The following is a 69,205-nucleotide window of genomic DNA, read 5'->3' on the forward strand; positions in this document are numbered from 1 at the left end:
TGTAATTGTAACCCCTCTACACATTATCCCAACAATAAAATTAAAAACAAAAGTATTCTGAGGCCGGGAGTTTGGCCTAGTGGTAGAGTGCTTGCCTAGCATGCACGAAGACCCAGGTTCAATTCCTTGGTACCACATACATAGAAAAAAGCCAGAAGTGGTGCTGAGGCTCAAGTGGTAGAGCTCTAGCCTTGAGAAAGTCCAAGGACAGTGCTTAGGCCCTGAGCTCAAGCCCAGGACTAGCAAAAAAAAAAAAAAAAAAAGTATTCTGAGATGCATTGTACTCATAGACTGACACATGGAAACAAGACCTTTTGTATAACTACTGAAAGGTAATTTTTAATTGGGTTTCTCTCAGGGGCTGGCGGCTCATACCTGAAATCCTAGCTATACAAAAAGGGTCGTGGTTTGAAGCCAGCCTGGGCAGGAAAGTCTTTGAGACTCTTATCTCCAATTAACCACTGAAAAGCTGGAAGTGGAATAAGTAGATTGCTCATGTTGAGCAAAAAACTCAGGGACAGTGCACATGCCCTGAGTTCAAGCCCCACAATGGACAAAAACAACAACAACAAAACCCAATAACAACAACAACAAAAAAAAAAACAGGAAAGAAGCTGGTTTGTATAAGGAGAGCAAGACTTCATATATTATTTAGGGCATCTCCAACAACACACTACCAAGATACATTTCAGCATGGCTCACATGGTTGCTATTATTCTTGACATTATTTCCTTACATACTGAATGACAAAATAAGCACTGGCAGGACAGTGAGCCCACCACAGCGGGCCCCTTCCCAGCCCCCACAGGGCTGTGGTGGGGACTCAGTGCAGCACAGAGCAGAGGGGGCTGGGGGAGGGGGAAGGGGCAGCAGTTAGGGTCTGGAAGATGGGGAAGAGGTGAAGCTCTGGAAAGCTGATCATAGCCAGAGCTTCACCTAAAGCAAAGTGCACCTGATGAAAATGTCTGCAACTATCTGAAGAAAATCCCCAAGGAAGAGAAGAATGGAGCTAAGTCTGGTGATCGACTTTTGTAATTCCAGCCCTCCTCCAGAAGGCAGCAGGAAGAGAAGCACACATTCCAGGACAGTCAAAGGAAAGGAAAACTAAAACAACAAACAAGCAAAAATACTTACGACTTCTGATTAGCAGAATAAAGAAAATAAGGTACATTTATTCCTTTCTGTGCTATGAAAATAGGAAAATAAAGCCCCCTTCAAGGAACTGTTTTTAAGAGAAGTTTCTAGTCTGTCTCCAATATTACTAACTCATTTTCTAAATAGGCTCTAAATGTTTCTCTAGGTTTTGTTGGTTTTTTTTTTTCATTTTTTTAAATTACTCCAAACATCAAAGAGTTGTTGCTCCCTTACTGCAGGCTATTCTTTTTACTGTTTGAAGAGTTGTGTTCTGCAGTGTTTGACTTTCATCATACAAGAGAGGCACAATGCAGGGATAGGGAGGGAAAGGGAAGGAAGGCAAGGAAAAAGGAAGGAGGAAGAGGGGTAAGAAGGAAGCGATGAACGTGGCACTTGAAGTATAGGCCAGGAGTCTAGACTTGGTCATTGTTGGTTAATCACTCTTCCTGGGCTCTTTTGCTCAAGGCAAGGGCTCTACCACTTTGAGCCATAGCTCTACTTCTGGTTTTTGAAGTGGTTAACTGGAAATAAGAGTCTCAGGGACTGTTCTCCTGGAGCTATCTTCAAACTAGGATCCTCATTTTGTACAGTGAGATAACAAAGAAACCACATTTTGAGAGGTTGAATTTAGGGCCTTCAGTGGAGTGCTGGTGGTCTGAAGATAGAATCCAATCACAGAAAGCTGCAGCCCAGCAAACACACTTGACGCTTAGAAAACTGAGCCATGAGAGCCAGAGAGGAAAGAAAGAGCAAAAAAGCAATACCAATGAACCAGATCAGCTCCAATGGAGAGCTAAAGTGGGAGGCCATGTTAACCTGGAGGAGAGCCAGGAGCCATGGGAACATGAAGAAATATTACATGGAGATAGGAGGCATAGTGTCCTTGCTCTTCAGCTGATCGGAGCCTAAATAGGGTCAAGTCAGGGGCCAGAGTCACAGGGTGCTTGGAAGTTCACAGCCCAACTGGAAGGTCCTGTTGTCCAAGTCCTGGCCCTTACCTCTAGGAATTCAGGCACTCCATCACCTGAGAGGTGGAACTTTTCTTCCTCCCCCATGAAGACATATAGTGGTAGTTAAACCCACCATAGGGGTGTGGCCTAGTGGTAGAGTGCTTGCCTAGCATGCATGAAGCCCTGGCTTCAATTCTTGGTACCCCATATACAGAAAAAGTGGTGCTTTGGCTCAGGTGGTAGAGTGCTAGCCTTGGAAAAGCTCAAGGGCAGTGCCCAGGCCCTAAGTTAAAGCCCTGGCACTGACAATAAACAAATAAACCCAATACCCTATCATCACAACATGGTCAAAAATGGTGCTAGATAGACCGGGTCTCCTCACTCACTCAGATCTCAGGCTCCTGAGTCGCTAAGGTTATAGGTGTGAGCTGCCAGGTTCCAGTTTAGAGACAATATTTTTATCTGTAAAATGAGGAGTTGAGCTGAGGCACTGAGTAGTTAAATAACATTCCTCGTTGGAAAAGAAACATACTCACTACCTTTGTATGCCACTGTAACTTCCCAGGAATACACAATTAGTTCAAACTCAGAACCACTCTTCCCTTTAGAGAATATTATTAGAAATTATTGACTAAAGTTTTACTGGAAAACAGGAATGAAGATAACAGATACATAGGCTTCTTGCAACATGTCTAGTGTCATGCTAAGTTTTTTTGGCCAGTCCTGGGGCTTGAACTCAGCACAGTCCCTGAGCTTCTTTTGCTCTACCACTTAAGCCACAGAGCACTTCTGGCCTTTTCTCTCTGGGTAGTACTGAGAAATAGAACCCAGGGCTTCATGCATGCTAAGCAAGCACTCCACGGCTAAGCCACCTCCCCAGCTTCGTGCTGAGTGTTTTTTCGAGCGTGACTGCACCTGCTCTTTGAAGGATTGCCTGCCGTGCTATTCCTGAAGGTCAAACACCATGCCAAGGGCACACTCCCATGCTTGTCTGCAGGGCCCCCCCCCCCCCCCCGTGGAACATTCCACTCGGGCCTTCCCAAGCACATCACCTTTGGCCCCAACTTTCTGCTGCCTTCTTAAGACCTGTATCAGTCCACCCCCCAAATCCCGGCCCTCACACAGCCTCCAAACCTGCAGGACATCCGTGCGCCTCACTGGCAATCAACAGTTCTAGCCTGCTGCTGACCAAGTTCCACGGATTCCTTCTCCATTCTCCTCCATTTCTCTAACATCCTTCAAAACTACTGTGCCAGTTTTTATGTTACCACATTATGGGCAAAGAAACCAGACAGGGCTGTGAGCATGGTTCAAGTGGTAGACTGTGCCCCCCAAAATAAAATATTGAGTAAATAAGAAAAAAAAATGAAGCCAGGCACTGATAGCTCTTGCCTACAACCCCAGCTACCCACGAGGCTGAGATCTGATGATTATGGTTCAAAGCCAGCCCAGCCAGGAAAGCCCACGGGACTCTCTCTTTTGAAAATTTATGTGTTGTCCATTGTGGGGCTTGAACTCAGGACCTGGGCACTCAGTGCTCAAGGCAGTGCTCTACCACTTGAGCTACAGTTCCACTTCTGATTTTTCTGGTGATTCATTATGATAGTCTCACAGATTTTGAACTGTGGTCCTCAGCTCTCAACCTCCTGAGTAGCTAGGATTACAGATGTGAACCACCAGTGCAGCTCCACGAGACTGTAATCTCCAATTAACCAGCAAAATGCTACAGGGGAGATTGTCAGCCTTGAGGGAAAAAAACTCAGGGGCAGAGCCAAGGTCCAGCATAAGAAAGGAAAAAGAGGAAGTGGCCCTGTGGTTCAAAGTGGCAGAGCACTAGCCTTGAGCTGAAGAGGTCCGAGAGCGCCCAGGCCCAGAGTTCAAACCCCATAACCAACACCACCACCACCAACAACAAAGAAAAAAGAAGAGATAAGTGTGTGATTATAAGACTATTTATTAAATACTAACCTTGGGTATCAAACAATTATGATTCATAAGACACAAATGACTAAAAATGGTTTTCTTAAGCTACAGAAAGAGGCTAAAGATGATGGACTGTCTCCCCTCTGACAACAAGCAACAATGCATTCTTCTTATGCATCGTATTTTTATGATCTTTAAGCAATTGTACAAGGAGGTTACCATTCAACAGGTCAACTTAAGAGTACCACATCTTGATTGGCATTACCACTCTGGCTCTCCCACGGCCCCCTCCCATCCCCTCAGCAGTGCAAACTGTTAAGCTTCCCAGCTCCACCTGCACCTTCGAAGACTGGTCGGCACACTCCAGAGGCAACAGTAACCTCTTAGGGGTCATTTATTCTTCCAGAAGCCAATGCCAGGCACCTAGTGCTCCATGGATGGGAGTCAGAGAAGTTAAAAGGCCTTCCTGGTACCTTCCTCTCACTGCCCACCAGACACCTGCCCCCTTACAAGCCCCTCCCAGAAAAATGGCCCTTTCAGTCCCAGAATCCCTGACTTGCTTTTTTGGCATTAAGAATCTTTCACTCTTTTTGCTTGTTCAAATAATGTTGAGCCTTTTAATTCTCAGTTGGAGCCTTTTAGTTGGAGATAAGAGTCTCAAAGACTTTTATGCCCAGGCTGGCTCTGAACCTGGAGTTCCTCAGATCTCAGTCTTCTGAGTAGCTAGGATTATAAGCTTGAGCCACCACTGCCTGGTTTGTTTATTGAGATGGAAATGACATTCTTTAGGCAAACAAACAAAAAATAAAGACATTTAATAGAAAACTCACTATTTAAACTAAAATTGAGGATAAGATTCTTATCTCCAATTAACCAGCAAGATGTCAGAAGTGGGCCATGGCTCAGGTGGTAAAATGCTAAGCCACGTTCAAGCCCCAGTACCAATACACACACACACGCTTGGGCACTTTGGGTTTCCAGGTGTGTTCCCTAAACTTGTGCAATAATGGGAATACTTGATGCTTATTCTCAGGACTCACCCTGGAGATTCTAATTCAGAAAGCCTAGGGTGGGGCACTGAGAATCTGTTTTCCACAAATCCACCAGGAGTTTATTATTATCAGGCCAGTTTTGCAAATATCTGGAATAAAGGATAAGGACATAATTAGCCTTGTAAGTGTAATACAAACTTGGACAGTAGGAAAACCTCAGAAAAGCTTAGCATCTTATTAGGGAAGCTAGATCCACAGGCATGAAACAATGTCAACACAAGGTAGAGCGAGTGTGAAGGGATGGATGCATTAGATGCCAAAGTGTCATGAGCCCAGCATACTTTCTAAGGATGAAGCTCATTAAGACCCATCTGTGTTGCTAAAAATGCTCAGGATGTGAGCAATTATGAGGTGCACAGGGAGGAGCCCAGAGTGGCTGCAATGTCCAAGGGAGTGGAATTGGAATAAAGGGAATGTAACGTGGTGGCTGGTAGGATTGTGGAGTGTCTGGAAGTCCACCTGGGTTCGGAATTAAGTTTGAACCCAGTCCTAGAGGGAAGGAGGAGGGAGCCCTTCAAGATTTGGGTGCTGAAGAGGCAAATGATGAAACAATAGTTTTAGCAGATGAATTTAGTCATCGTATTCCTCGGTGGCTCAGAGCCACATACATTACCTCACCCGCCCCAAAGTTTCGGATACAGACAGTCATGAAGCCTTTAGAGTTTGCAAGTTTAACAAGTTCCTAAGTGAAACTTGGGACACAGGAGGGAGGGACCAGGAGTCATACCCGGGAGAATTCCTCTGTGTGTGTGTGTGTGTGTGTGTGTGTGTGTGTGTGTGTGTGTGTGTGTGTGTGTATTGGAGCTTGAAGTCAGGGCTTCTTGATCTCAAGGCTCGTGCTCTACCACCTGGGCTGCACTTCCATGTCTAGTTTTGGGTGGTTAATTGGTGAGATAAGCATCTCAGCTTTCCTCTCCAGGCCAGCTTTGTGCCAAGACCCCCAGATCTCAGCTTCCTGAGTAGCTAGACTTATATGTGGCAGCCACCAGCTCTGAGCTGTGTTGTTCTGACTATATGACAGACCATGGGGAAGAGTGACAGCTGAGTGCCAGGAGAAGGCTGGTAGTCAGAAAAAATGGCAGCACAGAAACAAAAAGAAATCAAATGCAATTGCTGTGTAGTTGGAAGAGGGAGAAATAAGTAGAAGGAGGAAACACCTAAAGGTTCAAATAGCAAGAACAAAGGGGAAGTTGTGTGCAGTCAACTGGCTATTCATCTTCATGAGCTCCCGGTTGAGTAGAAGATCCTACCAGCTTTCTTCCATGTTGTTTCTGGTGAGAGAAAATGCAGCAGCAAGGCCCAGCTGGTGAGGTAGGACAAAGTGAAAGAGAGGCTGGCAGGGATGCAAGAAGCATGCTCTGAGCATTCACATGATAAACTGGGCAAGCTGTGACTGAAGGTGTCATCCAAACGAACCTGACCCACTTACACACCTGTCCCAAACTGAACCCCGTAGCACTGTTTCAAATCAGCCATTTACACAGACTGCACACCCAGACCAGAAATTCCTGCTCACTGCCACCCCACACCCATCCTGGGGCTGGCTGGGAACTGACAACACTGACTTACTAAGCCACTGGCTCCCCAGAATTTGGGATGGGCCACACCCTGGGCACTTCTTGTCCTTACCACGAGGGGGAGCCCTTCCCAGTCCCATGGCAAACTTGGGGAACTCAGGGCCAGCCATGGAGACCAGTGCAGTTATGAGTCCTTGAGGTCTATCCACCAGACAGGGGAGCCAGGCATGGCTTCGGAGATGGTCACAAATGGAGTAGGAGGGCTATACCTGTGCATCCTGCCCTCACAGCCCCCCAGGAGTGAGGGTACACATGGGCTCCAGGTGTCTTGTCAACACCTAAGGCATCACATTAGCAAGAGTCACCAAGACATGGGTGCAGAACCACAGACAAGTCCTTATCGCATGAGGAATAAAAAGACTGAAACAAGCACTTAGAGGACAGGAATGTCAATTTTATTATTATCTGAACAGGGGAGTACTTCAGTTGGGACCATGTAGCACATAGTCTCTCTATGGGAAAACAAAGCCCTCGTTCTGTACATTATCCTCTCCACCAAGGGCACTGGCTGAACAAAATATCTGTGAGCCCATCTATCATTTCCAGAATCCCAGAGTTGCAAGGCAGGCCATCTGGAAAGACCAAGCCTCATTCTTTTTCTTTTCTTTCTTTTTTTTTTTTTTTTTTTTTTTTTTTGTCAGTTCCGGGCTTGCGGTCAGAGTCTGAGCACTGTCCTTGGACTTTCTCAAGGTTAGAGTTCTACCACTTGAGCCTCAGCACCATTTCCGGCTTTTTCTAGGTATGTGGTACCAAGGAATCGAACCCAGCCTTCATGCATGCTAGGCAAGCACTCTACCACTAGGCTAAACTCCCGGCCCCCAGGCCTCATTGTTTTTATTTGGAACTTTAGAGGAATTTCTAATGTGGCTACTTATTGCTTCTCTGGAAAACAAAACACTTTATAATCTTTTTTTTGGGGGGGGGGCATAGAGGCAATACTGAGGCTTGAACTCAGAGCCTCCCACTCTCACTTGGCTTTTTCAGCTAAGACTGGCACTCTATAACCTGAGCCATACCTCCAAACCCAGTGTTTTGCCTGCTAATGGGCAATAGTGGTTTCTTAAGTTTATCTGCTCAGGCAGGCTTTGAACTATAGGTTCCTCGGGTCTCAGCTAGGATTACATGTAAGCTACTAGTGTCTGGCACATTTGATAATTCCTATTCAAGGAGAAAGAGCTTGTGGGGAGACGGGTGTGTGTTGATACTAGGCCTTGAAGTCAGGGGCTCTCATTCTTGCTTGGCTTTTTCACTCGAGGCTGACACTCTACCACTTGAGCCATACCTCCATCCCTCCCGCCCCCCCTAAAAGTAAGGTACACACCTGCAATCCTAGCTTCTTTGAAAGCTGAATTCTGAGGATCCCGATTTGATATCAACCCTCGGCAGTCAAATCCAAGGCTCTTCAGTGAACCAGCAAAAAAGCCAAAAGTAGAGGTGTAGCTCAAGAGGTAAAACACCAACTGTGAGTATAAAATCCAAGAGCACCCTGGCCTGAAGTTCAAGCCCAAATACTTGTACAAAAAATTACTAGTCTAGAAAAAACATCAAAGACATCAATCTGTGAGGGAGGGGGCTGCCGTCCTGCTCCTGAGGACTTGACCTCTGAAGGTGCTGCCATTGCTTCTGACTTCTGGGACCCAGCTGCTTAAATGAACTTAGTAGCAGTCAAGTAGAGGCAGACAGCCGGGTGTCGAGTGGGGGTTAGGGCAAGGTACAGATGAGGATTATCAAGGCAGTGAGACTGTTCTGGGACAGCAGACATATGGCACTAAGCTTGTCAAGACGCAGGCTCCTGGAAGGTCACAAATGCACTACTGGAGGATTGGATTTAGACACCGGCAGTACTGAGTGATACATGATGAGGTTGTGCACAAAGGTAGAGAATTCTGACCAGTTTTGTCATGAACATATATAACTTTTCTTAAAAAAAAAAAAAAGTCTTATTAAAGGCTTTCTTAAACACTGAGAAAATAATGTCTGATAGGAAACAGGCGATGGGTAAGACTTACAAGTGCTTTGCACTATTTTGTTTTTGGAAAATCTGTATATATACGATGAAATTCTCCAGGGCCAACATAACAAAATTTGTCTCATTACACCCTACACAGTCTAGTGGTATTTTTTTTTTTTTACGTTTTTTTCGTATGTCTATTTTGAGTGCCAACTGTCACAAGGACACTTTTAAAATTTTCTGTGTGGATGTGATAGTGTATGGGTAAAGAGATATAGAGACAGACAAAATGGACCCACATTATCAAATCATGCCCACACAGCATCTACCTCAGAACATGAACCATCTACCATGAATATATACATGAGACCAATAATCAGTGCAAAGAATCATAGGCAGAAAGGAAGGAGTCACATTAAGTCCTGAAACTATGGACTTCGTTGTTGTGGGGCTTGGACTCTGGGCCTGAGTGCTGTCCCTGAGCTCTTCAGCTCAAAGCTACCGTTCTACCCCTTGAGCCACGGCACCAGTTCCAGTTTTCTAGTAGTTAATTGAGATAAGAGTCTCACGGTCTTTAGTGCCTGGCTGGCTTTGAACCGCAGTTCTCAGATATCAGCCACCTGAGTAGCTAGGATTACAGGTGTAAGTTACTGCACCTGGCTACTATGGACTTTCTCAGTATCATAATTAGAAAATCTTTTCAGAAATTCTATTAGGATTCGAATATATTTAGAAATTCAGACACTTGGGAAAAAGTTCTTTTTAAAACAGTTCTTCATATTTAATGTAAAATTGTATGTATGTCTATGTATACAGAGCTAGGTACATAGATCTCAAAACAAACTCTAAGACTCTAACTTTTTTCTTTATCTTGATTAAAAAATTTTTATTGTTTTTTCAGTCGTGGGGCTTGAACTCTGGGCCTGGGTGCTAGTCCTGAGCTCTTCAGCTCAAGGCTACCTCCCTCCTCCTTGAGCCATTGCACCACTTTCGTTTTCTTTTTCTAGTAGTTAATTGGAGATAAGAGTCTCACAGACTTTAGTGCCCGGGCTGGCTTTGAACTGTGATCCTTGGACCTCATGAGTAGCTAGAATTATAGGCATGAACCACCATGCCCAGTAAAATTATTATTTTTTGATGATTCTCTTCTTTATGTACTATGTATTTACATCTATATCTTCAGGAGGAGAGGGGGGAGGGTACAGAACTCAAGAGAAAAAGGATGCAAAAGTGTAGTAGTGGAGCTCATGGGACTGGGAAGAAAGTGGAGATAGGAAGAGAGGGCCTGGGAGAAAGGGAAGGAACAAGACACTGGCAGAAAAGAAAATGCACTCGTTATCTAACTCGTAATCCCTCTGCACATCACTGCTATAATAATGAATTACAAAGAAAACGTTACTTACTAAGGTCTAGTTGACCTTTCCCTTCATGCAATTTTTATTTAAAATTAGGCTACCTTGCCTACAGTATATTTGTTTTGAGAAAATAATTTTACCACTTTGAAATTTTAGTGCCACGTTGGGCCACAAAGCTTTATTTACAGAGTCCTTCAGAATGTATTTCAGTGTGAAATGCTGGCAAATAGATTAGATTTACAGGGGAGAAGAAAAGAGAGGAATAAATGGTTCTTTAATTTAATATGTACAATGCCATTAGTGGTTGCTATTTTACAGTTTCCTCTTGAGGCTCATCTACAGAGAACTTTCTACAGTTAACGGTTCAGGGAGTAGTTGTACCCCAGGGATTTCCTGAGCTGAGTGGAACCGTCCCACGTATTTTATAGTGTTATCTGACAGCGTAAGAAGAGCTGCTGATCATTATTTTTCCCACTTTTTTTCTAAAGTTTTGGATGATGAAGAATCATGACTTTCAGCACTATTGTAGCGTTCGTATAAAGTCTGAAATGAAAAACACAAATCAGTTTTATAATCTTTTTTTTTCAATGCATTATCATATCCATAAGGTAAACTGATGTATTTTAAATCTACTAAGTTTTCTCTTACAACTGGGAAATTATCTTATAAACTAATGGAGCTCAGAATTTTCAACTTAACTTGGTCTTAAGAATTAGCTATCCATGGGCCAGGAGTTTGGCCTAGTGGTAGAGTGCTTGCCTAGCATGCACAAAGACCCAGTTTGATTCCTCAGTACCACATACATAGAAAAAAGCCAGAAGTGGTGCTGAGGCTCAAGTGGTAGAGCTCTAGCCTTGACAAAGTCCAAGGACAGTGCTCAGGCCCTGAGCTCAAGCCCAGGACTGGCAAAAAAAAAGGGGGGGGATCCAATTATGGAATTTATACAAATGGAATTTTATGCTGCCATAAGAAAGGATGACATCACCCCATTTGTAAGGAAATGGAAAGACTGGGGAAAATCATATTAAGTGAAGTAAGCCAGACACAAAGGAACATAGGCTCAATGGTTTCCCTCATTTGTAATAATAGGTACAAACCTTGGACTCTCCTAGCAGAGGATTACAATAGCTCAAAACCTAGATACAAAAGGCCATATAGGATGAGGCTAAATGAAAGGACCTCCAGGATATGGAAACAAGACCCATATAGGGTGATTGTTGTTCTTAATGTACTATGTTATTTCTCATCTCTTTTGTTGTCCCTTGGCTAGTCTCATATTGTTACAGTATCTTACCTTGTTATCTAGTATATACAATTATTTGTTTATTTGAAATAGGAAAGGGAAGGAGGGAAAACAAGATGAGGGGAGGGGGTTAGGGAAGGGAAATGGGAACAAAAACATGAGAAGGGGTATCAATGTGTGTGAAGTAATGAACCTTTTATCTGGCAAATATAACTGTAACCCTTCTATTAATTACAATTAAAAAAAAAGAATTAGCTATAAGAGGCTAGGAGTGTGACCTAATGGTAGAGTGTTTGCCTAGCATGTATGAAGCTTTGTGTTCAATTCCTTAGTACAACATACACAGAAAAAGCTGGAAGTGGTGCTGTGGCTCAAGTGGTAAAGCACTAGCCTTGGGAAAGCATAAGTACAGTGCCCAGGTCCTGAGTTCAAGTCCCAGGACTGGCAAAAAATAATAATAATAATAATAATTAGCTATTATAAAATTGGTGCTCAGTTGGAAGGGGGTAGGGAGAGAGAAAGTGGGAGAAAAACATGGGAAGGGGTATCATGTTCAAGAAGCAATGTACCCATTACCTGACGAATGTAACTGCAACCCCTCTCTATATGTTACCCCAACAATAAAGATACAAGGAAAAAGATGGCGCTCAGTATTTCCAAAAGAGAAATAGCTATTAATAAACACTCATGTAAGCCTCTTGAGGATCACCTGTAGATAGATATGAGCCGACAATAAAAATCCCATAATCCACATAAAATCTACATAATTTTAAGAAACACTGTATGATGGCTTAGCCAACATCTCATTTATAAAGATGACTTATCTTACCATTTAGAAACATGTAACCTCAAGTGATAAAATCTACCTTTTTCTATTCTCTAAGTATTCTGAACAGGCCAGTATGAATTTAAAACATGAATATAAAAAACAAAGTAATTATAAAACACATTTTGTCCAATGCCAACTTCTAAAGAAAATGATTTAGCCACTTGAGAAAAAACGATTTAGCACCTGAGAAAAATTTACCTCATATTATATAAATTGCAAACCTAATAATGAATGTATAATGAATTCAGAAATGGTCTCAAGCTCTTAGCACCTTAGGTTAACAATACATTCTTAGCTTTAAGAATTCTGTGAGGGGTGAGGGGGGGGTAATGGGTACCAAGACATGTGAAAGGGTATCAATGTATGTGAATTAATGCACCTTCTATCTGGCAAATATCATGTAACCCTTTTACTAATTACAATAAAAATAAATAAATAAATATAGAATTCTGTTATCTCAAACTCCTTTTTAGAATAAGGTTACAAACAAAATATGCCAATTGATCAATTGGCTGATAAACTCTCAGTGTTACACAAATGACAGGGTTATGTGGACAATAAAATGCAAAATAGATGATATAACAAAATTTGGGATGTGTGTGTGTGTTTTGGAATTTGAACTCAGGCCTGGACATTATCCCTTATCTCTTTTATGGAAGTGTTCTACCACTTGAGGATTTTTGCTGGAAATCAGTCTCATGGACTTTTCTACCTGAGCTTGCTTCAAACTAGGATCACTGAAACCTCAGCCTCCTAAGTAGCTAGGACTATAGCTGTGAGCCATCAGTAAACACGTATTTCAACCCTAAAAAGCTTGGGATTGTGATTTGGAAAAAGTACCCACTGATATGTAGAACTTTACAGAAGCCATCATTATATCCGACAAATCTTGTTGTTTCTTTAAAGTTGAATATAAAATCGGTATGAAGAATGGTATTGAGACAGGATGCTTTAAAAGATCAAGTCCTATATGAACTTCATAAAAGATCTGACAGCACCTTTTTTTCTACCTTTATTTATTTCTATTATCATACAAAGGGGTTTCCATTCAACAGGTCAGGCTGTGAGTTCAATGCACACTGCAATCTTTGTTTTGAACAGTCCTTGTATAACCATGTACTCTGAACTGTGCTATATGCACAATGAGACCACAAATCAAATCAAAACGACCTACAATCATCACAAAGTTAAATGTCTCAATGAACAAATGCATTTTACAACTGCTGTGATCACTGGAACAATTTTCCTTTGGGTGACCTTTTCCTTTCAATGCCTAATTCATTAAATGTGTTAAGAGTTAAAGAAGTTACTGTACAGAATACATGCACTTACCTTAGCAGCTTTCAGAATGGAGTTAGGAGAATTGAGCCCAATAAGTTGACCCAGAAACTGTTTCATCTCATCAGGGCTTCCTTTAGTTACTTGGTTACCTATAAAATAAATGAAAAAAAAATATGTAATCAACATATTGGCACAAGAAAATAAAAAAATTCATTGAAGCTGGGCACGGTGGCTGACACTTATAATCCTAGCTACTCAGGAGGATGACATCTGATGATCAATCTTGAAAGCTAGCCTGGGACAGCCAGCCTGAGTCCATAAGACTCATCTCCAACTAACCACTAGAAAACCAGAAGTTAGGCTGGGGCCCCAGGGGTAGGATGGTGGCCTTGAGCTGAAGAACTCAGGGACAGCACCCAGGCCCAGAATTCAAAGCCTACAATCAAGAAAAAAACAAAACCAAAAAAGAATTCATTAAAACATAACACAATCTGGAGGCTGAGCAGGAGCATCACAAATTCTACTCAGCAAGCTCTTGATTAAAAAAAAAAAAAAAAAAAACTACACTGATAAAACACATCCAAACAACCTGTACAGACTGACCTAGGGTGCATAAAATGGAGCAACAGAAAATGAAGAAGACTATTATATTTACAACTTGGCATGGTAGCAACTTCCTTAAGGAAGAAAGGAGGCAGCTTAGCTTCTGGCTCTGTTCTAGCTGCAGGCATCTCGGGGATGGGGAAGAGCCAAGGTGAGGGTGGTGGTACCTGCGCAGGCTTGGATCTGGACATAGGGATGAGCCAGCAGCTCTGGAATCGACATCCTCTGCTTAGGATCTCTTACCAAGCAACACTAGGAAAATAGATGATTTGTAAAAAGGTTTTCTTGTGTGATACAGAAGTTGTATTATAGTTACTCCACTCCAACAATAAAGTGTTTTGTTTTTTATCATTTCAAGTCACTTCTACAAAGTTGTCAAGTATTCCTTACATTTTAGAAACAACTTTAAACTAATTGCACGTTAAAATTCACTGCAGTCAGCAAAGTTGTGTTTAATCCAGTTATCTCATTCCAACCATTTTTACTCTGCTATTTCTTCTTAAAAAAAATTCTAGAGATAGGAATGCAGTGAGAACATGGGGAAGCAAAAGGAGGAGGTATGTGAGCATGAAAAGAATGAGGGCCTTAAGGAAAAGGATCAGTTAAAGCCTACAAGGAAAGAAAAGTCCCTCAACCCCCTTCCTGCTTATTTTCCCAATATAATACACAGCTGGGCCCACTATACCACATTCTGGTTGATACCAACTTTATCAACTATTCCATTAGCACCAAACTGGACTTAGTACAGTCCATGATGGACTGTTTCTTGCCAAGTGTTTCCCTTACACAACTGAGTAATAATGACTGAAGCTGAGAGATTAGGGCAAAAGCATCGAGTGGCTCTTGATGCCAAGGACCCATGATTTGGACAATTACCATGCACACACAAAGGAACCTCTGCAGGTGACCTTAAACAAAGAATCCAGATCCCTGAAGTTCCTAGCATGTAGCCTTCTGATCACAGATATAACACTGAGCAGATGCCAGATGATTGTGAAGCCCCTCGGTTCTAATTCTTACAAGACACAGTGACACTACTTTCCTTGGACCAGCTTTCTCTGTGGCCACTTCATACTAACTCAATAATCAGCATGATTATTATTCTCTTCACTCATTGGCTCTATTATGAGCTGATTATGGTTAGGTATACTCACTTTTTAAGTTAAAAAAATTCTATGAAATGTGAAACATTATCTTTTGTCTCTTCTATCTCCAGGTGCTGTTGTTACCTTTAATACATCCTGAAGGTCTTTCTCTGGAATATCAGGAAATTCGATTTCATGATTAGGGTCAATTATAGCTTGCAATTTTGAAATCTGATTAATTATGTGCTGAAATGGAGTTTTCCCGTAAGTCATATAGTACAATATGCATCCCAGGGACCAGACGTCACTTTTGGGGCTTATCTAAATAGGAAGAAAATAAGAAAGTTGCTTTATTTTAATATAAACTATACATGACTACATTTAAAAGCACAATTCCCGAACAGTCATAAATCTCAATGAATGTGAAAGAAAGTACTAGATGATACTGAGATAAAACACATCTTTGTCTTGATTCCATTACGTGTTCTTTTTTTTTTTTTTTTCTGTCAGTCCTGGGGCTTGAATTCAAGACTTGGGCTTTCACAAGGCTAGAACTCTACCACATGAACCACAGCACCATTTCCAGCTTTTTCTATGTATGTGGCACCGAGGAGTCAAACCCGTGTCTTTGTGCATGCTGGGCAAGCACTCTACCACTAGGCCAAACTCATGGCCCTCTATTCCATGTTCTTGAGGAAGGATACCAAGAGATGTGTCACACTTTAAAGCTTTGAATAAACTCATAATTATTTCAAATGAAATAAAATGCTAAGCTTTGTCAACTTGTGACAATGCAAGGCAGAAAAACCTAACTACAATGTTTTTCTTTTTGACAATCTACTTGCTACAAAGCCCAGACTGGCAACTTTCCAGCTCTGGCCTCCAAGGGCTAGGAGTACAGCCAGCACCTCCCTTCCCCATGTTTGGCACTGTAAATTCTATTTTTCTCCCAAGTCATTAGACTATAATGACTTTGTATATAAATGCACAGCATGTACAGCTCTTTATAAAGGTAGCTCAAATGGGAAAACTCTAACCCTAAGAACTTGAACTATAGAACCAGCCAGCACAACCTGCGCCTCCCGTCACTAGCTGAGAATTACGTGAATCTTCTGAAACACTGAAGAATGTTCTAGAGGGCACTGGAGGCTCTCAAGAAGTTGGGATCCAGAGGATCAAGATTTAAAGCCAGCGATGCAGAAAAGTCTGTAAAACTTTATCTCCAAAAATAATAAACAAAATGCCAGGCTGGAGGTATGGCACACGTGATAGAGTGCTAGCCAAGCAAGCAAACAGGCACAAAGCACTAAGTTCAAACCCTAGTATCAGAGGGAAAAAAGCAGGGAATACAATTAATCACCCATAATAGTCTCTAGTAATGACAAGTACTCAATAAATGCTATTAACAGTTTTTTTCAGGGGTCAGTGCTAAGATGAAACCCTGGACTCTATTCCAGGCAAGTACTCTATTACCCTGCTAACAGCCAATGTTTAGTATTCACAGCACTGAAACTACATTAGGAAGAACCAAAGCAATACAGCTTCATTTAGAACGGAGCAAGGCTGGCCACAGCATGACTTAATATGATTTGAAGGGGGTTGCTGGGTAACAGCTGTGTGGCCCCGCTTGCTTACACTGCTGATGGTGAGTCGTTCTTGGGAGTCTGGGCTTATCTCTCACAGATAAAATGGGGCCCTGATTGTGGGTGATGGTGGGGGGGGAAGTTGACAAGAAAGCTCAAGCAAAGCTGAGAGATGGAAATAAACCAATGGGAAAATAGCCAGTGGCAGGCTACGGGAATGACAGGTCCAGCTATATTTGAATTCACAAGTAAATAAGTGGCTGGAAGTAAAATGCAAAACACTAAGAGAGAAAACAAAAAGGACTTGAAGATTATTTTCATGTATCAAAGTTGAATTAATTTGTTAATATTTCCATTAACTTTAGAATTAAGAAAGGGATCCGTGGTTCTTTTCTCTTTTTGTGGTAGGCAAAGCCCTACCAAAATCCTGTGCTGGCGACTGAACTCAGGGACTTGCACATGTGAGGCAAGTGCAGGAACATGGAGCTAGACTCCTGTTCCACAACCAGTGTGCTTTTTTTCCCTCCAGTACCAGGGCTTGTGAATTCAGTGCTTTGTGCCTGTTTGCTTGCTTGGCTAGCACTCTACCACGTATGCCATACCTCCAGCCTGGCATTTTGTTGATTACTTTTAGAGATGAAGTTTTGCAGACTTCTGCCTCAGTTGGCTTTGGTTTAGTTTGGTTTGGTTCTTTACTTTTGGGTGCATAGTGATGGTTCACAGTACCAGAACAGTATTAAAAAACAACCCTCAAGTCAAGGAAGACATGTGAAACTGAACCCATGACAGCCTGCTAAAGAGGGCAACGTCTCTAATGTCAATACAGTTTCAGAATGTAAGGCTGAAAGTCTACTGATGGCAGGATAGAATATCAATTCAATACTGGATAGCTATTGGATATATCTATAATACCTTTGACTTGGATTTCCCCTCTCTTGAGGAAGACATGTCCTTGATCGCTTCTGGCGGCATGTAGTTAATTGTGCCAACCTATTTGCAAAGTCACAGAAAACACAAATCAATGAAAATATGAAAATATTTCAGTCTGCCTCAGATTGCTACAACACAAATAAATACTAAATTCTACAAGCCTGGGGAATTATAGAATCAAATGGTATATTTGAAAAATTCAAGTAACTGCCAACAATGTCAAGACATATATGTTATGCATGCTCAAATTACTTCACAACTCCAACAAATTAAAAACAAGTTCAAAAACTGACTCCTTTTCTATAATCATATTAGGCAACTAGTAATAGCTGCCTTAAAAAACTACCCAGGCTAAAATTCTATTAGTCACCATCAGCTTTGAGGAACTTCATTGTCTGAATAGACTCAACATATTTCATCGCTTTAATAAACAAACCAATTAGTATATAAGCAAACAAGCAATTTAAAAAACCCAGCTATGTCTCCCGATGCTCTTTGGTCCCAGGTGAACTGTCATAGGATAGGCACTGAGATCACACAGGAGTTTACAAGAATGATGCCAACAGTACATGGTGCTCCTTTTAAAATAAATGGTTCTGCTTCCACAAATAACACCAGTGCTTTAGTCTTCAAGCTGATTTACAACTCAATGCTTAGCCATACCTTTTCGTTGTTGTTGTTGGGGATGGGGGCAGGGGCACTGTGACTAAGCCATTTTGCTCAAGGCTAGTACTTTACCATCTTCTGCAGGAGCTGACTTCAAACTGAGATCATCCAATCTCAGCATCCTGAGTAGCTAGGATTATAGGTGCCTAGCACAGTCTTACTTTTTATTTAAGAAAAGTAATGATTATTAAACAGAATCGGTTTAAGGGTGTGCTGTCCACCCATTTCTCTTATTAAAATCTATATTTACTCCCAGAGTGGAAACTTTTGGTTATCCTTCCTTCCTTCCTTTTTTTGGTGGGTCATAGGGTTTGAACTCGGCCTGGGCATTGTCCCTGAGCTCTTCAGCTCAAGGCTACCACCAAATCCTTGAGCCAAGACCCACTTCCTGTTTTCTAGAGGTTAATGGGAGACAAGAGTCTCAGGTCCTTTTGTGCCTGGGTGGCTTTGAACCTTGAGTCTCAGATCTCAGCCTCCTGAGTAGCTAGGGTTACAGGTATGAGGCACCTTCCTCTGCTAATTCTTTAGTTTTTTTGAGGCTCGTTCATTAAATTTGCTACTGCTGCACAGGAAGAAGAGCTTTGCTTCTCTCAAATACTACAAAGTTTCACTTCAGGCACAAGGAAAAAATATATGTTACAATCACCTTTTTTTTTCTGTGCCCAGGAAATAGCCAATTTTCAGGTCACGTTTAGATCATGACCCAGTCTCCAAGGAAGGTCTTCCTGCTCCTCTACCTACATTATAGGCAAATCATTCAAAAGTGCAACAGGTATTCCTCTCTGGCCTTCCTTACCTTACCTTATTCCTCTAAATCATATGGCCATGAATTTCAATCTGTTCATGGCTATAGTATTAAAAAGATTTCAAATGCTCCGTAAGATGATACAGATAAGAATGATACAGATAATACTGACGAGCAAAATTATACTCAACAGTTGTGAGGGAACAAAACTCCACTTTGTGGTAACAAACCACCAAATGTCCTACCTGAGAATCCTTAACAATGCTTGTTGTATCTGGTTGCATCTGGTTTGCAATCCCAAAATCAATTAGCTTTAGCATTCCATCAACTATGAGAAAGTTAGCAGGCTTCAGATCACTATGAACAATGCCTTTAAAATAAAAACCCACTATATTAGGTGTTGTGAAACATTCTACAGACAAAAAATTCACAATATACAGTTCAATATGGTGCTTTCAGCAAGTCAACCCAGTAGATATTCATTTATTATGTATTCTCTTCTTCCTTAGCTCTTCCTGACTGCCAGGTACCATTCAAAGAAAGCTGCTAATAATGAATCATTCACTTTCAAATAAAACATTATTATCCCCACTTTACGGTAATGAGAGTTAAAAGTAAATGTTCAAGTGGCAATGTCACAAGTTGAAGCCAGGTAGTTTGGTTTCAATTTATCATTACGTACTGTGGCTCACTGCCAGTAGACAACACTGTAAATTACACTGCCATAAGATAGTAATATGATTTTAATTTACAGGAAACAGAATGAGCAGGAGATATATAAATCACCCAAGTTAAGAGTTTTGTTGTGTATTATAGTTAGGGTAAAGGATAGAAAAGTTCTGGAAAATATAAGTGAAAATCAGAAAAAAATAAAACCTACCCTCACACAGGGAGCACTATACAAAATTACTGAGAGAACAAGGGAAATAAACATCTCATATTTTTATGAGCCCTGAACCCTGCTGTCTCAGATCTACTCCAAATATTTTGGAGAAAGGGATCGCAGATTATATTAATATAGAAAGACATAATTTGCATTATAGACATAGGAATCTGAATTCCCCTATTATATTCTTTGGGTTAACTGTGTTTTAAGAGGTGGCTGTGTTCCTTATGTTTTCTTTAAAAAAAGCTTCCAAGAATTTAGTTCATCTAGTTAAAGGTATCAGTAAAATTACGGGTACCCTTCACCAAGATGACATTAACACACACGTGACGTTACATATATGAACAGATCTTAGTATACCATGCTGATGGATTGTGTGCACTGCTTCCAACATATTTTTCCAGTAACTCTTGCGTTCCCAGGGATTAATGGATTTTTTCTTTTTCAGCCAACTGTTCAGGTCAATATTTCCACATTCCATTACCATGTAAATATACTGGTCAGTAATTTCACTGTGATTAAAGCCAAATAAAAGCAACAAAACAATAAATGGCTCCATCGCATTAAGGCTTACTATTTATCTGAAAAAAGTACAGAAAATAAGAGCTTCTTTTTAAAAAAATTAAACAAAGCATTCTTACTAATCGAAAAGCCGGATGATCTTATCACTATGCTGTTGCAGTTTATTCAAATAAGCTATTTCATTCCGGTAACTATGAATAGTTTGGTTTTCTGCGTCTTCTAAGTTCACATATTTTATAGCATATATCTGTTTCTTCTCATTCAATACTTGAAATACCTATACAGTAAAACCAAGAAAAAATTAGCATACATCATTAACATCTTATCACAAAGCTTTTAGATGAGAATACTTTAATCACTTTACTATGTGGCATTCTAAAAGAAATACTGAGACAATGCTGAGTGAAGAAAGAGAAAATGAATGGTGGTATGAGAAGAGCCATTTCCCACCACTCAGGACAAGAGGCGTTCAATGACTCAGGACAGAAGGAAAGCAATTTAAATTTGGCAAGTCCACAACACTCTTAGTTAACCAGGTAAATAAATATAGAGAAAAATGTCAAGGATGACTAAGGCTGTGATAAATAGGTGATTCACTTTGTACTTGGTGTTGTTCCATTGTGCCTGGAGGAGGCATACATGCTAAATGTAAGATATCAGTATATTCAGTTCTGCAAAGGAGAGTAGGTCTAATTTTCAAAGTGGGCAAGAAAAAGATCCCAAGTATAATGTCAAGGTCTCTACTATCAAAACAAAATGCTCTGGCTATAATGGGTTCTCCATTTCTTTTTGTTTTTTTACATATTTTTATTATAATTAATAAAATGGTTATATTATATTCACCAGATAGAAGGTGCATTACTTCACAAACATTGATACCCTTTCTTGTGTCTTGGTCCCTATTTCCCTCACTACCCCTGCCCCTCATCTTGTTTTCCTCCCTTCCCTATTTGACTTCAAATAACCAAATACGCCTATATACAATATATCAGATAATCAGGTGAAATACTGTAATAATATGAGATAACCAAGGGAGAGCAAAAGAGATGAGAGATAACACAGTACATTAAGGACAACAATCACTCATTATATGGCTTTTGTTTCTATATCCTGGAGGTCCTTTCATTTAGCGTCATTCTATATGGCCTTATGTATCTAGGTTTTGTTCTGTTGTAAATCTCTGCTAGGAGAGCCCAAGGTTTCTACTGATTATGACAAACGAGGGAAACCATTGATGGGCTCTCCATTTCTAAGTAGTACTGACACAACAGACAACATTTTTTTCATTTATTTATTTTTTTGGTGGGTCATGGGGCTTGAACTCGACCTGGTCACTGTCCCTGAGCTCTTCAGCTCAAGGCTATCACTCTACCCATGGCCTGGGTATTATCCCTGAGCTCTTCAGCCCAAGGCTACCTCCTTACCCTCGAGCCAAGCCCCATTTCCCATTTTTTAAAGGTTAACTGGAGTTAACCTGGGCTGCCTTTGAACCTTGATCCTCAAATCTCAGTCTCCTGAGTAGCTAGGATTACAGGCATGAGCCACTGCGCCTGGCAACGAGCATTTTATAAAGAAAACATGGAAGAGGGGTGTTGCTTCAGGACTTCAATAATTCAAATATAAAATGCCAATGTATATAGGAAAGATTTGTGATTTGTATGTTGTTGAAGTCTAAAGCCATTTAGCCTTGGCTACACAGCAGACACTCGGAAGGAAGACAGAGTCCAAGTGTACCAAGAGTACATGAGGCTCGCGGGCTCAAGCCACACAAATCCATAAGACTTGGGTTGCACTTTTCATCCTTAACAATAAAACTCCAAGTCAGTGTGTTGTTTTTACTTAGACATATAGCACAGGAGATAAGATACGAAACATGAGAGGGTTAAGAGGCAGGAGAAAATGACAACAAAGGAGATATATTTTACAACAGCAGCATGAAGCCATTTTGTGCAGCGCAAAGTCTCAAATCTCAATGCATACAGAGTGCAATACTATGCATGGGGTCCTAAAACCAGTAGTCAACCCGATACATATTCTCTGCGGATTTCACTATGAGGTGTTATGACACACCTTGTACCATAACGACAAATCTGAAGATTACAGAAAGGACTCCACATTTTCTGTCTCTCTGTCTATCTGCCTCTCTCTCTCTCTCTCTCTCTCTCTCTCTCTCTCACACACACACTCACACACACACACACACACACACACAACATACAAAAGCGCTAGCTTTGAGCAAGTGCTCAGGAACAGTGCCCAGGCTCTGAGTTCAAGCCCCATGACCAGCTGACAAATTAGAAAGGTGCAAGTTACAGTATCAAAATGTGCTTACAAAAAGTCTTGACTAAGACACCGAAACAAAGACAAGAGCATGACTGACAGAACAAGCCTGCCTTAAAACAGACCAAGGAACAAGACTGAGTCAATGAGACTTGTTTACTAGGAAAAAGAATAGCTTTCATCAAAGTTAGAATATTAGTGAACAGATTTGGAGATACTGAGATAGAACAAATAAGACTTTGTTGATTGGTTAATTGCATACACAAGAATAAGGAGTCAGTGGTTCTTGGCCCAACAATTATACAACCGGAGTTGCCATGTACTGAAGTAGGGACAGTCATGGAGGAAGATCTGTTTATATACAGTTGTTTCAAATGCCTGGCCAGGCTGAAATGGTAAAGAGCCAAGTGACACATGTAAATATGAATTTCAAAGGAAAGGTCTCAACTGGAAATGTTGGTTTGGAAATTATAAGCATAGTTAGTGTTCAAAACCAGAAGACTGGAAGACAATACCTAGGGAGTAGTTTAGACAGAGAATAAAAGGTTACAAGTTGATTGCACACAACTGGGATCAGAAATATAAGAAATATTGAAAACAAGCTGTCATCTTGACAGAATTAAAACAGAAGATAGTCGGAAAAAAAAGTTTCAACAAAGATTAAAAAAAAAAACAAAAAACTAATAAAAAACAGGTGCTGATGGTGCACAAGTATAATCCTAGCTACTCAGGAGGCTGAGCTCCCAAGTTCTCCAGCCCAGACAGGAAAGTCTATGAGACTCTTATCTCCAATTAATCAGTAAAATGCCAGAAGTGGAGCTGTGAATCAAGTTGATAGTGAGCAAAAAAGCTCAAGGACAGCACCCAGACTTCGAGTTTAAGCCCCAGAAAAATCATACAGACACACAAAATACTAATCAGCCTAAAATTCAAGACTAAGAACTAGATTTAGAAAAATATAATAAAGTTGGGTGATCTTGATTACAGATGTCTTGATGAATGATAAACACAAAAGTGTGACTGCTTTAGATGTAATACAATAGCAAAGTATGACATATATCAATAGTGTTGAAAGTCCTTTTTTTCCATTGAGAATGATATAAATTTACTATTCCAGGCCTGGAGAGGTAGCTTTAGTGGAAAAGCATTGCCCTGTGATATTCGGGCCCTGGGTTTGATCTTAAGCATAGAAAACAAAAAAACCTCAGGTGAATTCAAGAATAATCTGGTGCCAGAAACTCATTCATTACTAAATGCTTTTAAGATTATGCAAACAAACTCAAACAAGATCCAGTAGTGAAAATTCTTGCTGAATAAGCACTATCACTCATAAAGATTTCACATCAGGTTCTGACTTGCTTGCTTAAAGACTCCTTTGTAACGATACCCAGGGGTCACCTGCCACAGCCCAAGTTAATGTTCCACAGTAGAGATCAGGGGACACAAATATTGAAGGGGAAGACATGAAAGTCCAAAGAAGGTTCTATCATGCTGAGGAGGAAGGCATGGGAAGAGAGCAGGAGATGAAGCAGCTCTACTGGCTCAAGGGTCTAAAAGATAAGAAGCATCACAGGTAAAAAGACAAAGTCCACAGTGGTTTTATTCATTTCTTAAATATTTAAGACTTACCTTACTAGAACCTCCGCTGCCTATCTGCTTCAATATGGAATACATTTTTCCTTTAACCAAAATGCATTCATTTGTTGAGGATCCTGAAAACTAGACAGTTAAAACACATGAATAAAGATACAGAGAGCATGCGTGAGAAACTAGCCCATGCTGGACAGAATGAAAGGTTCCCAGTTTGTAAAGTTCTCTAATTCTTCACAGTTCCTTACTCTCACCTCCTGGGCATCAAATGGTTTTTATAGGTACTTGTTCTTTTTCTACTATTTCACTTCAGTAACAATTGAGAACACTTACTCTCGCCTAAGTGTCGCATCCTTCTTTGAGTCACACATGTTCACTCATTAACCTAACCTCACCATGACTTCATTTCGCCATTTCACTAAGATGATAAAACGGGTACAAAGGTAACACAGCTGATCGCACAGTGGTGAGGCCAGGATTCACATCTGGGGCCTCTGTCTACAAGGCCTATGGGCCCACCGCCACCGCTGCCTCTCAGAGGTGACAGGAACTTACTGCAGTTGTTAGTGTCGAGTACTGGATTTCTTTACAGATTACCTAACCAGTATTTTTCTTGTTGCTGTTACTTTATAGTATTATACTCTATACATTATGCTGCTGGTAGTCTGGAAGTTTTTCCAAATGAATTAATCAACAAATGAAATGGAGCTGATTATGAATGGCTGACTTGAATACATAGGAGAGAAAGAAATCTCAAGAACAAAGGAAAATTGATCCAGAGATTCACATGGAACATGTAAAAGGAAATTCTCAAAATCCAGGAGTCATCCTTGGGTGGGAAATGAAAAAGATTTGCCCGCTGAGAAGGACGGACAAGTTCCCAAGACCTTTCCTGACAACTTGATCTTAAAAATACAAAATCTAAGAAACTGGCTGTTACAGCATTACGAACAATGCTCAGCAAACCTGTAAGTTTTGCAGAGGAGTCGCAGGAACTTGCTGCTGGAAACAAGCACGCTGGCCATAAGGAGTTGATGATGGATAAGCCTGTGGTAAGTCATTCTTCACAACCGGAGTTCTAAAACTAGAATGATTCCTTCATTACCAATTCATTTTTTTAAAACCAGGATTCTGATCAAGTTTACATATGTTTGAAAAGGTTGACAGTAAAGCTTTGTAGCAATCAGAACGCAAGTTAGTTTTCATAATACAGCTGGCATGTATTTATTCTAATTTCACTACCACCAGATATTTACTTAGGGAATTCTTTCCGAAACAAAGAAATCCTTGTTGGCAAAGCAAAGTAGCATTAAAAATATACAATTAGGATACTTATGTTAAGAATTTAGCCTCCACAAAGGTCAGCTATGACTGACCATGAATTTTGAGTGCTTTCAAATAATAATGCCCCATAATGGTTGTCTAGAAACATCTGACAGCCAATGACACGGCTGGAGAGTTTTGAGTCTGTATCTGCTCCACATTCATTTACACTTTCTTTGCCTTGTTTGCTATTACAACAGAATAACCAAATACCATGAAAAATACCCACCATATTGCTTGGTTAGCAAGCTTTCTTTAAAACACTTTAAATACAATAAAATAGGGAAAATTATATCAAAACTATATTAAGTAGGTAAATGCCCTGGCCTTAAAATAACCACTAGCTGAAGGCTACCAAGTTGGTTGCAGGTTATTTCTGTTCTCTGAAATGTCATTTCTTTGCTTTTATTATAATACTTGTATTTTCTTTTAGCCAGGATAGACTGTTCAGTTTTTTCAATATCCTTCCTCCCTTCCAACACCGTTAGAACTATGCAAACTATACAACAAAACCTTCCCTGAAACCATCACTTGCCAATGAATACTTCCTGTGTTAAACTACTAAAAATATTTATCCTCTTTTGATACACTTTAAGAATGCTGACCCTGGGCCAGGAGTTTGGCCTAGTGGTAGAGTGCTTGCCTAGCATGCACAAAGACCTGGGTTCCATTCTTTGGTACCACATACACAGAAAAAAGCCAGAAATGATGCTGTGGATCAAGTGGTAGAGCTCCAGCCTTGAGAAAGCCCAAGGACAGTGCTCCGGCCCTGAGTTCAAGGCCCAGGACTGGCAAAAAAAAAAAAAAAAAAGAATGCTGACCTCCTTTAAAATCTCTCAAGATGTGATTTCCACATAGCAATGCATTGCTATTGGGGATTATAATCATTGCTTACAGGCTATAAATACTGATTCCAAATATCACTAAGGCTTTGCCTTCACATTTCATAGGTGATCAAAAACCATTTAGTCTTATTTCTATTTTACCACTCTAAGTTCTGAACAGGTGCAAAAATTAATTACCAGCTCATATAATCATCCAAAGTATCTCTACTTGGTGTTTTACAGATAGATTTTGGATCAATCCATTTAGGTGCCGATATTGATGGTGACTGCTTTGAAATGGACAAGACAGGCTGTTCAACTAGAGCACGTTTCTGCTAAAAGAAAAATTTAAATGTCATGACCAAGTTTTCAGATTAGTCACACAACAGTTAGCAAACACAACCTTTAAAAACAATAGTAAAACTATGAATAACAGTAGTATACTAACAGAGCAGGTATATGTATTTTATTGCCTTTCAATAACTTTTTAGTTTAATTCTTAAACCTAACAGACTGCTGAAATTGATTACAAACATCAGGAAACCACACAAAAACAAAACAGGACCCGAAGTGATCTCCTTATCACATATATTATTATGTAAGATAAAAGATTTCACGCAATGGTACAATAAGTAGGTCTATTATCATTGGTGAGGAATTGGATTCAATCCCCAGTAAAAACAAAGTTCCTTAGTAAAATTACTTCCTACCTCAAATGTGGCCACCTACTAATTATTTAGCAGGAAAGAAGACAAGAGGGGGGGGAAGGAGAGAGGGAGGGAGGGGAAGTGGCAGAGGAGGGAGAGAGAGACAGAGGAAGAGAGACAGAGAGAAATGGTGGATGCCACTCTATGCTCCTCTCATAAGAGACACACAACCTACAGATCTCAGCTTGTTACAAAGCCCACATAATGATGAATGCACATCTACAGCCTGCAGGCTGAACCGGCCTGCCACCTATTTCTGCAAACAGTTTTTGGAACAGGGCTATGTCCACTGACTTACATAGTTTGTAACTGTTTCATGCTCTGATAACAGAGTTGAGAAGTTACATGAAACCTGCAAAGCCTAGTAACCCTCAAGCCTACTAACTTCAGTTTACCAATCTCTGCTCTATGGCATCGGAAATACTTTATTCAGTTAAATACTTTACTGCCTACAGATGTTCACTTCAATTTTGAGCCAATTTCAGGTACTAGTCATTTGCAGCTAGATTAAATAACTGATTTCTATTATAACTTCAGCCTGTTTCCTTGATATGCTTTCAAAAATCACAATAGACAAATCTATCCTACTTTCTACACTGAAGTCCTTTGTTTTGAAGATATGCACATACACACATACATTAGAATTAGTGGCATGTGATTAAGAAACTTGTAGAAAGGCCGGGAGTATGGTCTAGTGGTAGAGTGCTTGCAGCATGCACGAATTCCTGGGTACAATTCCTTGATACCACATACACACAAGTGGTGCTGTGGATCTAGTGGTAGAGTGCTGACCTTGAAAAAGCCCAAGGACAGTGCCTAGGTCCTGAGTGCAAAGAGAGAGAGGGGGGGGGAGGGGGAGGGAGGGAGAAAGAGAGAAAGAGAGAGAAAAAAGAAAAAAAGAAACTTGCAGAAAGATAAATGGAAATAGAAAATACAGTGATAAGCATGGGATAGTTGCATTGGATATTTAGTGGTCAGAAGTGAGAATATAGGAGTGGGTAGTTGATGTGAAATTAAGGGAATGGTCATTAGAAGAAGTTAGGAGCCAGTGATACACAGGATGTAGAAGACAGCAACAACGTGGCAGCTGAGGGGCTCTGAGTGAGCTTCAGCCTCACTTCTTGATGGAGTGTGAGGAGTCACCAAGATGTGCAGAGATGGCAGCATAAATGAGGAATAGAATGATGTTATCTAGAAGGTGGAAGCCCTTGCAAGAGTGAGTTGTTTGCAAGAAAGGGAGAACGAAACAGGGTGGATTATAGGAGCTCATAGCTAGAAGGAAAGCAAGGAGCAAGGCAAAAATAACCTCCACTCCAGACAAGCAATGGATGCAAGAAACTGATTACTATTTTTTATTTTCTAGATGTGCTACTCAAGAGTATTCCTAGACACCACTTTCTAACCTTACAATCCATCCATCATGCACTTCCACTTGCCCATTCTCACTGCCCCATGTCTACTTTCCATGTCTATACAGTTGTATATTTTGAATATTTATTTATTTATTTATTTATTTTGGCCAGTCCTGGGCTTGAGCTCAGGGCCTGAGCACTGTCCTTGGACTTTCTCAAGGCTAGAGCTCTACCACTTGAGCCTCAGCACCACTTCCGGCTTTTTTCTATGTATGTGGTACCGAGGAATCGAACCCGGGTCTTCATGCATGCTAGGCAAGCACTTTAACCACTAGGCCAAACTCCCGGCCCCTATTTTGAATATTTATGCAAGTAAGATTATATCATAGATGGCCTTTGGACAGGCAGCTTTCACTTGGCATGGTGTTGAGCCAGTACTCCTTAATTCTTAGGGAATAATGCTCCATTCTACAAACCCACCATATTAAACAGCAGATGTTTTGTCATTTCTACTTTAAGGCAATTATGGAAATTCTATAAGCATTTATGCACAAATAATGTGGATAAATGTTTTCAACTCTCTTGACTATAAACCTAGGAGTAGAACTAATCAGACCATGTGAAAATTCTATGTATGTATTTTCCAAACTGTACATGACTTTCTGCTCCAACAGAATGTCATAACTCCCCAGACCCTCACCAATGAGTTATTGTCTCCAGTTACCATCGCCCATACCTCTCTCATCATCTTCTGTGTTTTCCTTTGAACATAAGACCTTTCTGCAAGGAATCATATTTATACACACAGGTTAAGACCTAGTTTTGGGCCACAGGCTTCAGTCTGTCAATCCCTGCACCAAACCTATCAACAATCGAGAAACAGTACTGGAAATAAATTCAGCCTGACATATGTATTCACTGTAGCTGTTACCTATCATTACATTCCAAATTATTTTTTAAAGGCATTTTATAAGTAAAGTATCCACTATAAAGGGCACATTAAGATTCACCAATGAAAATATTTAACCAGACAGATCACCAAACTTCAGACACGCATATGAACAATAGCTACGTTGTATGTTAAAGGAAACGAAAATTACCTCTATCTCCAGCTTTGGGACTACTTCAGGAATATGCCGCTGATTTGAAAATACAGGGTTCTGGTTCACACATTCTGACTTTCTCATCGACTGCCATTTTTTTTTTGTACTTTCTAGAATCTTTGGATCTTGATACCCTTTACCTTCTGAAATTAAAAAGAATAAGACAGATGCTAGGGCCTCATGGCTATAATCTGAGATACATCGGCAGATGACAGCTGAGGATCACACAGACAGGAAATTCCATGAGATTCTCATCTTCAATTAACCACCAAAAAGTGAAGCTATGGCACAAGTAACAGAGCACTAGCACTGGGGATGGGAGGAGAGGGAGTTCAGGGACAGCACCCGGACTCTGAGTTCAAGGACCAGGACTGACTTTCATTAGATTCTTACTAAAAAAAAATTTTTTTAAATCAGAGACCCATTCCAGATTGAAATGCTGATACTTATCAGTAAACAAAATTTATAAATATAGATGTTAATGTCTTGCTAACAAAGGGAAGATAATTTGCCTAAAATTTACGCTGTTACAAGGGTATATAATTTATAACAGTCTATAGACAAAAGGCTCAATATTATATTCAATACCATATAAATACAAAAATCTTATTCCTTTTATGTTAACAGATGGAAGAATTCTACACAAAATGTCAACAATTGGTATATGAAAGATGATAGAGGGGCCGGGAGTTTGGCCTAGTGGTAGAGTGCTTGCCTAGCATGCACAAAGACCCGGGTTCGATTCCTCGGTACCCCACATACATAGCAAAAAGCCGGAAGTGGCGCTGAGGCTCAAGTGGTAGAGTGCTAGCCTTAAGAAAGTCCAAGGCCAGGGCTCAGGCCCTGAGCCCAAGCCCAGGACTGGCAAAAAAAAAAAAAAAAAAGATGATAGAATTATACCTATGCCGAGTATTCCTAAATTCAAAGTCTATTTACTTGGAAATCAATGTAATTTGTCATAATAAATGGGAAAGAAAAGAAAAGGGTAAGAAAAAAGAAAAGAAAGGGAAAGAAAAGGTATGACTAACTTAACATACAGAAAAAGCAGTCACAAAGTAAATTAAGTGTAAGACAAAAATCATTAAAATTTATAGCAATCAGGGCCAGGAATTTGGTAGAGTGTTTGCCTAGCAGGTTCAATTCCTCCACACCACATACATAGAAAAAGCTGGAAGTGAGCCTTGAGGCAGCCTAAGGACAGTGCTCAGGCCCTGAGCTCAAGCTCCAGGACCATGCAAAAAAAAAAAAAAGAAAGAAAGAAAATTTACAGCAATCATTAAGATACAGAAAATCTTCCCTTGATTTCCCCCGTTTCCTATCCAATTTAAAATGAGGGTGGGGGTGGGGGGAGGGAAATGGGGACCAAGACATGTGAAAGGTATCAATGTATGGGAATTAATGCACCATCTATCTGGCAAATATCATGTAACCCTTCTATTAATTACAATAAAAAATATATGAAAAAAAAAAGAAATGGGGGGGGAGGGAAACGGATACCAAGACATGTGAAAGGGTATCAATGTATGTGAATTAATGCACCTTCTATCTGGCAAATATCATGTAACCCTTTTACTAATTACAATAAAAAAAAAAAGAAAAAAAGAAAAGAAAAAAAAAAAAAAAAGAAAATCTTCCCTTGAAATAAAAATGTGATGTCACCTAACTCTGTGTGTGTGTGTGTGTGTGTGTGTGTGAGTTGTACGGCTTTGAACTTGTGGGTGATGTCCTTGAGCTCTTTTGCTCAAGGTTAGTGCTCCACCATTTTGATCCACAGTGCTACTTCCAATTTTCTAGTAGTTAAACTGTTGAAAAGTGTCTCATAGATTTTCCTGCCTGGAATGGCCTTGAACCTCGATCCCCAGTTTAGTCTCCTGAGTAGCTAGGATTACAGACATGAGCCACCAGGGCTCAGTTCTATTATCTTTTCCATATATATATGTTTACTGAGGGTCTTAGCAACTACGATAAGACAAAGGCATGTACTTATATGGAATTATCTAATTTGTAATAATTCAAAGAGGGAAAAGAGTCTCTTCAATAAGTGCTATTGGGTTAAATGGATATCCACCAGCAGAGGGGAAAAAAAGAGTATTAGAACCTGATCTTACATATGTAAATGTTACTAAGTTCAAGTAAAATATAAGTCTACTTGTGAAGGTTACACTAATAAGCCTAAAAACATGAAAATATTTGCTTAAAAACATAAAGTATCGGGGCCGGGAGTTTAGGCTAGTGGTAGAGTGCTTGCTTAGCATGCACAAAGACCTGAGTTCAATTCCTTGGTACCACATACACAGAAAAAAAAAAAAAAAAAGCCAGAAGTGGTGTTATTGGCTCAAGTGCTAGAGCTTTAGCCTTGAGAAAGTATCATAAGGCAAAGATTTCTAAATTAAAATGTTAAAATTAGGAAGTTATTATTATTGCTGGGAGTATAGCTCAGGTAGTAGAGGAAAGCACCTGTCGAGCAAGCATAAGACCTGGGTTCCTATGCCAAAAAAATCCAGATAAATACTATTTTATATATATATATATATATATATATATATATATATGTATAATGTCAAGAACTTTGTTAAGATGACTCCAGAACCATTAAATCTGTTGCCACTGATGAAACAGAACAAACTACTGTTATTGATTTTATATGTATAAGTTATATATACTCTACATCACAGTTCCTAGGTAATCCTTTTTTTTTCTCTCAAATTATAACATAGTTTTCTTAACTGAAGAAGTAAAATCTACTGATTCTATCACATCTACCTTCTAATTTAGTTAGAAGAGTTGACTCAGTTTTATTCTTCAGGGTTATCGAATCCGTAAGAAATTCAGCATTCTTTCCATCTGATACCACAGGTTCCTTGGGATAGATATTTTGGACAGACTATATAAAAAAATACAAAAAAGATTTAAAGTTAGGTACCATGAACACTGAAGCAAAACTGCCTATTATATTTACAAGTAGACTCAAAAGCCTCCAGTAAATGAGATACACAAATTACTGAATAGAGCAATAACAAGATTGTAAGGATAATCTTGGAACATTTGCTTTGCAATAGACATATTACTCAACTTCTAAATACCATTTGCTAAATATTATTTCATCTGGAAGTATAAGAAAGTTAAGAGTCTCACAGAAGTAGGACCCAAGACAACAAAACATGTAAGTAGTTTTGTTTATACGGCTTTTGCTTTGCCTTTTCCCACCCCAACTCCCAGAACTGATCATGAAACTTGGTTATCTGACACTTTCACTCCCTAACTGGAGCTCTACCATATCCAAACAGTCTTCAGCCTCTACCTTTGTTTACTTGTATTGCTGGGAACTGAGCCCAGGGCCTTGACACAGTAGCAAGCACTCAACCACTGGGCTATATATTTCCTAGCCCAGGTGGTTATTTTATTATTAAAAATAACAGCATTAGTAAAAAATAAACATTTGTATAACTTTTTTTTTTTTTTTTTTGCCAATCCTGGGCCTTGAACTCAGGACCTGAGCAATGTCCTTGGGCTTTCTCAAGGCCATAGCTCTACCACTTGAGCCACAGCACCATTTCTGGCTTTTTCTATGTATATATGCTACCGAGGAATTGAACCTGGGTCTTCGGGCATGCTAGGCAAGCACTCTACCACTAGGCCAAACTCCCGGCTCCACATTTGTATAACTCTTAAGTAGCTATTCTAAGAGTAAACTTCTTACACAATTAAGCATATTCTCTATAATAGCCAAAATTACAAAAATAAATAGTATTTTAATACATAGGTCACAAATGTATTCATAAAGACTATAAAAGACTGAAAAGACTCACATTACTATGTCAGAGATTTAAGTCAAGTATACTAAGACTCCCAGGACCCATGGAAAAAAAAAAGAAAAGCAGACAGTGCATGAAATGATTTTCCATCTGTGAACCAGGAAGTCAGATGTCACTACTTAGTTGTGCTATGTGAACACATTAAAAAACACAGCAGATCCCAAACTCAAGTCAACTACTCCAGAGCAAAACAAGGTCTGATAACAGAGGTGAGAGCTGACACTTGCTCTGCATCATTAGTGGCTGAGGACAGTGGAGGACTTGGACCCCACTCCCACTGGGGCCCAGGGCCCTTACTGTTTTGTCAACACTGGTAGAAATACATAACCTTCCATCCCTGTTCCTAAAGAAAACTGCACAAATCCTTGACCGGGAACCCTGGCCTCCTATCAAGATGAAATCATTCAAATACCTTCAAAACTCTCAATTCACAGGAATCATTTCCGCTGGGTTTAGATCCAGACACAATCAAATCTCGGCATTCTGTTCCAGATATCTGTCTGTTACACAGGAAAGAGATCATTTCTATATTGAATTTGAAGTCAATATTTCATCCTAAACCTGGCTGTTTTTAATTATATAAATCAGAGTTTTAATTCCAGGTATGCTTGCCAACTTTTTGTTTCATGTTCATATGCTCCCTTTCTAAACATGTTTCCTAACTTTCAAATAGCTCCTTTAATGAATATTTCCAGTGAACAAAAAACAAAACAAAAAAAACCTTTTCTCTATTCAGATTTTGTTCCTGACAGCACTTGGGAACTCAGAAAAGTGGTGCTGGGCATTGTGGCATATACCTATAATCCTAGCATTCAGGAAGCTGAGAGAGGAAGAGTGAGCAAGTTCCAGGCCAGCCTGGATTACAAAGCAAGACCAGTCTCAAAAAGAACAAAAAGGAAAGAAACAAAATGAAAAGAAACTCAGTAACTTCTAGTAACGAGAAAAAAATGTAATCACAATTACTATTGCTCAGTTAAAAAAAAAAATGACAGCCTATTCTTCCATAAATCCTTAAACAAGTCCAACATACCTTTTTGTAAAAGTTGGCACAACTGCACTCTCCATCTTCCCTTGATTATCTGGGCTATTGAGAAGGTTAACAGGAACTCTTCCAAATGGGCAAGACTGAAATGGTTTGAAAGATTAAGTAACCAGTCACCTGGAGATAAGGACTTAGCAACTATCACCTTAATCAAAGGAGACTCAAAGTAACTTACCGGTTTGGTTTTGTTAGTTTGTTTCAGAGGATTTCGATGACCTACTTCTGCCTCTTGTGAGGGTATGTTCTCTCTAGACAGAAAGAAAATGCCTCTGCTTTTCAAAGAATGTTAACGCATTTCTTTACTGCTATCATTGTGATGCTTAGCAGCAACTGTATCCATAGATAGTTTACATAAATTATGAGCATGCAAAGGACCCAAGAGGTTTCCTTACCCGTAGAGAAACCTGGCTTTAGTGGCCGGTCCTCTGGAGTCACTACCCATGTCCCTATTTGGCACATGTCCAAGAGAAGTGGGAAAGGATTCTTGGGTTGTTGACATGGTAGATCCTGTGGAAATGTCAATGCTATGGTTAAGGTTTTGTAAGGACAATAAAAAGAAATAACCTTATTTAAGAATATTTTACAAAATTGATTTACAGTAAATAATTGGCCTCATGTAAGATAAACAGACAAGAAAATGCTATCGGGATGACATTGTCCAATGACCCCCTTCAAATCCTCAGTAAGTATAATGGTCTCCCTTGGGGAAAAAAACAGACTCTAAGTCTAAAAGGAAAAGGCCATGCCTAGCTTTAGTGGAATTGCTTTTTAAAGCTTTGACAATGAAAGTTTGACCACAGGCACACTCAAAATTTCAACAAGGTTAAGACTTTTTATTTCTAAACACTCTTCTATGCTTCACCATCTACAATTAACCTTTCAACCTGAAGCATTCTACATGAGCCATGTTTTTCTACAGACTTCTAACTGGATGCCTTCTGCAGCCCTGCCTCCCTTGGAAAGGCAGTAGCACACATTAAAAGTTACCTAAGAGACTCTTCTTCTCCTCTTCAGAAAGCAGCTGCTTCTTTTTGAGATTTAGGTTACATATGGCAATTTCCAGCATTTCCAGTGGGATAGCTCCACTTTCCACAGCTTTATGCAGAAGCTGTTTACATTTTTTGAAATTACCTGACAAAGTTAAATAAAAGAAAAGCTTGTCATTTTATTCAATACACTCTAAATATGTCATTAAAACCTAAGAAAAACTTATTTCTTCCAAGATTCCTGCACATTATTTCATAGCAAATAGGCAATGCCTCACATCTTGTGCACATAATCAACTGTCTTTGGCTAACAATAATTCATGTTAAAAATAGTTTCAACAGCCAGCACTGGTGGTTCATGCCTGTAATCCTAGCTACTCAGGAGGCTGAGATCTGAGGATTGTGGTTCAAAGCCAACCCCGGCAGAAAAGTCTCCATGAGAGTCTTGTCTCCAATTAACCACTCCAAAACCAGAAGTGGAACTGTGTGGATCAAAGTAGTAGAGCGTTAGCCTTGAGCAAAAGAGCTCAGGGACAGAGTCCATGACCTGAATTCCACCCCACACAGACAAAAAACCAGTTCAACACGCAATATACAATTGATCTAATTGTGTCTTCAGTTATGGTGGTCCACTGTCAGAAGTTACAGAAGGGAATAAAGCATTACAAAAGCAAAAGCAAATACTACAGCTGTTAGAAGAAATAAGAGGTAATTCTGAATGTTAAAGTAGTTCTAAGAGCAACAATCTCTTCTAAACAACTATAAAAGTATTTTTCAAGCTAGAAACAGTGGTAATCCTTTCTGGGAGGCAGTGAATGGGAGGGATGACAGTTTGATGCCAGCCCAAGTTAAAAAGAAAAAACAGAGCCAGGAGTTTGGCCTAATGGTAGAGTGCTTGCCTAGCATGTACAAGGACCCGGATTTGATTCTTTGGTACCACATACATAGAAAAAAGCCAGAAATGTGGCTCAAGTGTAAGAACTCTAGCCTTAAGAAAACCAAAGGACAGTACCCAGGCCCTGAGTTCAAGGCCCAGGACTGGGGAAAAAAACAACAACAACAAAAAAAACTACCAAGACCCCAACCAACAGAAAGTTAGTCTCAATGCCATGTGTCACCCCAATCATGTGGCAAGTGCAAATAGAAGGATCTTGGTCCAGGCCAGCTAGACTAGAAAAATAAAAAGTGAAACCCTATTTGAAAAGTAATGAAAGCAAAAAGGACTAGGGGGTGTGGTCTAAGTTGTAAAGCACCTGCCTCGCAAGCATAAAGTCATAAATTCAAACCCCAATACCATAAGAAATATCATTTTCAATAACATTTCATCTTGACATCAAGACTGACAACTTTTGCTAAAATAAATCATCCATCAAAATAATCTGTATAAACTCCTTTAAATACGATTTTCAAACATTATCTGTGCAAGCATTTTTCAAAAAGTGGTAAAGAGTAACCTTCAGGTGTCAGATTCAAATTACAAAATAGCTAAGCAATAATGATGATTATTTGACTGATAGCAATTAAATCTACACATTGATAGTGACATGATTAGGATCTTAGGTCAACAAGTTTAAACAAAAGAAGTAATTTGAGAGTTTAATTAAGATTGTAGATCCTTTTAAAAAGCTAATAAAAATAATAAGCATTTCATGAGTGCACGTGTGTGTTCACACTCACATACACAAGTCCTGGGCTTTAAACTCAGGGCTTGGGCACTGTCCTTGAGCTTTCTCAAGTTAGAGCTCTACCACTTGAGCCACAGCATCACTTCTGGCTTTTTCTATGTATGTGGCACTGAGGAATCGAAACCAGGTCATCGTGCTTGCTAGGCAAGCACTCTACCACTAGGCCAAACTCCCAGCCCCTTTAGATCATTTCTTTTCGGGTTTTTTTTGTTTTTTTTTTTTGTTTTTTTTTTGCCAGTCCTGGGCATAAGCTCAGGGCCTGAGCACTGTCCTTGGACTTTCTCAATGCTAGAGCTCTACCACTTGAGCCTCAGCACCACTTCTGGCTTTTTTCTATGCATGTGGTACTGAGGAATCGAACCCGGGTCTTCATGCATGCTAGGCAAGCACCTTAACCACTAGGCCAAACTCCCGGCCCCCCTTTAGATTATTTCTTATAAACATAAGACCTAGGATAATGAATCTCTGTATTTATGCTTAAGAATCAACCTCCTGGTCCCTGACTAACTTTTTTGCTTTTTACATTAACTCCACACAAATGATTTAATATTAGGGTGTTCGCAATACAACAAAATGATGCTTCTTTACTTAAAAGGTGAGTTTGACATTTTCAGATTACCTTGAGAAAGCTCATACTGTGCAAAAGATATGTGCACAAAAGCAAACTTCTTGCAGTTTGCCCTGGCCATCTGAAAGTAGTCACGTGCATCATCAGGCTCTTGAATGCTGTAATAAAATGTTAGAGTTAATTTTTCTTTTCCAAAAACAGACACTGGGGCTGGGAATGTGGCTTAGTCATAAAGTGTTTGCCTTAGTATGCATGAAACCCTCGGTTCAATTCCTTAGTACCAGATACACAGAAAAAGCAGGAAGTAGTGCTGTGGCTTAATTGATAGAGCACTGTCCTGGAGCAAAAGAAGCTCATGGACAGTGCCTAGGCCCTGAGTTCAAGCCCTAGGACTGGCAAAAGCAAAACAAACAAACAAACAAAAGACACTGCTTGTTAACTTTTCTTTTTCCCTCCAAAGATGTAAGATATTGCTTTGTTCTGTGTATAAAACTCAAAGAATAAGTTATATGTTAAAATCCTTAAGCAGTCTAAAACATGTAATGTTTTAGGAAACAAAGTTTTACTATAGCCCCTTCTAATAGGAATTAGTTTTAAAAAACTAAAGTATGGGGCCGGGAGTTTGGCCTAGTGGTTGAAGTGCTTGCCTAGCATGCATGAAGACCCGGGTTCAATTCCTCGGTACCACATACTAGAAAAAGCCGGAAGTGGTGCTGAGGCTCAAGTGGTAGAGCTCCGAGGACAGTGCTCAGGCCCTGAGCTTACGCCCAGGAATGGCAAAAAAAAAAAAAAATTGAAGTATGCACTCAATATATCCATTTCACAAGTTTTCACTTTTCATCTTTGCAACAGAGTTAAAATGTTGAAACTCATTTGCTTAAAATGTAGAAGTTATTCTTATGTGTATATAAATGTGAAGCTTGAACTCAGTGCCCCGGCACTGTCTCTGAGCGTTTCTGCTCAAGGGTAGTGTCCTACCGATAAAGCTAAGGTTCTAGGTTCTGCTTTCAGCCTTTCTGATCCTTAAATGAGTCTCAAGGCTAGAATCAAACTGAGACTCTCAGATCTCAGCCTTCAGAGTAGTTAGATGACAGGTCTGTGTTATCAGCTAAGAGTTACTCTTGAACTGGGGCTTGGAATCAGGGCCTGGGTGCTTTCTTGGCTTTTTAGCTGAAGACTGGCAATCTATCACTTTGGGCCACAGTGCCACTTCCAGTTTTCTGGTATCTCACAGACATTCCTGCCCAGATTTCAGCCTCCTAAGCAGCTAGGATTCCAGGCATGAGCCACTGGCATCTGGCAAAATAGTTATTCTTTACTTACGCCTTTAACTCAGCAAATCTCGTTTGAATTTGTGCAAAACTCTCATTTTTTCCATATTTATCAGGAGGTAGTGCTTGAATAGCTTGACTGTAACGACCAATCAACTTATTTAAAAGAGCATCATCTAAGGGGGCACTGTTTTTCTCTAGTTTGAGCAAGAAATGCAACCAGTCTTCCGGGTTGTTCGCCATCATCATGATGTGGTTAACAGTTCCTGAGTTATCTGGAGGGAAAAACAACAACAACATATATATCTCCTTCAAATTATGGCTAAATATTTGCAAGATCAGTTTCAATGTCCATAGCTCATTATAATAAAGACTTAACAACTTATATGGGAAAATTAGCAATCATTTCGTTCATTAAAAATTCAGAAACTTGGGGGCTGGGAGTTTAGCCTAGTGGTAGAGTGCTTGCCAAGCTTGTACAAAGACCAGGGTTCGATTCCTCATTACCAAATACATAGAAAAAAAAGCTAGAAATGGTGCTGTGGCTCAAGTGGTAGAGCTCTAGCCCTGAGAAAGCCCAAGGACAGTGCCCAGGTCCTGAGTTCAAGGCCCAGGACTGGCAAAAAAAAAAAAAATTCAGAAACTTGGCCAGATTGGCCTTGTGGTAGAGTACTTGCCTAGCATGCATGAAGACCTGGGTTCAATTCATTGGTATCACATAAGTGGTGCTGTGGCTCAAGTGAAAGCCCAAGGACAGTGCCCAGGCCCTGAGTTCAGTCCCCAGGACTGGCAAAAAAAAAAAAAAAAAATTCAATAACTTACTACTCTGGCATTTTCTTTATAAGCCTGCCTATCCAAGAATAGTCACATATACCTCAAACTTACTTGTAAATAAACTAAAGAAAAGAAAACTTGCAAACGATTAAAAAAAAAAAAAAGTAATGTTATTTCCTTCTCCCTTCAAGTTACCTCAGAGAGGCCCTGCTAATTTTCTGTTCTCACTATGCTATAATCTAGATCTCTGGAATTTGCTTTAGTTGTTTATTTCTTTGTGGGACCCTAATCTATAGAAGCACCAAAAATAAACTTCAGATATAATTATTATACTGTATAGATTTTTAGTGTTGCTTTAGAAACCTGGATATCCAAGGGGTAAGATTTGAATACAGTGTAAACATGTATACAGAAGAAATAATGAACCCCCCCATAAATATTATATGCTCAAACAAACCAACCTTGAATATCAGTTTCCTATTTGGGATATTTTACCAATTACTAAACAATATAAATACAGATTTTCCAGAAGCCATCATTCCTGTTATCAGCTTCAATAACTTGAGGCAACACCTAAATCTTTACTTTTGCAAACAAAACTAATTTGTGCTTCACTATGAGGCATTCATAACTTCACCGTTTTTTTAAAATGTAACTTGGTCCTTTAATTTTGTTTTATATTCTATTGCTTTGCTAACAAATTAGTGAGTGAAATGTTTAGAAACCTTAGAGTACCAGGAACTCCAAAGTCTATTTCCTCAGGCCCTAGGGCACCCATCCTTCCCCTATTCAAACACACAGTAAGGGAGTCATTGGTATGCAAACTGTCACCAGAGGCCAACAAGCCTCAAAAGGCCCCAGTGAATGTACCTTGTCCCATATCTCAGAACTTTCCTCCCCACAAGGAGCTAAGGATCAACCCGGATGTGGGCAAGTATTCAAACCACCTTGGCTTACAACCTGGGAGGTCAACTAAAGCCTAGTGATGGTCTATTAAGACTGTTTACTTAGATCACACATTTTCCCACTCACTTACCTTTCATCCTTCAGCTATTTAAAGGCTGGTAGGGAACAAACACACCCAAACATTCAAATGACCTCACCGATTTGAAATATAATAATACTAATACTTAATACTAACACTTAAGGTTTAAAAAATCTGAAATATGATGTAAAAATCAGTGTTAATAAAATCTTAAAAAAAAAAAACCAACAACCAGTATATTAAGCTTTGATCACTTTTACTCTTTCATCATTCAATAAATGTTTGGAGTGCCTACTGCCAATCAAGTATCATTCTATTCCATGTAACAAAAGGGACCAAAAACTATACCCTCCTGGTGTTCATGTCCTGGAAGAAAATAACCAAAACCACAAGTAAATCATATACAAAGTGACTAGCATCATAGAAACAAATAATACAAGGAAGGAAAATAGGGGCCCACAATAAGCAGATAACTCAGAGAAAGCCTCAGTGAAATGGTGTTTACAGAGACCTGGAGGCAAGAGGGGGGCAGACATCTAGGCACAGTGCTCAAGTCAAAGAAAAAAAGGTATGGGAAGGATACAGAGACCAGGAAAGCAACTGTGGCTAGACCAGAAGACAGGAAAAAAGAAAAATGGACCTGAGAATAACAAGCAAATTCTTCAAATCCAAATCCAGTATTTGACATCAAACTTATACTTAATGACTCATCGGTGAGGTGTCCTCAAGTCACCAATAAATAAATAAATAAATAAATAAATAAATAAATAAATAAATAAAAGGAGGAATGAAAACCTGATCTATGGCTCAATCCCAACAGTAAGGGAAGTACAAAATGGGATCTCTGTTTCTCTTCATCTCCCTTCCTCCCAAGTCCTCTGTCTCTCTTTCTGTCTGAGACAGGGTTTCTCGATGTGGCGAGTGCTGGCCTTGAACCTGCCTTAGGATTCTATACACCTCTTCCTCAGCCTGCTGTGATCAAGCACTGCTGGTATGACACATGCGCATCACTGGACCCGGCTGATATATTTTATTTTTTTCTTTCTCTTCCCGCTCTCTCCTCTTTTTCCCCTATTTTGGTGGTACTGGGGTTTGAAAAGGCCTTGAACTGGCTCAGCTAGCTTGCTTGTTTGGCTGGTGCTCTACCTGAGTGACATTTTCAACTGCTTTTTACTGGTGATTTGGAGACACAGTGCAGTGAACTTTTCTGCCAGTGTCAGTGTCAGTTTGCCACCTGCCAGTTCTTGCCTTCCTGAATAGCAAGGATTATAGGTTTAAACCATCAGGTACACAGCTGAGTTTTCATTTACCTTTTTTTTTGGTCTGAGACCAGTACTCAAACTCAGTACTCACTCAAACTCACTGGCTAGCACTCTATTAACTGAGCCATGTGTCTACTTGCTGAATTTTAAGAAAGCAGACAATTATAAAGCATTTCTAGACAAACAGGTTAAAATATAAAGTTCACTTCTATAAGCATTGCTTAGAAAATTATATTAACACAGTTGTTAACATCTCATTCCTTTAGGGGATGTTCAATAAATGGTTATTATTTTTAAAAAGGAGAAGTACCTGGATAATACTTGCAAAACATATTTGAGTGCCTGAGTTATACTCCCAACATCTCCTAGTAAATAAATGGAAGCTAATAAAATAACAAATAGCTTACCTGTAGTATCAGCAGAGACTTTAGTCAAGCTCAGATCATCACTAAGGCCTTCATTTTTAAATTTATTCTTAATATCTCTCACTTTGCTCATGATGGAATCAATCGTCAATTCTCTGCCACTTCCATCTTCAGCCTCCATTTCTAAGCTGCAACTAGTCTTTCAGAAACCCAGAAGAAAAAGCATTCATTTTGGGAGCACACCTAAAGGCAGCTATTATTAAATTATCTAGAGGCGTATCTAAACGCAGCTATATAACTACTTGTGAGCATATCTAAATGCACTTATTAGACCTAATAGATTATTAGAGAGCTAATAGATTAATAAATTACTAAAATACTATTATGATCAAACAGCTAAGAGATTATTATTACAAGAGCTATGTGCCCAAAAGCAACAGTGATTTATCAGGGAAGTTTCAGTAGGCCAAATATACCTTTTCTTCCCAATACAACTTCAGTGGAGTTATTCTTGTGGATACTGGGACTTGAACTCAGGTCCTTGGCACTGTCCTCTAGCTTTACCCTCGAGAAGGTTCTCTACCAGTAGAGTGAACCACAGCTCTAGTTCGACTTTTTGATGATCAGCTAGAGATAAGTCTTATGGACTTTCCTGCCTGAGCTGGCTTCAAACCTGATCCTCACACCTCAGCCTCCAGAGTAGGCAGGATCAGAGGTGAGTGCCACTGACACCTGGCAATGTGACACTCTTAAGTCACTGCGAGACACATAATTTGCTGTCCCCCTTTACACTTGACCATTTTCTTCCACACACTTGAATGCCTTCCTTTCACCTTTTCCGGACTTATTTTCTCCTGCTGTCTTCACATTTGTCACAAACACACACACGCCCCAGCTCGCTCTCTCTCTCTGATTTGCTACTTTAGTCGGCCCAATACCTGACCCTAAGGTACTTTCTCGGGAGCCAGAACTTGGTCACTTGAAGGCTCCAGGGTTAAGTAAACAAAGCGTCTGCCATCTTTCTCTTGCCCCAGCCCACCTTGGTTATTTTATTAAATATCAGTCGCGTCGCTCGGAGTCCCGGGATTTTACAATAAAGGGCCATGGGTGGGGGCAAGGGATCCCACCCGCCCCTGGGGTCCGGCTAGCCGGGTCTCCACGCCGCCGCGGGCCCCAGATCAAACCCGGCAGGAGGGACGGGGTGTGCGGCCCGGTCCGCAGCGCCTCCCACCCCAGGCTCGCAAGGCCGCGAGGCCTCCGCTCCCTCACAGCTCGTTCACCGCGCCCCGAGTCCGCTCCTCGGGGCCCTCGTCCTCCGCTCCTCACCCGCCAGCGCTGCCACAGAGCCCCCGCCGCGGCCGCCGCTTCCGGGCGCGTCCGCGAGACAGAACCGACTTCAGGAAGCCGAAGCGAGGAAAAGGTGGAAGCCGCACTCCTCCCCGTAAACGCGTTTGAATTACCCCGCCGCGAACCCCGCGGCCTCCTATTGGTCAAGGCGCGTCACGTGGCAGCGTCGGCAGCGATTGGCTCCGGTGCCTGGGCGCCGCCCCGCCCCCTTATCGCCTATTCCTCCTCCCCGCCCCCCTTCCCGATTGGGCTCGTGCCGACTTAGACCGGGCGTCCGCCGGGCCTGTGTAGAGGAGTTGTGGTGGGGCGAGGGGAATGGGGTGAAACGTGGAGGTGCCGGAGCGCCCTGGTGTTCCTGGCGCCACTAGTCTCTTTCCCGTTCAGCCAGGCATCATGTCTGCCAGGGAGGTGGCTGCCACATTCAAGTGACAGAAAAAGCCGTAGGCGAACGGCTGGACCCTCCGTGGCCACGCCCACCCACGACCACGCCCTCTTAGCCCCGCCCCCCGTAACCCCTACCCGCGCTGGTGGCCCCGACGCCCCGCCCTCCCGACGCCCCGCCCCCCGGCGCCCCGCCCCAGGGGGGGTCTGGTGAGGAGGAAGGCTCTGGGGACCCGGGATTCAGGCAGGTGCCTCACGCGAGGTGCTGTGTGGGAGTGGCCTCCTTAGCCCGCCCGAGACCCCCCCCTTCCCCTGAGTTCCGGAGCCCCGAGGCGCCTCCTGCCAGCTCGGTGTGCTTCCAGGCGCTCCTCCGGGACCTGCGACGCTTCAGCCCGTGTAGACGGGTGGAAATACTTGATAAAGCAGTATCATTTGGGGAGATGTGACGTGCAGAAAACATTGTTGATCTGTACGTGATCGAATCCATGGGTGTGGAGCCCATGGATGAAAAGGGCTGACAACAGCAGGGAAAGTGTTTCCTACAGCGGCAAATCCTGGCTACGCAGGAGGCTGGGATCCAAGTTCAAAGCAAACCCCCGCAGAAAAGTCCAGGAGACTCTTACCTCCAGCTCACACCAGAACCCAGAAGTGGAGCTGTGGCTCACGCGGCAGAGGCCTCAGCCTAGAACTCTGAGGTCAAGCCCTAGTCCTGGCACAGGCAGGTGGGGGAGAGGGGAGGTGCAGGAAAGGAGAGACGAAAAATAGCTGGCATCTCCAAGTGCTAGTGCTCACATCTGTAATATGAGCTATTCAGAAGGCTGAGATCTGAGAATCACATGTTCAAAGCCAGCCCGGCCAGGAAAGTTTGTGAGACTCTTATCTCAAACTGTCAAAAAGCTGTAAGTGGAGCTGTGGCTTAAATGGTAGAGCACTAGCCTTGAGCACAAAACTCAGACACAGCACCTAAGCACTACATTTTGTGTCCAGGACTGGCACAAAAAGAAAAAGTATCTGGCATGCAACTGAACAAAACAGCCGATATTCAAAACCAAAATGTAACTCTAAATGAGGGCAAAGGTTATAGCCGTTATAATACATCTATCCAGAACTAGAACAGACAACAGAATTGACCACTAAAACAATATAATTATATTTCATAAATAACTGGAAACCGTAGACATTTACAAAGAAATTTAGAGCACATTAAAAAAAAAAAACGCTCAAGTAAATGTCCAGAGAGAGGAAAAAAAATACAATGTATGCAATAAAAACGTACAGGCCTAGGATTAGCAGATTCTTCTATGGAAAACAAGACTGATAACTTGAAAATGCAGCCATACAAATCTATATGGAACAGAGTGAAACAAAAGCATCAGGAAGTCATGAAATTAATGTGCATGATTTGAAGTTTTCATAGGAAAAGAGAAAAAATTAGAGAACACAGTTGAAAAGCCCAAGTTTATTCAATATGAGGAAAACTATAAATCAACAGATTGAAGTAGGTCAGCAAATCACAAATACAAAAGTTTATACAAACTATATCCAGGTGCCCCACTACAAATGAATGGATACAAAAAATATGGTACATATATACAATGGAATTCTACATAGCTAACAGACAAGATAAAATAATGGTATTCCCTGAGAAGTGGATGAAACTAGAGCAAATCTTGTTGAGTGAGAGAAGTCAAGACCAAAGAAACAAATGGCACATGGTCTCCTTGATATGTGGATATTAGATCCAAACAGTACAAGAGCCATGACTCAATATTCAAGTTCTCAAGGTCATTGACATGATCATGGAGATATAAATATAACTACATAGACATAAAAATCTATGATACTCTATAGACATGTTATATAGATTGTTATGTATCTATGACATACAAACTCTCTGCTTAATTTTAATTTTGTTCTTAAATTTATGTGCCAGTGATTGCATATAGAGATCCGATTCTTGAATATTTATTTGTTAAACATGACATTTGGAATATGATGGGAAAAAAATCAGTGTTGATAAAATCTAAAAAACAACAACTATACCATTAGGCCAGAAGTTTGGCCTAATGATAGAGTGCTTGTCCAGCATGCACAAAGACCGGGTTCAATTCCTTGGTATCACATATACAGAAAAAGCCAGAAGTGGGGCTGTGGCTCAAATGGTAGAGCTCTAGCCTTAAGAAAGCCCAGGGACAATGTTCAGGCCCTGAGTTCAAACCCCAGGACTGGCAAAAATCAAAACTGAATCTAGGTACCTAATTGAATTTTTTGCCATTAATGATAAGAAGAAAAATCCTGAAAGCAATCAAATATTAAAAAAAAAAAAACACAGGGGCTGGGAGTTTGGCCTAGTGGTAGAGTGCTTGCCTAGAATGCACGAAGACCCGGGTTCGATTCCACGGTACCACATACATAGAAAAAAACTGGAAGTGGTGCTGAGGCTCAAGTGGTAGAGCTCTAGCCTTGAGAAAGTCCAAGGACAGTGCTCAGGCCCTGAGCTCAAGGCCCATGACTGGCAAAAAATAAATAAATAAATAAATAAAATTAAAAAAAAAACACAAAACATTAAATATAAAAAACAAAGGAGATAAGGCAGGAGATATGAGTCATTAAAAATTGTGAATATGATTATGGTATAAGTGTATGCATGTATGGAGATACCACAATGAAATCTCCTTATATTCTATAATGTCACTAATGAATGTAAATAAATAGAGGTGAACAAGAAAAGAATAACAGCAAATTGCCTGTCAGAAACAACATAGGCAGAGCCATCTGTAAAAAGAAATCATCCTAAATTTGTATATAGGAAAAAAAGTCACAGAATTGTATATAGAAAGAAAATGCTTGTTAGAAGCAAAAAATAAAAATATTTTCTCTGGACCGGGAGTGTGGCCTAGTGGTAGAGTGCTTGCCTACCATGATGAAGCCCTGTGTTTGATTCCCCAGTACCACATACACAGAAAAAGCTGAAAGTGGTGCTCTGGTTCAAGTGGCAGAGCACTGCCCTTGAACAAAAAGTGTTCAAGGACAGTGCCCAGGCCCTGAGTTCAAGCCCCAGGACTGGCAAAAAATGTATATACATATATATATGCATGTATACATATTCTGACATATGAAAGCTGAAAAAATTGTCACCAAAAAATTGTAATACAAGAAATGTTGAAGAGTTTTTAAGCCAAATACTTATGGAATCTATGAACATACACAGAATGTTAGAAATAAATATTAAATATGGGGATACACATATACATATATGTGTGTGTGTGTATATATATATATATATATATATAATTTTTTTTTAAAGACAGGGTCTCACTATGTGGCCTAGTCTGGAACTTGTAAATGCTGGGACTCTAGACGTGCTATCATGCTCAGCATAAAGAAGCAATTTGTTTCCTTATTTTTTTTTTTTTTGCTAGTCCTAGGGCTTGAACTCGGGGCCTGGGCACTGTTGCTGAGCTTTTGCTTCAGGCAGTGCTCTACCACTAGAGCCACACAGCCATTTCTGGATTTTTTTCAGTGTATGTGGTACTGAGGAATCAAACCCAGGGATTCATGTATGCTAGGCAAGCACTGTACCACTAAGCCACATTTCCACCCCTTTATTTCTTATTTTTAACATTTTAAAAAGATAACTGGGACAAATAACAATGATAAAGTGGTTCCTATAGATGTAAAGTATACGACAGTAACAGCAACAGTACTGGGAGGGGGAAACAAACCTGCTGTTTAAGGTCTTCTACTATGTTTTGCATGGTTGACATGATGTTAAAGCAGCATCCCATAAACAAACCTCTTCATCCCTTTTGGTAGGCACTGCCCATTTGAGGTCCCGAGCACTTGAAATGCAACTGATCCAAAATGAAGTATGCTGTAAGTATAAAACATAAACCAGATTTCAGATATAACATGAAAAATATTACACATTTTCCTATTATTTTTATGCTGGCATAGAATGAAATGATAATTTGCATATATTGGTTTAAAGATAGTAATAAAATGTCACCTTTTAACTGATCTAAATGTTGCTTTTACAAAGATTACAAATTATATGCATGGGTCACATTAGCTACCTATTAGGCAGTCCTGTTTTAAAAAAACTTGTATGACCACCAACAAATAAAAGCAAGCAAACAAATAGAAACAAAAAGTTATAAAGAGAAGAACAGGGGAAAAATTAAAAACATACAAGAAAGAAGGAATAGAAGAATGGAAATAGTACATGATAGATTTAAATCCAACTATATTGGTAATCATTTTAAATGCATATGAACTAAGTTTGCCCTAAAAAAGACAGATTTTTCAGATTGAATTCTAAAAGTCTAAACTGTCCAGTCCCTTAAGAAAGCCTAATGCCCTCAGTTTGAGTTTTCCTTTATTTGGCTTCATTTTTGTCTTGATAAGAGCTCCTTTCTGGATTGTCTAGGCTGGTTTCAAATTCCTGGGCTTTAGAATTTCTCTTACAAGGGCTGGGAGTATGGCCTAGTAGTAGAGTGCTTGCCTAGCATGCACGAAGACCTGGGTTCAATTCCTTACTAGTATACACATAGAAAAAAGCCAGAAGTGGTATTGTGGCCCAAGTGGTAGAGTGCTAGCCTTGAGAAAGCCCAAGGACAGCGCTCAGGCCCAGAGTTCAAGCCCCATGACACACACACACACAAAGAATTCCTCTTACGTAGCTGGAACTATAGGAGTACCTGCCATATTAAGTTACTCAATCTAAGATTTAATAGCATATAATCATTGTATTAGCTGGTATTTGATTGTGACATTCCTATTCACACAATGTAACCTAGAAAAATTCTATTTTAATACAACACAAATAGGATAAAAATGAAAGAATGAAAAAGATGGCTTATGCTAAACTACTAAATACTGACGCCCAAAGGACACAACTGTGCAGACTTCTCTGAACACATGTAAGAGGTGAATCTCAATCACAGGCTTGAGGATCCAGTCCCACATTCTGTATTACGAGATGGCTATGACAGTAAGCATTATCCTCTGAAGGACAAGGATAGTGTGTGGCATATTTCATAACCATAGACAGCACAGAATTTAGCCAGCCAGATCTAGGTAGTTTGGAGTCACTAGTAACCTTCTGGAGAGAAATGAGATGTGATGAATTGTAATAATGGCATCACTGGGATAAGGGCTAACAACACAGTACCAGGATCCATCATTCACTAGAATACCATATCATCCATCTAGCCACAATAAAGCAAAGATGAGAGAGATGAGAGAAAGAAGAGAAACATAAAATACTCCTCCACAATGCATGGTGTTAAAAGGGAAGGTGCTGTCTCTTCTTGGTTTTCCTAACTTGATCAGAATTTCCAGGCATGGAAAGCAAGATCTTCTGGACAGCGAAGCTTTCTAAGCCACAGGCTCTGTGCTTCAACAGCATTGTTTTCTGTCAGTCTGGAGGCTGGAAGATGAAGGTGTCAACACAGTTGATGTGTGCTGAACCTGTATTTAGCTTGCAGATGGGACCTCTGTGTATTCACTGCTTTTTGTCCCCCTGTGGGAGGGCAGAGAGAAATACCTGGCACCTCTTTTGCTCTTTCTCATTTTTTAAGGCCACTAGAATTATTGGATTAAGGCCCCACCCTTAGGAACTCTCTTAATCATAATTACCTCTTTCCTTATCTCCAATTATAATCACTGTGGGTTATCTTCTTTGGGGAAGACTCCATTCAATCTGTAGGAAAATCTAGGGAGTGTGATAAAAATCAGTCTAGTGTTTGCAAGTTGATGGTCTCTAAGCAATATTACTATTCATTTGTTTTGAAATGTTCAGGGTTGAATACAGGGCCTTTCTTGGGCTGGGCAAGCACTTTACCACTAAGCTGCAGGCCATCCCCAAGTACAGTTTATTACCTACTGAATGTGTACTGTAGCTGGATGCTAGGGGCTCCACCCCCAGTCACCACTGACTCCTCCCCCTGATGTCTTCACCCACTGCCCCCCCATGTCCTCACTAACTCTTCCCCTACCTCCTACTGACCACCCCCCATCTTCAGAGTTCCTTACTTCTTAGTGTTTATTACAATGGGGTCTCATCAGTCTCACCCAAGCCAGGATACCCCCTTGGCACATCTTTTATGCTCTTTAGATGTTCTTTTACGCAAGGACTTCATAAAGCCAAATGGCTCATCTTTTTTATTTATTTATTTTTTTGCCAGTCCTAGGCCTTGGACTCAGGGCCTGGGCACTGTCCCTGGATTTTCTCAAGGCTAGAACTCTACCACTTGAGCCACAGCACCATTTCTGGCTTTTTGCTATGTATGTGGTACCAAGGAATCGAACCCAGGTCTTTGTGCATGCTAGGCAAGCACTCTACCACTAGGCTAAACTCCGGGCCTAAATGGCTCATCTTTTATTGCAATCAAGTCTAGCCAAAGTGTAGGCTAGACAATTGGTCTCAATGGCCCCAGAATGGGAATTTTTGAGTATAATGTTCTCAAGAATTTACACAGTTTCTGCTAATGCAATGGTAAATGGTCAGAGGTCAGACTTCCTTTGCTCTCCATGCTTACTCTTCTCTCTACCAATCCTGCTCAACTTTTCCTATCCTCCTGGCACAGGGGCAGCCTGTCTCTGCCAAATCACCTAAGAGCCTGGACCCTCTTCCTAAAGTGCCTGATCCTCTACTCAACATTGAAGACTCTACTCCTCCTCCCCAAGCTGAACCTTTCCTGCCTTCTCCTCCCTCATCTCCTTTTTCTTCACCTCCCAAAGCTCACACCCAACCCTGCACTGGTGGCTCACAGCCTCCAGCAGGCCCCTTATTTCCTCTGTGAGAAGTGGTAGGGGTGGACAGAGTTTTTCATACACAGGCCCCCTTTTCAATAACCCATTTCTCCTAGATAGAGAAGTGACTGGGATCTTACTCCCAAGACCCTAATAATTATACCAAAGAGTTTAAATACCTTGTTCAGACTTATGACCTCACCTGGCATGACTTATATAAGTCCTGTCCTCTACCCTTACCTCTGAGGAAAAGGAAAGAGTTTGGGTTGCAGCCCAGGCACATGCTGATGAAACCCACCGCCTAGACAATACTTCCCCAGTAGGGGCAATGGCTGTGCCCAAGGAAGAGCCCAAATGGGATTATGAAAATAATGTGCCTGGAAGGGTTAGCAGAAATAGGATGGTAACCTGCCTGGTGGCTGGCCTCCAGAAGGCAGTCCACCATGCAGTCAACTATGATAAACTAAAGGTTACCCAGAGACCCACTGAAAACCCGGCTGAATTTCTCAATCGCCTCACAGTGGCACTCCAGTGTTATACTAAGCTGGACCTGGAGTCAAAGGAAGGTATGGTGGCCCTTAATACCCATTCTATCTCCCAGTCAGCTCCCGATTTTAAAAAGAAAGAAAGGTTGAAAAAGGTTGAGGATGGCTCTCAAACCCCCCAAGGAGAACTGGTGAGCATGGCCTTAAGGTTTTTAACTACTGGGAGGAACAGAAAAAAACTGATAAGGCTGCCCTTAATAGGAAAAAAATGCCAGCTCCTCGTTGCTGCCCTTCTGACTCCTCAAAGAAGAGGCACACAATGTACACCACCCAGACCATGCTTTAAGTCTGGCAAGGAAGGCCACTGGGCAAGAGTGCCCTACACTGTGACCACCGTTTGGACCCTGCCCAAGTGTGGACAGCCGGGATACTGGGGCGTCGACTATCTCTCCTTGTCTCTGCAAGGTGGGCCAGTCCCTCCCACACCTCCCACACACATGGGGAGGAGCCTAACTTATCTAAGATACTCAGATGGGCAACGGAAGTCTGATGGTGCCCACAAACATCATAATGGAGGAGCCCAGGGTGCGTGACCAGGTTGCAGGCAAGCTACTTGTATCCTTTCTTTTGGATATGGGAGACAGTTATTTGTTGTTACCTGAGTATTCCAGCCTGTCTTTTCCCTCCCAGATCTCACTGGTGGGTGTGGATGGTCTTCTTACTTACTCTGCAACTACCCATGTAGAATAGATAACTTTTCTTTTTTACATTCCTTTCTAATCTTATCCCACTGTCCCATATCTAAGGCTCCCTCAGCCCCTTAAAGCCCTTTTCCTTCTCCCCTTGTTTTGCCTGAAGATCAAGTCTTTCTCAAGACCCTTAATCTGTCTGGTTTACATCCTAAGTGGACAGACCCACATCAGGTCCCACTGACCGCTCCCACTGCGGTTTAGCTCAATGGACAGCCACGGTGGTTTCTTCTGTCAAGAGTGAAAAAGGCTCCTGCTCTTGCCCCTTCTGTACTGATGATGACTCCAAAGTGTGCCTGCTCTTCTCTTGGACCTACCAAGGTAAAGCTCTCTCACATCCCTGAAGATGCCTCTTAAGACTTCTTTTGGATTTCATCCAAGGACACATATGCACGTTCACTACCATGGAACTCTTACTGCTCCTTCTGGACAGACAGCATCCCCAGCTTCTACCCCCAATGTCGACACCCCTTGTCAGCAGGAAGTGGCCAGAAAGAGTTGGCGCCCCTTTACAATTATCAGAAGATGGGAATGTTAGGTCTACCTGGAAGAAATGACCTCTTCTCTTGGCTCTCTCCCCCTGCACCCTGGAAATCCCGGCCCAGCACCTGTAACCCTGGCAACTGGCATGCCTGGGGGCAGGGGGAGGTCCCACAATCTGAGGTATTTCCCCATTCTCTGAGATCACATCCACTTCCGCTGTGGCTACACCTCCTGCCCTATATAATCTCTCACTTCCAGCCATAAGTCTTCTTGCTTGCCCAGACTCAATCTTGGACTGCAGGAGGTCTGCTCTTTCCTCACACAATAAACCCCCTTCTCCTGAACTGCGTGGAGTTTCCTTACAGCAGACCTTACAGTAACAGTTCCATTCTACATTTTTGCCATCTCTTGGTATGGCTAATCTTTCTGTTTTTAGCTATTTATTTTTGAGCTGGGGCTGGGGCTAGAACTCAGAGCCTGGGTGTTATCTCTTATCTTTTTAGCTCAAGCCTTGCACTCTACCACTTGAGTCACATCTCTACTTCTGGCTGTTTTGGTGGTTAATTGGAGATAAGAGTCTCTTGAACTTTCCTGTTTAGGCTGGTGTCAAACCTCAATCCTCAGATGAAATTCTGATCCTCTATCATAATGATAGCCGTGAGCCACTGGCGCTGGGCTTGGGTGTCCATTAAGATGCCCTCTCTTCAATGAGACTTCATCTAACTTTCTTACCCAAGATAAACCATTGCCTCTAGGTTGTTTTATCATATCACTATGATTATTCCCTTGATTGCATTTATCATTGTCTATGAATAAATGTTTACTTACTTGTGTTTGTGTCCTCTTATCACAGAAGCTCTTGTCAATGAGATTCTTACTTATTTGGTCAATATTATGCTCCGAAACACTGAATAATACTTCTAGTCTATTATGAAACATTTAACAAAAATTGTTGAATGAGCCAGTGGCTTATGCCTATAACCCTAACTACTTAAGGGGCTGAGATAGGAGGATCACAGCTTAAAGACAGATAAGGCAGGAACGTCTAAGAGACTTTATCTCTAATTAAGCACCAAAAATCCAGAAGTAGAGCTGTAGCTCAAGTGGTAAGAATACCAATCTCGGGCAAAACAGCTAAGAGACTGTGCCCAGGCCCTGAGTTTAAGCACCAAGACAAGTACTCCCCCCCCCCACAAAAATTGTTGAATGGATCTGTTTGTATGTGTTGTGTACCAGGCTGTGAGTTCTATAAGGAGTGGGGAGTTATGTTTTGCTCATCCCTGAGTATCTACATGGAGGGTGGACTGAGTGAGTATGAGCTGAGCAAAAAGGAAAAAAAAAGTGTCAAGATCTATAAAGCAGCCCAGCACTAGTGGCTCTCGCCTGTAGATCTATCTACTCAAGAGGCTGAAATCTGAAGGTCCTGGTTCTAAGCTAACCCAGGCATGAAAATCCAGGTGACTCTTAGCACCAACTAACCACCAAAAATTACAAGTGGAGGTTTGGCTACAATGGTAGAGCACCAGCCTTGAGCAGAACATCTAAAGAACAAGCATACAGATCCTGAGTTCAAACTCCAGTTACAGCATAGAAAAGAAATCAGTTATAAAGCCAACAGCACTGTAAATACCTGAGAGTGCCAGACCCTTCTGACCAGAGCATCGGTAGCTGTCTCAGCACTCTCAGAAGCTTCCAGGGACATCAGGATCCCAGGACCACTACCCAACTTTCATGGCTGATTCTCTGTATTGGTATCCAAGTCTTACTGGTTTTCAGTGCCCTCCATGCATTCATGAAAATCCTCAGAGAGCTTTTTACTTGTGATCAGAAAGAAATCTAGGCTTGAGTGCATTGCCTGATAGACACCAAATTCTCTGAGACTTTCGGTTTCTGCTGCTTTCCTTGTCTCCTTTCTCCAGCTATTTAAGTCTCGATGTTACTTGGCTAATGCGAGAACTTTATCACCCTATGCACTTCTTTTTCTTCCTTTTGAATGATTTTTATTACTGTTATTATTATTATTATTATTGTCAGTTTTGGCCTTGACCTCAAGGTCTAGGTGCTGTCTCGGAGCTTTTTCAGCTCTACCACTTGAGCCACAGCTCTGCGTTGGGCTGTGAGTGTGTGTGTGTGTGTGTGTGTGTGTGTGTGTGTGTGTGTGTGTGTGTGTGTGATTAATTGGAGGTAAGATGCTCATGGACTTTCCTGCTTGTCTGGCTTTCAACGCTGATCTTCAGATATCAGGCTCCTGCGTTCCTAGGTTTCAGAGTTTTTACTCAAGGTGCAAGTCACCAGTACATCTTGATCATTGCTGCCCTTTCCATCATTCTCCACCCTCTCTCCCTACCCCATCTTTCTCCCCATTTGCCTGTCATTCAAATCTCACAGCAACCAATCTTGGTTGTCTATGGCAAACCTCAGTTTGCTTCTACCTATCTCCATATTTGGGTGATAAAGTTTGGCCTAATGGAGTCACCATACCAAATAAACTGAACCCGGGCTTGATGGGCAAACGGAACAACCTGAAGTCTCAGTCAGTTGAGCTCAGTCAGAGGCCACCAACTGACCAGACCAGGTGCAGATGGTAGAAATGGGAACGCCATAGTGCCACCAGCGGCTGAACATGTGGGTAAGTTGTTTTTTGTTTTTTTTTTTAACACCTTTCTCCCCCTTCACTCTGAAGGTTGTAAGCAGTTCAGTGCTTTGCAGAGCACTCAGTGAATGTCATGGGGTCTTTCTCCAAGGTCTTCTCTTTGCCTCCAGAGGGCTTAGCTGAGACTAGACATGAGGACCAGTCAGTCACAAAGCTAGCCTCTGACGCTCTCTTCCTTGCTCACTTCAAGGATGACTTTCCTCCCAGGACACTGTCAGCCCCACATGCCCAGAAGACCAAGCTCAAGGTTCTTTCCTGGAGACTCTTCCTGCTCTAGAAAAACAGATTTCCTAGGCATGCGCAGACAGGCCTCCACCTGAGCCAGCCACAACCCAGATTCAAGCTGAGACCTGATGCATAAGGAAAGTCTGCACATGAACTCAGCAGTGACAACCTTAACAACCTTGGCAATACAGCCAACCCAAAGCCACCAAAGCTATACAGCAGTAGTGAGAGCAACCTAAAGACCACCAAAGGGAAAACAGAAGCCAACCACCCCACAGGATTCTCTCCCAAGAACAGGAAGGAATTTGGGAATCAAACAATTTTGCCAGACCCTTCTCAAGCTGTAAATGCATGTCATTGTGATTGTACAGGATGTATTTACTAATGAAATGAGTCTCTATGTAGAGATAACAGATGAGTCTGTGATGGTATTATACGTTATGAGCCTAACTGATTATCAGCAGGTCTATACCCGATTGTTGAAGCCAAGAATGGATCATTAGTTCTTTCTTATCCCTTGCTCAGTGTGTAAACATCCTGACACAGAAAGAATAGATAGACCAGGAACTGTAGCATCGGCCACAGAAGGCTGAGGTGGGGAAAGCACTGGAGCCCAGAAGAACAAAGAAAGCCAGATGCAGCAGTGATACTGGACCGTATGTTGAAAATGAGCTATATAGCTAGGAGAGTGGCCTAGTGGTAGAGTGCACGCCTAGCATGCACGAAGCCATGGTTTCAATTCCTGGGTATCACATACACAGAAAAAACTGGAAGTGGCACTGTGGCTCAAGTGGTAGAGCACAAGCCTTGAGATGAAGAGCTCAGGGACAGTGCCCAGGCCCTGAATTCAAGCCCCACAACCAACAGAAAATAGTAAGCAAGCAAGCAAGCAAGCAAGAAAGATGGAAATGAACTAAACAAGTCGTGGGTAGGAATGGGAGGGAGAAACAGAGAGTGACATTGGGAAGAGGTGATATTGCCCCAAGGAAATATACACTAGGCATTTACATCCAGTGATACCAAAGGAGGACCACAAAGGCACAATACTCTGATCACACAAAATAATATTTATCAAAATGAACTCCAGGATATAAAAACAGTAAGTTTTTCTTTCTTTTATGCTGTTGTTGTTTTCTTTTCTTCTTGTCTTGTTTATTTGTATGTTTGGGGGAGAGACACAGAAATGGATGGACAAAGGTGAACAAGTGCAGCGACGGTACTCACTGCACACTGTGCTGAAAATGAACTATACAATGTGTGGGTGGGGATGGGAGGGAAACCTGGGGGAGATTTAGGGAAGGGGTGACATTTTACAAAAAGAAATGTACTTCTTTGCCTGATTTATGTGACTGTAACCTCTCTGTTTTTAGCATTTTCCTCTCTCTCTCTCTCTCTCTCTCTCTCTCTCTCTCTCTCTCTCTCTCTCTCTCTCTCTCTCTCTCTCTCTCCCTCTCTCTCCAGTCCTAGGGCTTGAGCTCAGGGCCTGAGCACTGTCCTTGGGTTTTCTCAAGGCTAGATCTCTACCACTTGAGCCACAGCACCCCTTCTGGCTTTTTCTATGTGTGTGGTGCCAAGGAATCGAACCCTGGTCTTTGTGCATGGTAGGCAAGCACTCTACCACTAGGCCAAACTCCTGGCCCCATATTTTTTTAGCATTTTCTAATAAAAGTAATAAAAAAAGAAATGCACTCATTACCTGATTTATTATAACCCTGTACATCACCTTTATAATGCCAATGAAAGTATATACAAAAACTAGGTGTATACTGGTGACTCATGTCTTTAATCCTAACTATTCATGAGGCTGAGATCTGGGGATGGAGGTTCTTGGCCAGCCCATACAGGGCCTCATAACTCTTTCCTAACTTCCTTTTTTAAGGTTGATGCTCTATCCCTTGAGCCACAGCTCAGCTTCCTGAGTAAGTAGGATTATAAGCATGAGCCACAAGGTCCTGGCTGAGTTTCCTCCTTCAATGAAGAGAAGTAAAGCTTTCATGGATAGAAGGGATATCTTAATTATAATTCTCTTCATACGTATCATAAAATCTAAATCTAAAATGTATGTATAAATGAATGTAAATATACATAGAGGTAAAATGGACACATGTATATGAAGCTTTCTGAGGTTTGTGGCATATTGAGTACAGAGATGTAGTAAAGAGTTCCTGTGGGATGGAGGGCAGAGCCATCACCACACAGTCTCTTGCTCAACACAGAGCAGGTCTGCTGAGAATCCTCCTTACACATGGACTCCATGAGTGAGCAGACATCTGCCAGAGGCTCACCTCCTGCTTGATCTGATAGAACAAGGTGGTGAGGGAGTGTTTGGCAACTAGGCTGGTCCTGTCAGAACCCACACATACCTCCAGGGGAAAGAACTGGGCAACAGCTTTTTCAAGAGTTTGTTACTCTAATAATAACACATGCAGGACCAAGAGGGACTGTTGGAATTGCAGAGTGGAGATGGGCAGAAGAAAGACATGGGTAAATGATGACATTCATTTGGACAGCAAAATAAATGTTTCACCTACAGAAAACAAACCATCTAATTTGTGTGTGTGTGTGTGTGTGTTATGTGTGTGTGTGTGTTGTGTGTGTGTGTGTATGTGACAGAGATAGTACTGAGGCTTGAACTTAGGGCTTTGTACTTTTGTTTGGCTTTCATACTAAGGCTGGCACTCTACCACTTAAGCCACAGCCCTACTTCTGGCTTTTTTGTTTTTTGCCAGTCCTGGGCTTGAGCTCAGGGACTGAGCACTGTCCTTGGGATTTCTCAAGGCTAGAGCTCGACCACTTGAGCCTCAGCACTACTTCCAGCTTTTTTCTATGTATGTGGTACTGAGGAATTGAGCCCTGGTCTTTGAGCATGCTAGGCAAACACTCTACCACTAGGCCAAACTCCTGGCCTACTTTTGGCTTCTTAGCAGTTAAATGGAGAAAAGAAGCTCTTGGATTTACTATCTGGGCTGCTTTCAAACTTCCACCCTCAGCTCTCAGCCTTCCAAATAGCAAGATTACAACCATAGTCACCAGTTTCAGCCCACCTGAATTTTAAAAAGTAAAAAAAAGGGGAGGGAGGACATAAGAATTGAATGGGGAAACAGCACTTTTAAGTTAGTCAGTGAAATTGATGAGTTTCTGCAAAAACCCAAAAAGATTCTTTTTTAAAAAATAGGGAACAGAATAAGTTTATTTGAAGGCAAAAGCAGAGCCATGGATGAAAGTAAGACAAATGAACAGGCTCCCCAAATGGGGAGGGGACCGTCCAGTCATTCCATGACAGAAAATCAAAAAGATGCTTTTTGAAGATTTTGACATTTTAATTTTGGTCATCTATAACATGGAATTGTGGTCACTAAAGAAAGTAATGTATCTTTTTCAACTCATTCAATGCTTTAATCCATTACAGATGGCACTTAGAAGGAAAGCAGCAAATACAATGCTACCTCATGAGGTCTGGGACTTTCAATCCATGAGACACTCGGGTACCCGATCCCACATACATGTGGCTACACAGTGTGAATGTTTTTATAAGAGACTTGCTTTGCTTTGCAGGTAGCCACTGAGAAACACAAATTTCCTTATAAAACTTTTCATATTGAATTTTTCAAAACCTGATACTGTGCATGGACCCAATTGTCTTTGTTCTACCTCAGTACATGAAAATAGTGTCTACTGATAACTTCTGTTACTTATTTTTTATTTTTTCCAAGAAAGAAATGTATTTTTACTAAGCCCATAAAAATGAGAGTAGTACCGATGATACTCAGTGTGAACTTCCTAGAGGAACATGTTTTATATTTGCAAATCACTATATAAATGGCCAGCACACAGATAACTTGATTTCCATACTAGATCTGTTCGAGTGTTTTGTGCCCACACTGGTGCTTGAAGTCAGGGACTGGGCATTTTCCTTTAGCTTTTTGCTCAAGTTGGTACTTTACCGCTCCAGCCTCACCTCGACTTCCAGCTTTCTAGTGGTTAATTGAAAAAGGGTTTCTTGGATTTGCCTGCATGGGCTCCTTCAAATCATGCTTCTCCAATCGTGTGAATAGCTGTGATGACAGGACAGGTGTGATCAGTTTAAGAAGAAACAGGCACCATTTTCCTCCAGTATTTTTCAGGTAAGAGGTTGAAATGTAGACTATTTTATTGACCTGCCTTAGGTTATACGGCTGGAAAAAGTCGAAAGTGGGGCTGGGCGTCGCGGTCCACGTCTGTAATCCTAGCTACTGAGGAGCCTGAGATCTGAGGATCGCAGTGCGAGACGCTACCTCCAGGGAACCAGCCCAAAGCCAGAAGGGCACTAGCCTTGAGCACAACAGCTCAGGGACATCACCCAGACCCCCAATCCACGCCCCAGGACCAATACTGGGAGTGGTGGGGGGAAACGAGAACATGTTCTCTCCCATGGTCTCCACCCATTTTTATTTGGGGTAGAAAGATTATTCATAGCCACACAGACCGCGTTACTGAAAGCACCGTCCATTTCTAGAGGTGAGGAAAGCGTGCCCACCGACGTGTAATTCATGGTATCTGTGCAGTGTGCATTGGTGTCATTCGTGGAGATGCCCTGTTGGAATAGCGTGAAAATCACTCTGGGATTCTCCCGGAGAGGGCCGCCCCAGTACTGCTTAGTCGGCAGGCGTGACTTAGAACAGCATGGCTTTTGCCTACTCCACCCTTTGACCCAGTTTCTGCCACCAGTTGGCAGCGCAGCTACTGAGAGGCGCACACCGAAGGCGCTTTGCCCCTGCCCAGATCCTGCCTCAGCAACTTCCAGTCCTCCCTAATCCACTCTGCAAAGGTGGAAGTGGAGAAGCTCGGGTGCAGAAGAGGTCAGGCTCGACTCTTCCCCACCCATTTCCTAGATTCATCCCCATCCGCCAGGCTGACAGGGGACACACAGACTGTCACCTTGCACGCGTGCTCAGAAACCAGCTTCACACCTCCTTCCTCCCTCCCTCCCTTCCTTTCTTTCTTCTTTCCTTCCTACTTTCCTTCCCATTTTTCTTTTCTTTTTCTCATTTCATCTTTTCTTTCTAAACATTGTCTTTCAGTAGTTGTACAGAGTGGCTTCAATTCAACAATTCCGTTTGTCAGTCAATTCGTCTTGGGCAATGACATCTTTTCATCCTTCTCTCCCATCTCTCCCAACCCCACCACTCCCACATGGAATATTGTGACTGCAGTTACCTACCCTTCATATCTTATTTGTCCACCAGCTCTCCTTCACCTTGCCCTCCCATGCCACCACCTCACGTTCCAGCTTTCTGGTTGTCATTTTGTTCTCTAAGGAATCACATCACTGTACTTGAGGCAGTGAACCAGTAGCATTTGCCTTTCCTGTACAAACACAAACACAGTCGATTTGGATTCTCTCTCTCTCTCTCTCTCTCTCTCTCTCTCTCTCTCTCTCTCTCTCTCTCTCTCTCTCTCTCTCTCTTTCTCTCTTTCTTGTTGGTCTTGGGGCTTTAACTCTGGGCCTGGGTGCTGTCCCTGAGCTCTTCAGCTTAAGGTACCTCCCTACCCCTTGAGCCACAATGCCACTTCCTGGGTTGTCCTTTTAAAGGCAATTTGCTGTGGGAATTGCACATTTCTGTCACTTGCTATGAAATGTCTGAGTTGAGTACATGACTTTGGACTTCGGAGAAGTATTTGTTGTCAAGGAACAGATAAAAATTCTGGAAGGCATTAGCTCCCTTGATAATTCCATAAGGAGAACATAGTGTTAATTCAATATCTAACTAAAATTAGGGAGTACAACTCAGGTTATTTTTCAAGAACAATAAAAACAATGAACAATTCTAAGTTCTATAAATTGTATTCATAATAGCCAAATCTGTATAATTGCTTCATGTTGCTCTTACTAATTTCAACTCAAGATTATACTGTAGAATACCTAGGTGATTGTAACTTTTCTTTTTTATAGTAAGAAAGTTATCAATGCTTATTTCCTGTAGGCTTTAGAACATTATACATGATTATTTAATTCAATTATTAAAGAAGAGGATTATTATCACTATTATTTGTCTGTTGTGGGGTTGGAACTCTGGGCCTGAGCATTGTCTCTGAGCTTTTCAGCTCAAAGCCTAGCCCTCTACCACTTGAACCTCAACATCACTTCCAGTTTTCTGGTGATTAATTGGAGACAAGAGTCTTACAGACTTTAGTGCCCAGACTGGCTTGAACTGTGATCCTCAGATCTCAGCCTCATAAGTAGCTAGAATTCCAGGTGTGAGCTACTGGAGCCTGACAGATCTTAAAAAAACAAAACAAAACAACAACACAAAAAAACCTTTTTCCTCAGCATTTAGTAAACTAAGGCAAGAGGGTTACAAGTACAAGCCTTGAACTTGGGCTACATTGTGAGTTCAAGGCTAGCCCAAGATATTTAGCTACACCTTATCTTGAAAATTATTTCAATTTCAATGATGCATATAGTCTCTCTTAAGTATCAATGACAATGGACTACTTCAGTCCATTGATCAGAAAACAGTATGCCTTTGTGTATTTTAACAATCATCACCTCATTTGACCTATGCAATGACTGCATGAGCTAGACAGGGAATGCATTTTCTTCATGTATCATCAGATAAGGAGACCAAGACTAGGGATTTGCCCTTGTCCACACACATTAAAGCCAGACATAAATACACCAGGAAAAGTCTGCTGCTTGCTGTTCTGGTTTGTTTCCATTACAGCAAAGTCCCTTTCTAGTTCACAGAACTTACAATAAAATACTAAAAGAAATGCTTGTAAGCAAAATATGTTGATTTCCTTTAGGCTTAGCCTTGCTTACCCTAGACCAAAAAGATGTAAGGAATGCATACATATGTATAGAATATATTTGCATATAAATATCTGTATATAAATATGTATTTATGAAAGTAAATACAAATATGTGTATATATACATATTCTGAGCTCTCATAATAACCCAGACTATGCCAATCAAGAAAGAAAAGGAATTTTCATTCCAGTAGAGAGAAAGATAATCAGGTAAGGTAATTTTACCCAATACTAAGTACTATGGAGGAGGGAGTAAATGGCTAACAATAGAATTCACTTTCAGCAAGCTCCTGAGGTCACATGAGCTGAGACATGAAGAACTGAATCCGAAGGTTCTAGGCAAAGGGAAAGTTGGGTGGCAGGCACCGAGCAGCCTGGGAAAAGTCCCGTGTGGCAGGAGCCATACTGCAAGGACAGCCTGACTGTAAGGCCTTCATTCCCAGTGTGTGTGGAACCATGCGTAGCCATAAGGCGTGAGGTTACCCTGGGTGGTGAGAAGCAAGGCTGGAGCAGGGACAGTGCATGAAGATAAAGGTGACCTTGGGAGGACACAGAAAGGCCTGGCACTAGCAGAAGTGTTAGCCAGCTCTTATCCTGTCATCTTCACCTCACCAGGGGTGACTCTCCTTCCTGAACATTATCCTTGAGATTTGTGCACAAAACTAATGATCTAGCATTTGAGACACAGCTCCATCTCCAAGTTTTTTTGGTGGTTAATTGGAAATAAGAGTCTCATGGACTTTCCTGCCTGAATTGGCTTCCAACCACAATCCTCAGGTCTCAGCCACTTGAGTAGCAAGGATTATAGATGAGCCACTGACTTGCCTATTTTCAGGAGTACTAGTCAGTTATTTTGTAGACTGTCCATCAAAGGAACTTTTCTGATATTTTTCTCATGATTAGAGTTTAGGAGAGAAAGACTGTAGTGGAAAACTCCATTTTCATCACATGAGAGGCCAGGGTTATCTCTGGACAATTTCTTATCTCTGTTGACATTGGTCATCTGTTTGAGGCAGTGTTAGATGTGTTTATCTGGTTTATTTAGTTTATTTTCCAGTCTTAGGCTTGATCTTAGTGCCTCAGTACTGTCCTTGGGTTTTTTTTTCCTCAACCCTACCACTTGAGCCACAGCACCACTTCCAGCTTTTTCTATGTGTGTGGTACTGAGGAATTGAACCCAGGTCTTCATGCATGCTAGGCAGGTACTCTACCACTAGACCAAAGTCCCTGCCCTGGGTTTATCTGTTTTACTTTCTTTCCTGTTTCAGTTCTACACATTTACAAAAAAGTCTCTGTGTGTAGCCTACGCTGATGAGTTGATTATCCTCATCTCCTTGAAGACTGTATATCTTCATAAGTTATTTAGGATTCTCTGCAAAGGAATTTTTATTTGCTTTTTACAGCACTAGAGATGGAGCCCACACCTCATGCATACAGCTTGTGCTCTACCACTGAGACCATCCCTACCACTGCAAATGAGATATGTCCACCGGTCTATCATCTTTCTATCTATCTACCTGCCTATCTATCTTCATCATCATCATCATCATCATCTATTTTCTATCATTTATCATTTACCTATCTTTTATTTATCAGTATGTATGTATGTATGTATGTATCTATCTATCTATCTATCTATCTACCTATCATCTCTCTGTGCATCTATATTAGAGCCGGCTCATAGGTACTTGTTTTACACATTGGTTACAATCTGCTATTATCTAGCTATTATTCAAAAATGTTCCATGCACAGGCATTGGGAAGTTCCAGTTGGCTCCTGTGTTTCTGTGCCACACCCATACACATTTAGGGCATTCTTTGCCCTCTCATACTCTTTATTTATTGTTGGAACAAAAAGGGCTCATTGTGTACATTTTATGCTCCAGTCTAATGGGGTTAGTAGCTAGCATCCGGGTGCTGACAATCTTGTAACTTGGGGTGGCATTGTTTTTAAGTCCTATCAGCTGACAGGTCAAGGGAGTAAATTGAATGTTCAAACCAGCATACACATTGCTTTGCTGAATCGCTTATGTATTCATTCTATGTGGTGCTGGGCATTGAGCATCAATGTCAGTTTACAGTAAGCAAGTGCTCTACCTACCATTCTGCCATCGTTACATCCCCAGACCCAGGTCTTTATAAACATTATGTCTTATGCAACCGTAGTACCTATGTTAAGCCATTGATGAGTGCATAGTAATGCGTTCCATTCTATTACCTCAACTACCCTGAGTACTCATTGGTGTCCTCTTCTTCTTCCCCCTCCTCCTCCTCCTTTTGCTGGTACTGGGGCTTGAATTCAGGGCCTGAGTGCAGACCCTTAACTTTTCATTCAAGTCTAGTGCTGTACCATTTGAATCACAGCTTCACTTCCAGCCTTAGTCTCATAGTCTTTAGTGCCTAGGCTGGCTTTGAACCCTGATCCTCAGATCTCAGCCTCCTAAGTAGTTAGGATTACAGGTGTGAGCCACCAGGTCAAGCCAGAAGCTTGTTTCTTTATACGGCTGAGTAATAGCTCATTGATGATGTGTACTACTTAACCCATTTGGAGATTAGAGAAAATCTCGGCCACTTCTGATTTGGGATGGTTATGAATAAAACTCCAATAAGCATCGATGTGCAGGTGTGTGCCTGCCCGTGCATGCGCGCGCGCGCGCGCGCGCGCGCGCGCGCGCGCGCGCGCGCGCGTGTGTGTGTGTGTGTGTGTGTGTGTGTGTGCGCGTGCAAGTGAATGTCTGTATGTGTTACTAGGGATTGAACCCAAGGGTTTGTGCTTATTGACATGTTTGGTTTGTCTCTAGACAGCATCTTGTATGTAACCCGAACTGGCCTCAACCTCATAATCATCTTCCAAGGATTACAGGTGTATCTCACCATACCTTGGTGAGGAAACTTTTTTTTTTTTACTACAGTGGGCTGTACTGAACCATGGCTCCAAACCCTCCCCATTTCAAACAAGAGAACAAATACACCTTTGTTTAAATTTTCATTACTTTCAGTCTTTGGGGACATAGCACTACATAATTCTATTGTCCAACTGTCTTGGCACTGGACCAAGTTACTTTTCAATTTAATCCAAACTGCCACTGTTTTCATGGCTCTACCTTGCCTTTCTCCACATTATTCTGTTTTTGTGCCATTTGCTGCCAGCAGTTACTATATTGTGGTGTTTTCCTTGGCTTTGTATGTATTGGCATGACTCTTATTCAAGTAGAATTCAGTTTTGTCTTTGTGAATAATTACTTTCAAAAGTGTCTTTTTGCTGGGCGCAGTGGCTCACACCTAATTACTCGTGAGGCTAAGATCTGAGGATCGTGGTTCAAAGCCAGCCCAGTACAAAAACAGTCTGTGAGACTCTATCTCCAATTAACCACCAGAAAATAGGAAGTGGTGCTGTTGCTCAAGGGGTAGGATGGTAGTGTTAAGCTGAAGAGCTCAGGGATAGCACCTAGGCCCAGAGTTCAAGCCCCATGACTGACAGGGGAAAAAAAGGAAAAATATCTTTTGGACATTTGAGGATTTGTGCCCAAGCTTGCCAGGCAGGCTTTGACCACTGGAATCACCTGCTCACTACATTTCAGTCAGGGCATTGTACTTTTTTTTTTGCCAGTCCTGGGACTTGAACTCAGGGCCTGAGTACTGTCCTTGGGCTTTCTCAAGGCTAGAACTGTATCCCTTGAACCACAGCTCCACTTCTGGCTTTTTCATGTATGTGGTACAGAGGAATCAAAACTCTGAACCTAGGTTTTCGTGCATGCTAGGTGAGTGCTCTACCACTAGTCCATGCTTCCATCCCATGGCATTGTATTTTTGCTTAAGGCTGGCTCAAATCATCATCTTCCTACCTTTACCTTCTAAGTAGCTAGGTTTACTGGCACCTACCACCATGTCCAACCTTTTGATCGAAACAGGGGTCTCATTTGCTTATTTTTACCTGGGTGACACAGGAATATAATCAGCCTGGTCTCTACTTTTCAACTGCTTGGATTACAGGTATGAACCACTAACTAACTTGTTCTATAAGAAGTATATGCCGGGGCCAGGAGTTTGGCCTAGTGGTAAAGTGCTTGCCTAGCATGCACGAAGATCCAGGTTCGATTCCTTGGTACCCCACATACATAGCAAAAAGCCAGAAGTGGTGCTGAGGCTCAAGTGGTAGAGTGCTAGCCTTGAGAAAGTCCAAGGACAGTGCTCAGGTCCTGAGCCCAAGCCCAGGACTGGCAAAAAAAAAAAAAAGTATATGCTCCCTTTTGTTCTGGAAGCCCAGCAAAAAAATGGCCAAAACCACAGCATTCGAGATATAATTGTCCTATTTATATTTATTTTTTAATTTGTGCCAGTCCTGGGGCTTGAACCCTGAGCCTGGGCACTTAGCTTTTTTGATCAAGGCTAGTGCTTTACCACTTGTCCTATAGCTTCCCTGCTGGCTTTTGGGTGGTTCATTGGAAATGAGAATTTCATAAATGTTCCTGCCTGGGCTGGCTTTGAAGATCTGGCAGATCTCAGCCTCCAGAGGAGCTGGGGTTCCAGGCATGAGCACCAGCACCCTCCTGGCTCATTTTTGTTTTTTAGAAGTTCTGGTCACAGCAGGCTTCTCTAAACTCTGAAATGTTAGAAGAGACATGTGCAGGAGAGGTTTCCAACATCTTGTTCTGTACAGTTAAAAGTAGCTGTGGCATACCTTCAACATTGTGCATATAAATTTCTTCTACTACAGGTGTAAGGTTACTACTTATATTCTTGAAATGCTTGAGTATGGTTCAGTTCAGCCAAGCTCTTGGCTCCTTTGTTACATAATGACAACTTTCCCTTCCTGTTTCCAGCACTGGGTTCCATTTCCATAGAAGCATCACAAGGGCATTTATTGTCCATATTTCTTCTGTTATTCTGCTGCAGGTCACCCGAGCCTTAAGAAGATTCCATTAGCCAGGTGCCTGGTGGCATGCATGTCTACATTGCTAGCTACTCTGGAGGCTGAGCTCTGAGGACTGCAGTTAGAAGCTGGCCTCAGAAGGAAAGTCTGTGAGAACTTTAGCTCCAATTAACCACTGAAAAGCCAGAAATGGAGCTGTGCCTTGAGCAAAAAAATCTCAAGGACAGGGCTCAGGCTCTGAGTTCAAGCTCCAGGATTGGTGTGCAAGCGTGCGCGCGCGCGCGCACACACACACACACACACACACACACACACACACTCTCTGGGCTGGAGTATATGGTTCATTTCCTCCAGCAAGTTCAAGGCCCTGAATGTGAAGCCCAGTGTGATTAAGGAGACTCAGCTTTTCCCCAGCGTTCTTTTTTGTGCTATCATCTGCACTGCCTTACATGCTGCATTGAGGAAAACCTTGGCCTTTTCTAATCTGTTCCTTGAAGCTCCTCCAGCTTCTGCCCACTACCCAGTTCCAATAACCAATTCTCAGTACAAATGCTCTGTTTTGTATGTTTTTGTGCTGGCTAAAATGCAATGCACAATATTGGATAATTTTTAGAGAGCACAGACTTATTTTTTACGGTTCTGAAGTTGGGAATGACAAGATATACCTAGTAATGGATGGCTTGCTGGCTGCAGCCATCCATGATGGAGATACTTCACGTGCCTAAGGTCAAACACAGCTTCAGGAACTTCACAAATGGCATTAGTCATTCATGAAGGCCCCTGTCCACAGGACTCAAACCTCCCCTAGCTTTCATCTCTCAACCCTATCCTGATGGTCATTCATTTACAACATTTTGAGAGATGTTTTCACACCACAGAAGGAATCTTTGGTTTTAACCAGTTATTGGTACTTGTCAGTCGCTTGAGAACTGATTTCAGACTGTATCGTCATGCCAGGGAAGAGAGCTTCTGAGTTAGTGAATTCCATGGCTCTGTTTCTTGGTGTTATGTTTGAACAGTTCCTAAATAAATAAAATGGTGCTTTTCTAGATAGAATGTGGACAAGGTGATTCAAGTCCCTCAGCCTCTTCTGACATTGACCATTTCATGCCTATGATTATTTATATGTGACCGGCGCCCCCTAGTGAACAGAAATTTAGATTGGCCTCCAGTTGGAGAAGAGAAAGAGGCCAAGGAAATGCTAAGAGTTGTAAAGCTGGCAGTGGAGATGTGGTTCAGGTGGTAGAGTGCTAGCTTTGGGAAAACAAAAAACAAGTGAGAGAATGAGGACTCGTGTTCAAGCCCCCATACTAGCATTAAAAAATAGTTGCTATCTATCTCATTTCAAAATGAGAAGACTTGTTATGATGATGATGATTATTATTGCTGGTCCAGGGGCTTGAATCCAGGGCTTAGATGTTGTTCTTGAGCTTTTTTTTTTTTTTTTTTTTTTTTTGCTCAAGGTCAGCTTGCTACCACTTGAGTCATAGTTCAAATTCAGATGCTTTTTTTTTGGTGATATAATGGAAAAATCTTGTGGGTGCTTTTCAGCAAGGCTGAACTTGAATCTAGATGCTCAGATCTCAGCATCCTAAGTAGCTGGGTTTACAGGTGTGAGCAGCCAATGCCTGGCTTTACTAATTTCTTTAAACAAATATTTGACAAAAAATAAATTACATCTTAATTGGTTAAACAAGAGCAAAGCATTTCAAGAAGACTAATTACTTGAGTTATACAATAAATCAGTTTCTTTTAATGACCTGCTCTCCCTAGAGTTTCTACCACTTAAAAATATCATTGCTATGCCCTGATGTAAGTTATAATTCTGTCATTACATATATATGTGCATATATTACTATTTATAGCCTTGGATTAAGGCTTCAACCAGCAACCAAAAATATTTGTTCAGTATGCTCCCAATGTAAAACATAAAGAACATATAGCCAGGTCACTAGAAAAGAACTTAGTCAATCCAATATGATAAAGAGGTAGTTTCCGGATTATTTTAACAATCTCAAAGGGGTAAAGCAACTACACACTCGACTCAGCGTCCTGGAAAACGACACATTCTAAATTGGCCAGTGGAGAAAAGGTTAGACAAGAAGTAGGTGACATACTCGAAAGAAATACATGAAAAGTGCCTTCAGATTCTTGGAGCTTTATGCCACAAACGATCAGATTACGAATTGTATGTAGTATATTTTTGCTACGTGTC

General features: G+C 41.3%; 1 protein-coding gene across 6 annotated transcripts; it reads right to left on the reverse strand.

Annotated features, from left to right (window-relative positions):
• Window positions 1-10,092: 10,092 nt before the first annotated feature.
• On the reverse strand, window positions 10,093-43,722 carry Ttk (TTK protein kinase). Of its 6 annotated transcripts, none has more exons than XM_090338530.1 (22): window positions 43,574-43,722; window positions 42,290-42,446; window positions 38,914-39,136; window positions 37,642-37,748; window positions 35,339-35,482; window positions 34,744-34,858; window positions 34,527-34,599; window positions 34,340-34,434; window positions 33,722-33,809; window positions 32,258-32,378; window positions 29,492-29,637; window positions 26,531-26,667; window positions 25,152-25,269; window positions 24,225-24,314; window positions 20,435-20,592; window positions 20,154-20,305; window positions 19,153-19,277; window positions 17,479-17,556; window positions 15,128-15,304; window positions 14,066-14,150; window positions 13,347-13,444; window positions 10,093-10,485 (listed from the first exon to the last, which is right to left on the reverse strand). In XM_090338530.1, exons 2-22 carry the CDS (start codon window positions 42,426-42,428, stop codon window positions 10,405-10,407), a joined length of 2,550 nt encoding a protein of 849 aa, XP_090194656.1. In that variant the 5' UTR covers window positions 42,429-42,446; window positions 43,574-43,722; the 3' UTR covers window positions 10,093-10,404. The 6 variants fall into 6 exon arrangements, with proteins under 6 accessions (XP_090194656.1, XP_090194655.1, XP_090194653.1 ...); XM_090338529.1 differs by having other exon boundaries at window positions 26,531-26,664; window positions 43,574-43,656; XM_090338527.1 differs by lacking the exon at window positions 43,574-43,722 and adding an exon at window positions 43,517-43,563.
• Window positions 43,723-69,205: the final 25,483 nt, after the last annotated feature.

The sequence above is a fragment of the Megascapheus bottae genome, chromosome 8 (assembly GCF_031878675.1).
Source record: "Megascapheus bottae isolate mThoBot1 chromosome 8, mThoBot2.hap1, whole genome shotgun sequence".
Taxonomy (NCBI): domain Eukaryota; kingdom Metazoa; phylum Chordata; class Mammalia; order Rodentia; family Geomyidae; genus Megascapheus; species Megascapheus bottae.

What these genes read in the sequence shown, in the direction of transcription:
- Ttk (XM_090338530.1), bottom strand. Translation starts at nt 42,428, where the DNA reads ATGGAGGCTGAAGATGGAAGTGGCAGAGAATTGACGATTGATTCCATC. An exon ending in AGTCTCTGCTGATACTACAG is followed by an intron (nt 39,137 to 42,289) that starts GTAAGCTATTTG and finishes TTTTCCCTCCAG; the next exon opens with ATAACTCAGGAACTGTTAAC. An exon ending in TTGGATGATTATATGAGCTG is followed by an intron (nt 25,270 to 26,530) that starts GTAATTAATTTT and finishes GAATCATTCTAG; the next exon opens with TTTTAGAACTCCGGTTGTGA.